General features: G+C 37.1%; 4 protein-coding genes and 1 non-coding gene across 5 annotated transcripts; 2 read left to right on the top strand and 3 right to left on the bottom strand.

Annotated features, from left to right (window-relative positions):
* The first annotated feature begins 15,619 nt into the window (after nt 1-15,619).
* On the top strand, nt 15,620-18,591 carry LOC104453338 (transcription factor bHLH63). The gene is made up of 7 exons (XM_010067865.3): nt 15,620-16,482; nt 16,796-17,020; nt 17,167-17,301; nt 17,429-17,500; nt 17,668-17,868; nt 17,964-18,064; nt 18,359-18,591. The coding sequence occupies exons 1-6, from the start codon at nt 15,970-15,972 to the stop codon at nt 18,009-18,011; spliced, it is 1,194 nt and encodes a 397-aa protein (XP_010066167.2). The 5' UTR covers nt 15,620-15,969; the 3' UTR covers nt 18,012-18,064; nt 18,359-18,591.
* A 2,777-nt stretch (nt 18,592-21,368) lies between these two features.
* Nucleotides 21,369-25,080, bottom strand: LOC104453339 (universal stress protein PHOS32). Its single transcript, XM_010067866.3, has 5 exons — nt 24,746-25,080; nt 23,380-23,459; nt 21,992-22,110; nt 21,847-21,923; nt 21,369-21,726 (listed from the first exon to the last, which is right to left on the bottom strand). Exons 1-5 carry the CDS (start codon nt 24,984-24,986, stop codon nt 21,701-21,703), a joined length of 543 nt encoding a protein of 180 aa, XP_010066168.1. The 5' UTR covers nt 24,987-25,080; the 3' UTR covers nt 21,369-21,700.
* A 16,320-nt stretch (nt 25,081-41,400) lies between these two features.
* On the bottom strand, nt 41,401-41,497 carry LOC120296535. Its single transcript, XR_005553484.1, has one exon. It is a non-coding gene; the product is annotated as a small nucleolar RNA U30 (small nucleolar RNA).
* Nucleotides 41,498-46,711: 5,214 nt separating this feature from the next.
* LOC104453340 (putative pectinesterase 11) lies at nt 46,712-49,603 on the top strand. Its single transcript, XM_010067867.3, has 5 exons — nt 46,712-47,186; nt 47,766-47,925; nt 48,162-48,350; nt 48,449-48,684; nt 49,143-49,603. Exons 1-5 carry the CDS (start codon nt 46,960-46,962, stop codon nt 49,318-49,320), a joined length of 990 nt encoding a protein of 329 aa, XP_010066169.1. The 5' UTR covers nt 46,712-46,959; the 3' UTR covers nt 49,321-49,603.
* Nucleotides 49,604-54,924: 5,321 nt separating this feature from the next.
* On the bottom strand, nt 54,925-57,182 carry LOC120295526 (2-alkenal reductase (NADP(+)-dependent)-like). Its single transcript, XM_039316738.1, has 5 exons — nt 56,824-57,182; nt 55,842-56,019; nt 55,574-55,740; nt 55,310-55,392; nt 54,925-55,140 (listed from the first exon to the last, which is right to left on the bottom strand). The coding sequence occupies exons 1-5, from the start codon at nt 57,076-57,078 to the stop codon at nt 55,065-55,067; spliced, it is 759 nt and encodes a 252-aa protein (XP_039172672.1). The 5' UTR covers nt 57,079-57,182; the 3' UTR covers nt 54,925-55,064.
* Between the last annotated feature and the right edge of the window lie 14,907 nt (nt 57,183-72,089).

Below are 72,089 nucleotides of genomic sequence, written 5' to 3'. Positions count from 1 at the left end.
ACTCTAGGTCAACATTTACTAAATTGTGCAAAAATTACAATTGAGTGTCAATTCGATGTTTGCATATGTAATTAGGCTTTCACATTCCAAATTTTCATAAAATGATCAAATGTTGACCTTTTTAATCAAACCAAAGATTTTGACTTTCGATTAATAAATTCTAAAACTAATCGATTTAATTCCTTTTTTAGACATTTGATCTAGGGACCAAATTGGAAATCTCGTGTCCAATTTGATGATTCTAAACATGAAAAGGATGGTCAATTTTCGAAAATGAATTTGAGGCAAAGGTTGACTTTTCTTAAGAAAGTTAATAGGCACAAATAAAATCAAATTAGGTAGCATTAATTCAATTTCAATTTCAATTTAGGCATAACTAGTGAAATTTGAGCAAAAATGAAGAATTGAGGCTTATGGGGTCCACCCAAGTCAACTCGATAGACCCAACCTTATTCGTCCAACTGAGCCAAAGCCCAATTAAGTCCAATTGGGCCCAATTGATAGAAACAACCAAGCCCACAACCCACAAATAAGTTCGCCAGCCCACACTGCAAAATAAAAATGTTTACTTTAGTCAATTGTTCACCAAAGGCAAATTACTTATCCTCTAAGCAATAATTCTAGCCATCCATTACACCCATCTAATCCTAGCTATTGAGGGTGCCATGTCACTCATCCATATGACTAAACAAGAGCCAATAGCATAAATCTTTTCTCATTAAGCAAAAAATTAAAGTCATTAGATCATATATCGTGACATGTAGAGCTAGAATTAACTCCTAATTTGATTTATGTGATAAGTTCACTAGAACTTCTAAAACTTATCACAAAAATGAAATTGAGTTTTAAAACTTTCAAAAAGTGTAAGCAAGTCTTAAAACTTATCAAAAATGTGCAATCAACTCCTAAAACTTTCAAAAAAAAAATGAAATAAAGTCTTAAAACTTACCACAAAAGTATAATTGAGTATTAAAACTTTCAAAAAGTTGAATTAATAGAATGACTTGATTAAACCAATTTGACAAGTTTAAGGACTAAATTGTACTTTTTAAAAATTTGAGGACTGAATTGCACTTTCAGATAAGTTTTAGAACCTAACTACACTTTTTCTCAATCACTTTATTGCAACAAGTCTTAAAATTGCCAATGCACGTATTCCTTGATTTTTCTCTCATAAGACTTTCCCCCAATATCCCTTGGCCTAACTTTCCTCCATTCATTATGCAATATCCAGAAAAATGTTTAGATAGAATGCTCTCTCTCTCTCTCTCTCTCTCTCTCTCTCTCTCTCAAAATATTTCCCTCAAGTAGGAACTTTTCTGGCTGGTTTCTAGCTCGCTGCCAATTCAATTCCAATGACAACATGCCAACCTCCTCTTGAGATGATGATCCATGCCGGTTGCCGCCCCTAGTCGTCATTAAAAGTGCTTCAATTCCACCAATTTCCTTAGACAACTTGCCGGAAGTCATTTCAAGATAGGATTGCTATAATCTCGTGATCATTATTTCAAAGGATCATCCAAAGATCCTTGACTCAATCCTAGTCCAAATGAAGTCACAACTCCAATTTATGATTTAATTTCATGGTAGAATGTGATGAAATCAAATAGCAATAATTTCTAGCATAAGATTTAGTTTAGGAAATTAATTGTCAATGCAAATTTTATACTCCTTTAGAATATTTAATGTCATGTGGCCAAAGCCTCCTAGGTTGGAACTGATGAGGAGTTTTGACTAATGACTAGGAATTTATGCTTGATTTTATGAGTTTAGATGTTGTTTCTTAGAATTTATCATAGTTCAAGTTTGATTTGAATTTTTGCATGTTGATTCAACCTTTTATAAGCTACCTGAGAACCTCAAAATATGAACTTGATCATGATTTGGATGTCAATCAGACCTAAGTTGATGTATGTTGCATGTATGTTGATTGAGAAATAAGTTAAATTGAAATCATGCCAATTCCTTAGGAATCATTGTTCAATTTATTCATTATAATATTTAAAAAAAAAAAAAAGAACTTTGGTGTTTGAGTTTGCAAAGATGATGAATAAGTTGAGTTGAACAAGTTGTAAATATGTTTGAATGACAACATCATTGTGTTTGATGATTTGCCAGTTTGAAGATAATTGGAAAATTTGAATAGGATCTGACCTCTTTGTACTCGCTGGTTTTTAAGGGAAATCCGACTTAAAGGGAAAGCTTGTCTCCTAGTAAGTTAAAGTAGAGATTCATAACTTATAAAATTCATAAAATTTGAAGGTCATTAAGGCTTTGACAGTCAAGTTCAAAAATACCAAAATAATCTAGACCCAGATTTGGAATTTTGATTTCGAGTCATCTAAAATTGTTTTGCAAGTAGAAATAGCATAAAGATAATTAGCAAAATTAAAATAAGAAAGTTATAGGGGAGATCCTAATCAAAATATGAAAGTTGTAAGGGAGGTCCTAAAGGTTAATTACCCAAAATTGCATCAAATTCTACCTTGAATAGGTCAGTCAATTTAATTGAATAAGGTCAATGTTAGAATTGGTCTACAAAACCAACACAGAATTAGTCCTTAGTGTAATTTGCATATTTTTACATAGGTGGAAAGATAGTTTACAAAATTTCAAAGAATTAAAGTTGTTAAGGGTATGATGAATTGTTGGTTTGTCAAATTTAGCATCATTTGGCGCTGATTTAATATTTTTCCAGAATATGAAAAAGAACCAAGTCAGGACAAGATAAACCAAGAGTAGCTAGGTTTAATGGAATTTTTAGTATGAATTGAGCCATAAATTGGAAAAGTAATCTCTATGAAGGTTGTAGTCAACATCCAAGCATCAATTGAAAAATGGAATCACTCAATGTGGAATTCGTTAAGGCCTTCAATTATATTAAAACTTAGATGGCCCAAATGAAGGATAAAACTTAGAAGTTTACCCATTGATTTTGTGATTTCTAAAGCTAATTAGCCCTATGCTTGTTTGTTTGACATTGTTTGTGATTGAATTGATGATTAATTGATTTCAATTGCACCTAAATTGCACCTAACAATGCATGATCTTGCGGCAGGTAGTTGAGAAAGGGTGATTAGATCTTAATTAGGTGTTGAGTGACATAGCCCACCAGTTGAGGTTCTTGTAAATGAGGGTTAGTAATCACTTGACATTAACTAACTAATCCCAAACTGGTTACAAGGTGGATGGGTAATCAAATTGTATATCGTTATCCAAATCTCAAGCCAAATCCATTTACTTTTGGTGATTAGTTGACTAAGTGAGCTTGCTAATGTATGGATTGAGGGATTACATAAATGAATGATGACATTGATGATGAAAAGCAACAGCCAAGATCGTAGAGTGGCAATCCTTGGTGGCAATTAGGCTTAGGTTTACTAGCTTCCCTCAGTATTAACTAGGCAAATATAGTTAATAGACATAGGAATTAATAATTAGCTTAATCATAATAACTTAGAATTTAGTTGAGAGAGTCTAGCTAGAAAAAAAAAATTAGACTTATAATCACTCTCTTAATGAATGCGTAGATTAGTCTAGATCAGTAATATCATTCCCAATAAAATGAGTATAAGTGGAACTCATATAGAGTCATATTGAGTTGATAATCTTGCCATTTTAATCCCAACAAATATTTATCAAATTTAATTGAGAAAACACGAAACCTAAAAAAAAAAAAAAATAATATGTCTAAAACCTTAGGATTATGGTTTAGATTAATGTAAGTACAAGATATTTATCAATAAATTGATAGTTATTGAATATTCTTACAAAAATGTGTATTTTTAGAATAAAAGGAAGGAAATTTTTTTAATAAGGGCCCAAAATACACTCAATTTCTCAAATATGGGCCTAAAGTCGATCTTGTTTAAAATAAGGACTTGAAGTGTTCTCATTTTCTTAAATAAAGGCGTGAAGCGAACCTTATTTCAACTAAGGGCCTAAAGTGGTCATGTCAATTTCAAAGAAGATCCTGACCTCATCGTTGATTAAAGGCATTTTCGTTCTTTACATTTTTTTCCTTTTTTGTTTCCTTTTTTTTTAGAATATAGAAAATTCCAAAAAAGGCATGCACCTTTATTTTCTCAAATAATGACTTAAAGTGGACATTATTTTAACTAAGAGCTCAAGTATTTTCATTTTCTCAAATAAGGGCCTAGATTTATTGTTTGGTGAAGGGCAATTTCATCTTTTAAAGTTTTTAAATTTCTTTCTTTTTCTGTTTTTCTTTCCAAACTCAAAAATAATAATAATAATAATAATAATAATAATTATTATTATTATTATTATTATTATTATTATTATTATTATTATTATTATTATTATTATTATAAAGAACACACACGAGAGGGAGGGCTCCTTCCTATTTTTGGCCATGGCCTCATCGCTGGTGGGGCAATGGCAATGGTAATGGCAATGGCTGGCGACCCTCATTAACTAGAGGCAAGGGCCAACAAGCCCTCACTAACTAGAGGTATAAGAGCAAGTGTTTGATTGACAAAAATAAATAAACCATAAGAATGATAGGAAATAAATTGCTAGAAAGACTAAAAATAAATTATATTGATAGAAGCTAGAAGTCTTGTTCTTTAAGAGTTTGTGCATCTCCTTGGTCCAAAATTCCTATTTATATGTGTCATCCATAACCGCTTAAAAGCATTTGCTTATAGTTCGTGCAACTGTCTCTGCGTGCTTATTCGTTGATGCTATCTGTTCATGATGTGGCACAGTCTCTTCACGTAACACTTTGCCATGACTGAGTGTATGTGAGAAATTGTCCATCAACTGCTCCGGACAGCCTTAACCGGATCAATAGTCTTCTCTTTAGCTTGGTCTATGGCTGTGTCCTTGAGTGCCGACACTTGGTCCATGACCGCCCATTTCTTGTGTGCCCACGGATGCCCTTTAAATTTCTCGCATTATATATATAGTGAAAACCAGATCTGAAATGCACATCTAGGCCTGATATAGGGATTTCATTCTTGAGTTTTTAAGTCAACTTCGAAGAATTCCTGAAACTTGTAGCTCAACATTTTATTTTCTTAGGTATTTTGCTCGTGCATGGTAACACACAGAGAATGTGTACCGAAGAAGTAATGGGGCAACAAGGTAATATGATATGTTGATGGAGACCTCAAAAGAAAGTGATGGAAGAAGATGACAAGAAGGTCCCATTTGCCGTCATCTCGTGGTACATGACCATGTGTTTAGTTCACCTAGAGAGAGAGAGAGAGAGAGAGAGAGAGGCTGGGTTTGGGGGAGGGCCCTCGTTAGGTGAAACTTGAACTAGCAGTCACCTTTTCTTTTGAGTTCATTTCCTTTTATTTGCGACCAAAAGAAAAATGAAGCAGAGCTCATCTTTTCATCAAATTTCTCGGACATATCTAAACCGTACGTGTTAAAATATACTACATCCCTTATTTTCAAGATTCCAATCGATCTTATATTCATCTAATCTTCCTTCACATATTAAATTGATCATTTGACATCAGATAATCTGACATGATATCAGAGCAAGATTCCGTCCAAAATTAATTTTACGTATATTGCTCCTTATTGGTCAATTCAATGTTTGTACGTTAGAGGAAGCATTAAAGTACTCTTGGGTAGGCTATTCAAACTTGCACATCAACAATGAGTCTTATGGGATGACCAAGGACCACAAGGCTAGTCACCATTTTGATCAGTCTTTATCTACTCCGGTCATTGTCTTTCCCTTAAATAATTTAACATAGTATCGGAGCGATATTCTGTCCCAAATTAATTTCACAAAGAAGTTATAAATTTTCCACATTTTTATATAATTTCTTTCCACCTATTAAATTAAATGGATTGATTATGTTAGAGATATCATGAGACATGTTGGGGACATTATCCCACGTGCTCTATGCTCTACGTATTATCACTTGCTTATGGAATTTCACACACACACACATATATATCTACATCTTTTTATATCATTCCGGCGCGTGGAAATAATACACAAAATCTCTCATATTACCTATACGTATGTATCTGAATATGCAATATATACCTATTCTATATAAGTCCCTCGAAGCAAAATTCTATCACCAAGGGAAAGTGCATTTGTTGACTGGCCCGCTTGAAAATGCCATCTTTAAAAAAGGCGGGGAGGCCCAAGAAAGCTATTCCATTACGACATCCAGTGCGCAAACAAGACCATGTGTCCATTCATGCAAAGATTTCCTGTTTATTTGTCGGGCCATGATGCTGGGAAAATCTTGGGATAATGATTTTCTTCTCTCTTGTTTCTACAGGTTTCGTGCGCAAAAATAAGAAAAAGGATCGATGGTTTTTCTGTTCAATTTTCGTGGCGGTGAGAGGCTCTTGCAAATAATATCTCCTAAAACGCAATAAAGCGGTCGCTTTGGCTGGTTAATGACTCTGACATCACGATTTGACGTATCTTCAGTCACTCTGTTGGCATGAACTTTATCTTTTTTGAGCACATACCCATCATTCATTTTCTAAAAGATGCGAATTTTGCTCACCAAATTCAATCTTTTGATTCGAGCTGTGACTTTGGCTGTCGCTTTTATAAAATTTTATGAGATCAGTGACGACCATTCTACAAACTTTACTATTAAATGAAAACATGATTTAATATCTAAATATTATATTATTCCTCCTCACACTTAGTATACTTTTTTTTTTATCAAAATGTGGAAATATTACATTGAGGAGGAAAATATGGGCCTAGTCTTCTATTATGATATTATGTGAAATTTTATAGAAATATTGTCAACTATTTTAAATGTTAGATAAAAAGAGTAATTTAAATATTTGAATATTTAATCGGGTTTATTCATGGTCTAGGAATTTGGTGATCTAAGTTTTTGCATGTTGATTTAGTACTATGATTTTAGGTGAAAACCAAATTCAAATGCAATAATTGAACCACTGACTTTAGGTTGAGCACTTTGAACATTAATTTGTGATTTCTTTTTTCCCAATAATGCAGAGTTTATCGATCGATACGGACGTTGACTAAAGATTAATATTATGACAAACACTTGTTAATCATTTAATTCATTAAATAAAAACACATTTAAAAAAGTTCTGAATTCTCTCAGACATTACCATGGCAATCAAGTGCTTTAGCTATGGCAGATTTACAATCAGTGAAATCTAAAACATGCATCATCCTTATATAGCAAGAAACATTGCAGTCAAAAAGGCAAGGAAGCATCATTACGCACAATTTCCTCAGGAATATTCATCCAATGAGGGGCCCCAAAGAATTCCACCAATCAAAACGATTGGAACACGAGCATCCCATCCCCCAACTTCTATCACATTATAGGTTTGGCTTCATCTCTAAGCTTCAATTATTCCCTCAATAATAGAAAGAATCACCGGAAGGTGTTAAAGACCGAAAACTCCGTTTCTTTAAGCTATCCACGGAAATATTTAGGAAGCCATATATCTACGTAGGTAAAACAAAATCATATTATAGATAAGCAACGAAATCAATACGCAGAAATTACCCTTAATCTTGAACCTATTATATGAATATCAATTTAGTCATAAATTTTTCAGTTTTGCCAATTTATTCCTAAATCTTTGCAAGAAATTCCAATTAAGTTATTTCAGCTAGTTTATTGGAAATTGCCAACATAAGCAGTGTACTGTATAGGATGGCTATCAATAGATGGAACACTACATTAAAGAGTTCCAATGAAATTTGATTAAAATGACTACATTACGCATAGGTTCAAGACTAAAAATTGGCAAAATTGAAATGTTCAACCGAAGTGGTATCATCACAACATGTTTTAAACTGATTAGGTGATTCCTAATGGATTTTGACCACTTAGGTTATGCACCTATGAATAACCTTAGGTAGAAGATGCGTTTGATCTAAACATATGCAAACAAACACACTTCACTCAAGTTGATATAGTTCAAATAGTGTTTAGTGTTTTATAATCTATACTTTAGAAACTTCAAAAAGGTTTTAAATCGATGATAGGCATACTTGTGTGTTAGACTAAGGACTCCCAATCACCTTTTTTACATGTAACACTGGAACCATCAAAAATAGCATAGAATTATACAAACCTTATCAATGACTTCTTGAAGGAGTTTGAACATCAATTATCACAATGCTCAATGCCATATCACCTTCTTGAGCATATTAGGTATATCTCTAAGAGAGGCATTCCAACAATTTACTCCACAATGCTTACCATCCCTAACATCACTCATTATCCCTTCCAAGAGTCAGACCATATGTAGACACCTAATTTTTTTCCTAAGTTTTAACCAAAGTTAGATTCAGAATATTGCTTTGTAAAAAATTTGATTGAAGGGTACAACTAAATCGTTCTCATCAAGAGCTTTTTAAGGATAACTAGTTTGCTTAAATCTAATGCTTATATGTTAAGTTATTACATTTTTTAACCATAACCAGCCCACCCGAAGGTGTTGGGAATTTTATATTTGTCACACTAATATAATACACCTTAAAAGATCAAGTCATAAGCTTTTTAACGTTGAAAGAATCACGAAGATCGAATTTTTTACAAAGACAGTATCATGAAATATTTTCCTCCCTATTCATTCAACCTGTTAACACCTAAATTTTTTCATAATTTTTAAGATTAATTTTTACCAAAATAAAAATCACATGGCATATAATTTAGAAACATTTTTTTTATTGGACCGACGGTGAGTGCAAAATTTTTCACATATTCTGTTGGGATTTTCATATATTTAAGCAATATAAACGAGGGATATATTTTTTTTTACGGAAAGGAAATTCTTGAATGAAATATTTGAAAAAACACAAAAAGAATATTGCGCTGGTGGAATGATATATTCAATAGTATTTTGCACGAGAAAAATTGGCAATGAAATATACCACGGTGATAGAATTTTTTTGGTGTATAAAAAGAGTCGCGTACGGTGGGGGTGGCTCTGGGGCTCGGTTATTCGAAGAAAAAGGAAAAAGTCAAAAGAAAAGGGAGATAAAGGAAAGAGTGACGTGAGTGACAGGTGAGAGAGAGAGAAAAAAAAAGGGGGGGAAGTCGAATCGTCTTCTTCGCAGGGGGAGAGCTTCGACCGGCCGGCCCCGCGTCCGCACCAGCCGACACCGGAGTCGTCTCCGCCGGCCATCGCCTCCGCCGGCCTACACCGCCGCGCCGCCTGCAGCCCCTCATCGCGCTGCCACCACCCTCGCCGCTTCGCTTGCCGAACCCCCGCGTCGGAGCCCGCGCCACGATCCGACGCTGCAGCAACCCCGACGTCCTTCCCCGCCCAGATTTGCCCTGAGCCCACTGCGCGTTCGACGCCACCAGATCCAGAAGCAAACGCCGCCCGCCGGTCTCGCTGCTCCACCCACGACGCCGCCCGCCGGTCTCGCTGTGCCGCCCCGACGCCGCCTCCGCCTTGCTTCTGCCTACGCTCGGAGTTCCTCGCCCGCGACGTCCGCACCTAGACCCTCGACGCTCCCAGATCCGACGCCGCCGATCCGCGATGCCCTCTCCCAGATCCGACATCGACCCCTCACCGGACCGGCCACCTGCTTTGTTTAAAAAAAAAAAAAAAAAAAAAACAAACGAAAAGAAAAATTAGGTAGTTTTTTATTTTATTTATCTTATTTCGTTTTTATTATTTTCGTTGTTTTACTTTATTTGTTCTTTTTAGTATAATTATCCCTTTATGTGAAATTGAAATTGCATGATATGAAATTGTCTTGAAATTAGTGATTGTCGATCGATTTTCGCACCCGAAATCCGACTCGTAATTATTTAAAAAATCGCTAATCCGATATCCCGCCCAAGATTCAATTTGTGATTTATGTAAAATTGGCAAACTCGATCTCATGCGATGGTTCGCCAATTTAGGTATTAATATTGTTTGATTTGCTGTGGTATTATTTAAATTAGTTTTCTTTAAAAATATATATATAGTTTTAGGGTTTGCATGTTTAATTTAGGTTGCTAGCCTTTTTTAATTTGGATTGCATGTTTAATTATTTGGCAATTATTAATTTCGAAATTAATAAAACAAAATCACAAAAAAAAATCATCATGCATATGTCATGTAAAATTAGAGCATCTTTTGTACATAATTGCATATTATGGTAAAATTGCACTTAGTTTAATTCTAGATAATATTTTTCTTAAATTATTATAAATTTAAATATTAGATAGATTGCATTTTAGGATTATTTGTGTTAAGATAATATTTTAGTTTAAATTAGGATTTGATTCAACCTAATTCCTAATACAAATTGAATATAATCTTAATTTAATTAGATAATTTTCACATTTTATCTAATTCCGAATTACATGAAAAAAAATACAAAAACATCTTAGAATAAATTAGTTCCATTCTCTAGGATAGATTGCATTTTTAGGAAAAATAAAAAATGTCATGTAAATGTCATATAAAATTAGATTCATGAAATGCACATCATTTAAAGATTGTTATTAGGTCTATTTAATTAGAAATTACATGTCATTAAAATTAGGTCATTTAGTTTATATTGCATTGCATATTACATGATCTTCATTAAATAAGTGAAAACAAAAAGAAAAGAAATTGCATGTTAATTAAAAATCATATCTATGGCTGTTGATGTAAATTCTGATCTAACAATGCAGATATTGTTGCTACGAGTAAGTCCCTGCATTTTTTTTATTTGTTTTCTTGGGTGTTAAATTTGTAGATTGCACATCCACATGACTGTCTCACATGTCAGGGAAATAAATTTAAAATTAATCCAAGCTACTTGCAAAAACATTTTTTTTAAATAAAAGAAATGGTACCGAAAAAGCGTTAGAGAAATCTAGCGTAACCAAGTCCTGTACCCAAATCTCTGATTCATAAGAGTAAAGTAAATCCCGTATAGATTAATGGCTACTCCTAATTAAAAATTAATTGCATTTTAAGAACTTAAATCTAACTCGCGAATTAAGTTTAGGCTTAACAATCCATTAGCTAAATCTTAAGTGGTTCATACCCGAAATTTAGATCGCAACACAACCCAATCCCACAAATCCACCATTCTGACACTTTTTGTCAAAAATTAAACTACTTGTTAGGAAAATTAGGGTCACTAGCTTACAGTGGGCACAAAAGTCCGGTTAATGGAATATCAAATGGAAAAGTTATGTAGAGTCAAAACTTGGGTAAAAAAAAATATATATATATATACATATTATTTTTCAAAATTTTGCAAAGAAGAAAGAAGTCGAACGCCACCATTTTTGGTGCCGGCCAACCTACAATTGTCGGTGCTATGTAGGCTTAAGCCTTTTGCAAGGCCATGGTTATTAGGCTTATCTCATATCAATTGTGGAAGAGTCTGTGATCAATTTATAAGTATGAACAAGGCATGGGAGTGACCCGCCCTCAGGCTGCCAAAGGGTTTTTGTAGTTTGGATCCGTACTTTATTAGTAGTTTTAAGCTTATGAATAGTTATTGAATAGCATAACGCTTTTTAGCCCCTAGGATCTTCTTGTCGCTTATATATAATCATTTTCTCTTGTAAATTAATAGTTATACAGAAAGATGGGAGATGCTAATTATAGTAGAATCATCTTGCAAATGTAGTAGCCTTTTTAATGATAAATTAGGATAAATCTTGTACTTTAATTTCCTTTTTTTGTAATGATAACGTAGCTCAAGATTCCTCTTCACCATTAAAATTTCTCTATAATTGAGGGTTTCATTTGCTCATTTTTCACAAGGTAATCAACTCTAAATCTCTCTTTTCTATATAAAGCTCTCAAAATCAAGTGACTAACATGATCTTCCTTATTTTGTGAGGAGATTCCATAGAAATTGAAGTGCGAAAATTCCAACGATCTCAAGCGTCTAGGGATTGAAGAGAATTGGTGGGCCATCAAGGGATGGTTCTAAACCCCATGTAGTGAAATTAAGTACACATGTTGTTACTTTATTGACTTTAAGTCAAACCACTTATGATTAAATAAGATATCATAATGCCGGAATCAAAACTTAAAAATTTACTAAAATATGCTTTTGTAGTTGTTACTATGCTAAAATAAATCTGAATATTTACATAATTTTCTCTAGGCTATAATTATCTGCATGTCGTGATTTTTCGAAATATCGTCAATATTTATAGCTATTTTCTAGTATGACTACATTCCACTTTGAAACCTTTACTGTACGGACGAAATGACGACAATACCCCTATTTAAGTAGGCCAACTAATAGTATAGCTCCGGACCTCCGGTCCACATCGAAACGAAACATGATCATTAAATAGGACAACACCTAGCCAACTGCAAAAGTACGTACTCGCAGAAGTTAGAACACAGCCATATTTCAACATCATTAATCACGTTTTCCAAACACAAATACTCGCGAAAGTTTCACTTTTCCAAATAATTTTTTTTAATTAAAACGAGTGGCCCGCTCCTTCTCTTTAAAACGATGGGAATAATTAATTGAAATAGGTATATTGAAAATCTTAAAAGTTAAAATATATCAACACAGTATAATTAAATCTTAAATTTTTTTTATAAAAGATCATTAAGTTATAAAATTTATCACAAAATATAAATGAGTCATGAATATTTTAAAAAAAATACTATGAAGTCATAAAACATGTCAAAGTGATACAATCAAGTTATAAAACTTATTAGTATTTTCGCGTTATCAAGTTGAATAGAATTAATGAGAAGATTTTAATTGCATAAACACAATAAAATTTTAGGATTTGATTGCAATTTTCGAAAGTTGGAAGACATTATTGCACTTTTATGACAAATTCATAGGGAATGGTGATCTCTAGGACTCAAGGAAAATTCTAAATAAGTGCTCTAAATATCCTCATTTTCTCAAATAAGGGTCGTAAGTATACTTTGTCCAAAAAAAGACTTGAAGTGATCAAATTGTCTCAAACAAGAGCCTAAAATAGTCAAATCGTTTCAAATAAGGGCCTTTGGTCAACTAGTGACTATTTTGGCCCTCAAAGAACTTGCCCTCGCCCAACACTAGCAGGAGCTGCCCTCGCCAGCCCAAGTGAGGGTGACCCTCGCTTGAGTTCGGCAACCTCTACCGTGGCTAATGGGAGGAAGGGGGAGAAAAAGAAAAGAAAAAGAAATAAACAGAAAAAAGACGAAAATGCCTTTTGGTCCGAGAGGTTAGGTCCCTTTTAAAATTAATATAACCACTTTAAATTCTTATTTGAAATAAATTCTACTTTAGGTCATTATTTGAGATGATTTTGTCATTTTACGATTTTATTTGAAATAAAGTCCACTTCAAATATTTATTTGATTAAATAAGAGTATTTCATGCTCTTATTTGAAATTTTTGTTAAGACTTTGATAGTTATATATATATTTCCCAAGGTATGTTTTTTCCGTGGCCTTAAATCTCTCCCTCCCTGTGCCCAAGCTTTTCCCTTGCACCACCTTCCGAGACACTCCCGTAAGGGTTCCCCAATAATAATCCGAGACCAGAAGCCGCTTGCACACGTTATCGCACGATTCGCACCCCCACCATCTGACATGGCAGCCGCGAGAGCTGCCACGTGTGAAGATCCCATGTGCGGTCCGAGGCCTTTTTGACGGAGCAGGGACCCGACCCCTCCCGCCATCATTCCCGGGCCCAATCAGCCCATTCCGAAGCTGCTTTTCTTTTTTTAATTAATTAATTAATTAATTATTATTATTATTATTATTTTTAATATGCGACCGAATTATACTCTTCCTTGCCCACAGGCATGTCCGGCCATCCTCTCGTTCGCGAGTCCTGAGGAAGATCGCCGGTGGTCGGAAGATTGTTACGCAGACGAAATCTTCACCTTTTGAGCTAGGATTGACACTTTCAATTTTTTTCAAATCGGTAACTATTGGAGCGAGAGAGATCCAATGCCTGGGCCGGGGTTTGAACTCCGATCCTAACTCCCTATGGCTTTTCGGCTGCAGCACTAGACTAAATGACCATCAAATAGACTTCTCTAGAGTTCTATTTCAAGTTGACTCTAGATCCACTTGGTCTCAATTCTTCGCCCATGTACTATTGTCAGAATGAAAGTTTCTTTGAAGGGAACTATTTATTTGGACTCGAGTTTACTGAATTTGATTCACCTCAGCTTAAGCAAGTGAGATTCTACATAATTGATAGTTGTGATGGCATCTCATTACTTTTAAGGGATGATGACTATGATGGTCCTAAAATTTGTTTCCATCATGCACTTTAGTCCCAAAATTTGAAACTAATGGGAGTAATGGAAACGCTAAAGTTCCAAACCGAAACAAATTTTGGAACAGAATCGTCAGCAGAAAAAAAAAAGAATTTCTAGGTCTAAAAGGCTGAACCAGCGTAAGTTTAGGTTATGTCATTATCATCCAATTTATTTCATAATCAAGAGGTGCGAAAGGGGAAACCTAATTATTTGAAAGATGAAACATTGGACAAAGTCTCTTGCCAAGCTAGAAAATAACACTCCAACCAACTCTGTCAACTTTGCGGGAGCATTTTGCTGAAAAGAAAAGGAAAAAGTTTAGAAAAAATTCTAAACTTTGCTCACCATGTCATATTTAACATAAACTGTATCTTGTGACACTAAACACACCTAAGACTTGTACTCGTACGAGAAATTTACCCTCAACTTTTTTTTTGGTGACATAAAAAATTCCAAACTTATATATATAACACATTTACTCAAAACATTTTTATGATAAAAAAATCCAAAAAAAAAATTCAGCTTAATTTTCAGAGTAAATATGCTATACGCGTCGCACTGCACAAATCTATGGTAAAAAAAATTTGGAATTTTTAATGTTACAAAAAAGTTCGAGATAATCACCTACTTGGGTGGCGCTACTAATAGCAGCGAGCTTTTCCCTCTAACGCAAGAGAGGAGTTTGATCCCGGGCGTCGTAGGGTGACTTACCCGGTGGCATGTGTGTGGTGGCTAGCACGTGTTGCTCTCAGGGTTTACCCCCTATTACCCCGAGCCTTTCGAGTTGTCTCGTGTTGATACAGTGTACGGGTTCTCTGGATCACCAAAAAAGAAAAAAAAAAGTTCGAGATAAATACGATAAACATATATTAAGATCAACTCTGCCTGCGGTGGCCGCGATGGCTAGAACTTTACTCCTCCGTCCGGGAGAGAGGGGTTCGAAACCTCGTGTCTCCTTTGCGCGATTTTACCCCAGAAATGAAAGAGAAAGACGTTGTTTCGGTTGAGTTGATACGGGGAAACCCGAAACATCCTGAAAAAAACGGCGTTCTCCTCCTCGCGTCGTCCCCCACGGTTGACGCGAAGGAAACCAGTCAGTCAACACCGCTTCTGGACGTCGCTGTTCTTCCTCGGGGAAGGAGGGAAAACGCCGTCCGTCTGGACGCTCAACCGCAACTGCCCCCGTTCTGTCGCGACCCGGACACGACCACATGGGCAGTCATGTCAGGCGGGCGGGAGGCCCACCACCCCTCCCCCGCCCACGCCTCCCCACCTGCTGATTTGGATAATCATCTACTCCACCACCACCAGAATGCACCCCCTACATTCATCATCATCCATCAATGCAAAATCCACATCCATACGTATACAGAGTGTATATATATAACCTCGAATACGATCCATGGTCATGCCATTGCCCAATCCTGCTCCTCTCTCTTTCTCTCTCTTACTGCGTTACTGTTCTGAGATTCCGGCGTTAAGCTGTCATCATCTTCCCCCGTTCGACCCTCCTCTTCATGGTCATCCACTCTTTAGCCTTTATATTCACCACCAAGCGACCAAGCTCCCCCCCCATTCCTACACAGCTCTGTCTTTCTCTCTCTTGTCTCTCTCTAGCGTCAACTGCTAGCTAGTTGCTAGGTGGGTTGCGCGAAAAAGTGGACAGCGAGTGCTCTCCTCCAAAGAAACAACCACCTCTCTCCACCGTACTGTCCTCAACTTTACTCTGTTTCCGGAGGAGGGAGAGAGAGAGTTTCTTTGTTGGGTATATCAGATGATGAATCTAGGCCTTCAGCCGGAGATGTTCTTTCACCTGAACGCGCCGCAGGTGAACCTGGCCGTCGCCGGCGAGTGCTCGGACATGACGGTGCTGGAGAGGCAGCGCACTCGCTTCCTGTGGCTCCACGAGCAGCAGCAGCTCCTGCAGAAGGGTCATTTCGGCGCGGGCCAGTTTGCCGCCGGGTACGGCGATGGGTTCATGATGATGAGCGGCGGCGGAGTAGCGAACCTGAACCGCCATCTGAAGGTCGACCCGGGTTTTCTAAAATATACCTCCGAGGTCGGCGGGTACGAAATTCCGGGCCAGGGTTTCGTGGCTTGCGAGATCGAGGTTGGAACCGGTCCGGAGATAACCAGCCCTATTTCTCGGACCTCCAGCTGCCCTCCGCCGCCTGCGGCGTCGGTGGATACCGGCTGTGGAGAGATGGCCTCGTCGGAGAAGGCTGGCTCCCGAGTTAGGAAGGATAGCTGCAAGAAGAGGAAATATGACAAAGCAAAGGACACGAAGGTTGGTCTCCTTCGGCTGAAGAATTTTTTTGCATTTTCAATGCAATTATTATTTTATTTTAAAGTTTAATGATGTAGGTACTTCTTGGTCAATTAATTCAGAGGAATATAATTATATCGCCTGCCTGACTAATCTTATTTCCTAATAATTCCTTCTGAAAGACTATCTGCAATTTTTCATTTTTTTCTTGATTAATCATTTCTCTTAGACTATAGGTGCTTGAAATTTCAGATGCAGCCTAGAAAATTTATTCCTCTTACTTGCTTGTTGACTCTTTTAAGAATCGAAAAAGTCTTGTCTTGGTTGGGTGTAGGTCGAGGATGATCTCAAAGACAAGAAATTCAAAGGATCAGCAGAAGAGGGGGAGTCAAAGACAACAGAACAAACTAACGACAAGGACAGTAACAACAACAACAGAGAAACTTCTGCTAGCACTTCAAAGGAAAATTCAAGAGTTTCGGAGGTCGAAAAGCCCGATTATATCCATGTCCGAGCTCGCCGAGGTCAAGCCACGGATAGCCACAGCTTAGCTGAGAGAGTGAGTCGTGATAGCCTCGATTTAATTCCGTTCTTGTGTTCAGATGATCTGTAGAACGGTGTGAGCATGGAAGGTTTTTGGTTAATTTAGTTCTTGTGCAATTACGTGTTATTCACTACTTGTTCTGTCCTGTCTGTTCAAATTAGGCAAGGAGGGAAAAGATCAGTCAGAGGACGAAGTACCTTCAGGATTTAGTACCAGGGTGCAATAAGATAGCTGGGAAGGCAGGAATGCTCGATGAAATCATCAACTATGTTCAATCTCTTCAAGGACAAGTCGAGGTAAAAGATAAAAACTTGCGTTTATCGTTTATGGACCTGAGATTGTTCTCTGTTTGGTACCTTCACAAAGCTTTGATCTCTCGAGAGTGTGCTCAACTGGGTTTGTTTTTGCTGTCACATTTCGCAGTTCTTGTCCATGAAACTAGCTGCTGTGACTTCAAGAGTTGACTTCAACATGGACCCCTTATTGGCAAAAGAGGTAATTCTTTCAGTCAATGAAAGAACATTTAATCAGATACATACTTGCAAGTTTGGTCACTGGAAAAAAAAGAGAGCATTGTGTTAATGCTAACACCGACAGATCTAGAAATGTCAAAATTGCCGATTTTCTGATACTTTGCTGTCCTTTAACTTTGATGGCAACAGATGCTTCCCAACTGCACAGCCAGCTTCCCCGCAATTGATATACCAACAGAGATGATTAATGCTGCCTATCTTCAGTATAATCCAGCACATCAAGTGGTTTCATGTCAGGAGTCCGAGGTTATTCCCAATGCCAATGTTCAAAGAACGATTAGCGCTCCCGCGCTGATGGCCGAGGAATTTTTCGACCCATCTTCCTTCGCTGTAATTCCAGCTAACCCTTTTTCCCAGTTGCTCCTCCGTTGTGAAATTTCCGTTCAAGCCTTCTTAATTTTAGTTTCTTATTTATTTTTGTGCAGCCACTTCAGCCCTCCTCTGCTTGGAACTTTGACGTACAAAACATTTAGTATGGAATCACAGCAAGGAAGAACTACTAATTTTGCCCCTGAGCAATTTACAGGTAATTAGTGGTGAACTGTCCTAATCTGACCTGACCTTTGTCTGATTGAGGGCTTTATCGGTGCATTTAGACAGTGAAAGAAAAGCAAGTCTAACTACCAATGATAAGGATGACAGCGAGACCCACATATCTTAATTATGCTGCTTTGGTTGGATTTGGATGATTCTTGATTTGAAAAGAAGAGAATGTGTATTTGCAGATCCTCTCTCTATAGATCTATCATGAAGTCGTGTGCCATTATCAAGCTACTTAATGAGTTGGTGGTATCTAATGGCAAATGTCAAACTTTTGCAGGTTCACTTGAGCCCAGTGATCTGAAAGATGGAGGATATGGTGAGCCTGATGACAACATTCCCAAAACAAAAAAGAAATTCATTCCAAAGATGCCCTGACCCAAAATTCTTTTCTCTATTCCTCAGTTTTATAGCATGTATATCTTATTTGTAATCATACTATATTGCTCAAAGTATGAACAAGAATCATGAATACCCATTAAAGCCCCCATCTCTTTGCTGTTTTTGCTGTGACCTTGACATATGCTCTTTGCTCTCTGTAAGGCACATTAAAAGAGAGTAACTTTCATTAAAGATTCTTGAAAAAGTTGGATGGTGATGGAACAGAGGGGACCAAGAAAGGAACTGGTGCTTTTTGGAGGCAAAAGCTCAAAGAGAAAAGAAAATCATGAAAATTAAAAAAAAAAAGGGGAAAAAGGCTGGTGGGGGCCTCCGATTTGGATGAAATTGGAAAAGGAAATGAGGGATTGCCGTGTCTTGTCCCAATCCTATGCATGTTACAGCTTTTTCTGAATCCCGCAATGGCTAGATGTCTCTTTTATGAGTTTATCATATAAGCCCCGGGGCCATTATACAGTGTCAACAACAGTGAGGCCTAGCATTATTGAGACAAGTACCACAGCCAAAATGAAGAAACTGGAAAATAATAATAATAATAATAATGAGGGGAAAAAGTACCACAGCCAAAACGAAGTGTGCGAGTAAGCCGTTGATTTGAATACGTCCAATTTCATGTTCCACATTTTTTATTAAGGCTTATCCGATGCATATGGACAAAGCAACGGTGGGTGCATTTGAGGGAGTGGTCGAACCAAAAAAATTCAGATATCCAGAGCTATGGGAAAAAAGAAGTGTTGCAAAGAATATAAATAGTATATGAAAAGATCTAGAATTTTGACTTGACCAACACCATTTCAATAATTTGTGCACGAACCTATGGGATTGTTCAGGGGGCAATAGGATGCCTAAGGGAAGCAAGTTTTGCTCAGTTGCTGGGACAAAATTGACAGGCAATTGCAAGCATTCTAGTGTAAGGGAAGAGGACATGAGTTAAGCTGGTGGACCTTCTCTGCTTTCCCCGCATGGAACAAATGGAGCTGACTGATGGGGACTCTGATGGTTACACAACAAAGTGGAAGCAAAATAAAAGAAAGAATGCCACTAACTTGTCAGGAGAAACATATCACATTACTGATGCGTTGAATGTCCTTGATTCTCAGCTGTCTACTTAAAATCACATCATAGGACATAAACCTAATAGTCATTTATGTATGTCCTCACCTAACATACCATTAAACTACAATACATAGGGAATTCTCATCTGATATTTGAGATAGCCAAAATCGGTATCCAGATAAAATGAAAAGTTGAATCCATCCTCTAATCAAATTCCAGCTTGAGAAATTATACCGACCACTTGATGTTTTAGAAAACCAACTACCGATCCGACTCTCAAAGGTCAATAATCCAATCATTGACCCAGAAATCACTTAAGCCTATTTCAGGACAGAATATAGTGACATATTATGCATAAACAAGCTTAGTGATATTAGGTTGTGCCGATTCCACCAGGGGGAGAAGGTATCGGGTTGCTCATACATTATTGAAAATTCTGGTATGTCAAAATGAAAGTAGTAATCAAATAGATTGATAGATAATAAATGTGCGTTTGTTTGTGTTTCAAAAAATTGTTAAACATAAATAAAAACTATTTCTATTCCGTAGAACAATTTTTGACCAAAAAGACACGTTTGGTAAACTTGTTCGGAAATAAAAAATAAATAAAACACGTTTGGAAATTTATATTCTTTTTTTATTTTTATTTTTTTTTTCTTTCTTTTGGTCGAGGCCGCCCGACCATGGTGAGGCCGGCCATCGGCCGACGGGGGCCGGTAGCCTCGCCCGGCCACGGCGAGGCTCGCTAGCCCCCGGCGAGGCCTAGTGTCATTGGTGGCCGGGCGAGCTCGGCCTCACCCAGATCCGGCGAGGTCGAGCGTCGCCGGCCCTCGACGGCCGGTCGACGGCCATGGCCGATGCCGGTCGGCGGCCCGCCATAGAAAAAGAAGACGAAAAGAAGAAGAAGAAAAAGATAATAAAAGAAAGGAGAGAGAAACAGAAAATTTGTTCTTCAAAAGTGTTTTTCGAACAAAAAATAACTTTTTTTGTTTTAACATATTTCTGTTCCAATTTTGTTCTAACAAAAAAACGATTTTGAACAAAAACGCAAACAAACGCGTTTCTGTTCCTTTTTTGTTTCTAGGAACAAAAAAGGAAAATTTTTGTTCATAAACAGAACAAAAGAACACAACCATGCACGCCCTAAGTATGCCCTAAACCAATGAATAATCGGTTCTACGACCTTCCAGTTCATATCTTTAAACATCAAAGCGATTTGTGGGCACGATGATGAGTTCTTACCTTGCACATATCTAGAAAAAACAGAAATTTTGGGACCAGTTAGATTGCCTCCATTAGTGCACTTTCCTATTCTTTGAGATAAGAAGCGCCTTATTTTTTACTCCATTTTTATCCACTGGGAAAGACATCTTTGATACTGTTTTCTTTCGAATAATGGCGAGAGATTTAGCTTTGCCTCCCCTCTTTGAACGAACCAATTCAGCTCTGAATAATCCCATTCTTGCAGCATTCTCAAATTCTCTCTCTCTCTCTCTCTCCAAGTTCACATAGTGCACGTCCAAGGAATAAAAGCAAAATCCAAGAAAATCAGATTCTCCAAGAAGATATGCCTAGATTTAGAGCACCCATCCAAGATTATTTTGGGAGCAATTTTCCTTTTTCTCTTTTGGGCCTCTCAGGTTTTGTCTGTCTTTTCTTCTGTCCTGGGGAATCCTAGAAAGTAACTAGGAGAACAAACATTCTTTTTCAACCCAGACACAGACAAGAATTTTGGAACAAACATGTCAAGCCCATTTGAGAGTTGTTTGTTTCTTTTGAAGGACCACATTCAAGGAAAAGAGCTCACAGGATCTTCAAAACCAACGCTAAAATGATTTGAACTTACTAACAAAAGCATCGAGTTTCTATTGCATTAATATCTCTGTTGTCTTGGGGTTATCAGAAATCTCTGAATCAGCCTCGTTTCAGAGACAAAATTTTTATGAAAGCATCATATCTACTGCTCTCAAACAACAGCCTTTTCAATCACGACAAAGCGAGTACAAACGAACAAAGGGGCCCTGGATTTCCGTATCTTGTACAATTCACATGACCACTAATGATAAAGACCTAATCTACATCACTGAAATACTCTTTTCTAAGACAAGATATCCACTACTGGTCCTGGATCGACATCATCTACATGCCAACAGCTTTTTGAGTTCGACTACACCAACGACTCATCCCCAGCTTCTGCAAAGAGTTGATAATAACTTGTCAGTTCAACTTCATGCATCCATAAGAACTTCTCACTAAAATAATATTAGTCTCAGAAATATCCGCTCATATTAGCTAAAAAGAAAGAAGTAGTACCTTTGCCTGGAACTATGATAACAGGTGCCCATTTGCAGTTATGGAAGCAATACTCACTGACACTTCCTTGAAGTACACTGCAAAATAGGTAAATTTAGGATATAGCAAGAGAAAGTGGGATTGAACTCTGAGTACAAAGATGGACCTTTGAATGAGGCTTCTTCCTCTTGTCCCCATTACAACAGCCGCAGGTTTCAATCTTTTTGCCTCTCTGCAAATGACCTTTCCTGGATCGCCTTCCACAATCCTAGCGACAGTCCTCACCTGAACAAAGCAAAATTTAGGACACTTTTGCACAGATTACATTTACCACTTGATCAAGACAATCGTATATGGCCTGTCACAACTTCAAATTCACCTTCTGGCACAAAATTTGACACCGGATAGAACATAACTCATTAGCAGTCGCCTTTCAAGCATAGACTGACATCCAAGTCCCCCACGCCCAAAAATTAGAAAGAAGCAACTTATCACCAAGACGATTTTCTTTTTGACTGACAAAACTCAACGGCGTGGTAGAATGATTGTGATCATTGAAGTTCTAAACAAGAAAGAAGCGATTGCTTCACCGAGATGATTTTAGTCAAACATCAAAATGCAATGGCAGGACAAAGTATCATAGTTTAGGCTCTAAATGTGGCATGGTCCTAGGACATATTATTAGTGTACTGACTGCATTAGAAAAGCTAAGAACCGATAATTTATGCGATAATAACACAGAAGAGTCTATGTTAGCTCATAAGTGAAACCAATAGTTAGAAGATCACTGCAGTGGTCTTTTCTTTATCTTTATGGAGACCAGCACATTCATATTTTTAATATTTTCTTGTCTCCCGGTTAAGAATTAGGTGAATGTGAAGAGAATACCTATGCTGAATTGAACAGGAGAAACTTGCTGTTTCTTAAAGATCAAAACCTTGCACTTCCTCTCTTACCCTTTACCAAAACCCTGCACCTCCTTTCTCGAGTGATTTTTTGTGTAGAACAATTCAATAAATAGCAGTCCAAACCCAAAAAGCCTAAATCGATCAAGTCTGTATAATCCTTAGCTTACCAGGACCACAGGAAATTTTCGCCTAAAGCGCATTGTCAGCAGTCATATGTCCAGAAAACGTGGAACCCGAGTGGACCACACATGGTTCAACACAATTACTAGATTGTGATTAGTTTTTCAACCACAGAGCCAAAAGAATGAGTCTATGCAATCATTTTCCCCATAAAGATAGGCAAGATCAACAAAAAACATGCAGATTCATCAGTCCTGCATGGACCAATGCTATGCAAGAACTTTTTGTGAATTTTACACATTTTGGGAGATAAATCAAACTAGGGAAGGTGGTAGGTAAAACAATGAGGGTGGTTTAATTTCCAACATTCCATCATGAAACCTTAAAACTATAGTTAAAGCTAAACTTAAATTTAACAAAATCAACAATCCTTGAATGATCTCATGATGTTGAAATATGATCCATGTGAACAGAATTTATTTTGGAGTAAGAAAAAGTTAGGACCATAGAATGACAAGTCACTGACCATGGCAACCTGAAAAGCCTCAATGGCTAGCTTCTCCATCAGCACCTGGCTCTGTTCATGAATAACCTCATTGTTTGCACCTACAACAAATATCTACATTCAGGTTTTGCATAATTGGATGCAGGAGGTCACACTGCAGGACAAGAGCCTTGAAATTCAGAGACAAGATATAACACTATACAGTACCCTCAAGTCCACATATTGACATGAACTTACATGTGGTTTCTAATAATCTGACATGTTTAATAAAGTTTCAAGTATTATAGCCCTTACACGAATTGATATGAATTACAACCACCTACTGAACAGTTAGGCTGTTACTTGCCTTGCTTTTTTTTTTTTTTTTTTTTTAAAGTTACTTGAATTAAAAGAGATTTGCAATCCTGCTATTAACTTGGTGCCAAATACGATCATTGAGATTGGACAAAACAAAGAAGAATACAACCATTTCTCAGTTCAATTCCACTAGAAGATCAATGACTTCTACTTTTTCTGTCAGCCATTACATTCTCCCTGAGTTTATCTTATCCGGATCAAGAATAACCTTAGGAACCAGAGCAACCCAAATAAACATCAGCAGTTGTTACCAATTTCATATTTTCCTCCCCCAAATACATAACAAACTGTGCAACATGTAACATTTCTGAACAGCATTCTTTCAAATTTCAAATGATCCAGCTACTGGAAGTTCTTGTGATGGGCAGTTATCTTAAGAATTAGTCATCATACTTTTTATGATAATTTAGAAATTTCTTGAACAAAACCAATACAGCAGAAGACTAAATCTTTATACAAACCCATCATTATGCTGCTGAATCGGGAAAACAATTTACATCTACCGATGCGAATCTCAATTCTCACTGATTTTGCTATGGCAACCAAGAAATTTAGCCCCAACAAATTGACAAGCGATGAGTCTCGACCTCATATCATCTTTTATTTTCCAAATCTCAATATGAACATTGAGAGAAATAGCTAAATCAAGCAGCTCTCTGCTGCTCAGAATCCACAGGTGATTTATGAAGGCAACCCAAGACCAACTTCACTGACAAAGCAGGGCACCCTCTTCCTTTAAGTCTGCTAAAGAATCAGAGGAGATTCAGCAGATAAGGCAGCAGGCAACTTACAAATCTCATGCATATCCAAAATCTTTTTCCCCGTTAAAGAGTAGAGAAGCTACCCTCAAAGTAGACAACAGGTTCGAGTTTAAGGATTCCATTTAACTGGTGAGACCGGTTTAAAAGTTGATTTACTACTGTGATGGAAATATATATAAGTGAATTATATTTAAACCAGTAATGATACAAATCAACGTTTTCGTAATCTAGCATTTCTGTCTATGGGCGCAGAGGGCAGGGGGACTCACTGGAGACGGCGTGGACGAGGTGGAGGGTGTCGGCGAGGCGGCAGAAGTGGATGAGGGCCCAGTCGAAGGCGTGCTTGCTGTTCGGCCCGTGGTCCACGGCGATCAGCACCTCCCTGCCCCTCCTCCTCGCTGTCGTCTCCCTCTCCAGCTCCGGTGGCTCCGCCTCCCCCACCACCGGGACAAGGCTGGGCAGCTTCACGTCCGTCCAGTTGTACTCCTCCTCCTCCTGCAATGTCTCCATCTCTCTCTCTCTCGATCGATGGGAACTACTTCCGATTTCGAGGTTTGGTTTCGGTCACCGGTCCTTCTCGTAGGGTGTCCTGTCTTGATCGAGGATGGTGGGCCTTGATCTAAGAAAACGGTGCACGAACCTTCCTCTTGCGTGTTCCAATTGTTCACCCCCGCCGGACTTCTCTCTAGAACCATTCTTCTTTTCTCTCGGGTCCGTTCGTTTCGCGAAAAATAAGCCATAAGCTATTTCCGAGAAGTCATTTTTCAAAAAGAAAATAATAATATTTTCTGGTATTCAACTAAAACCTGAAAATAAGAAAAATATTTTCTAAGAATTCATCACTTAAGCATGTATCACTTATAGACTTATAAATTCATCAAATATGAACTTGCCTTTAAATTCAGGTAAACTTGCTTCATATCTTTATTCTCTCATTATCACCAAACGCTTATTTACTCTAAAAAAATGTTCGTATGGATTTTAAAAAGAAGTAAAAGAAAAAAGAAGTAAAACATGTACAGCCTTAATGAAAATTTTCCAATTTAGTGGCTTATTCTCCTCCTATATCTTTTGTGTTTTAATAAAAAATAATAAAAAAGAAGAAGCAAAGCATGTAAAGTCATTTACTTAAGCAATATACAATTGTAGGGTAGAGGAAATAAAGAAAAGGATAAGCAAGAGTGCAAAGCAAGAGCTTGAGGTTTGCCTGGCAACGATCGACTAGCCAAGAAAAAAGAAGATGAGAAACAAAGAAAAGAAAAGAAAAGGATTGTCACGAGATGCTCCTGTTCATGTTGATCGTGTACTGAACAACCGCTAGAACTTCCATCGGTGCTGATCCATACTTATTGGTATACGGAACAGAAGCTGTATTCTTAATTGAGGTGCCAATTCCCTCTTTAAAGGACACTTACTAACACCAAGGCCGCTAAAAAAGAATGCATACGGCAGTGCTCTGATAGATCTGATCAATAGAAAGAGGCTGACAATATTATGCTATGGACAATGCTTTCAAAATCGAATGGCGAGAGTATATAATCAAAATGCCAAGCCAGAAGATCTAGTTTTAAGAAAAGTGTTATTGGCACCAAAGGAGGTGATGGGAAAATTCGTCCCGAACTTTGAAGGACCATGTTTGGTGAAAAAAAGGGCACATTCAAGTGGGTCCCTTGAATTAGTAGATTTGGTTTTAATTTTTTTTTTTGCTAAAATCTTTCTATTTATTCAACTTGATCAAAAAAAGCTATATTTAGATTATCGATCATCTATTTGTTAATAATTATATATTTATAGATTAGTTTATTCAGTTGAAGAAATAAGGTAGACTCCATTTTGTCAACAACTTTTGTTCTAGAAATTGATACTAGTGGTTTTACCTCTTTTAATCTAAAATTCTAATATGAGGGACTTTGTAAATATGTAAATTCTTTGATGCACCGAATTGAATATTATGAGAAAATTTATATTATTTGAAGCTCAAGACTATATCCTTGGGACAATTTTGGTACAAATCCTCAAATTTGTTATAATATTATTTGGGTTATAAAAATTTCCGTCTCTATCCTAAAATTTTCAATGCTTATGCAGTTGATTGTCAAAATTAAGACGACAAAAGATGACACAACTTTTTTTATTATTTTTATTATTTTTATCATCAAAGCGCTTTAAAATGCTTTTCCAAGACATGTGATGTGGTGTTATTGGCGCCATGTCACCTTCATCAGCAAAAGCCCTAAAAAACTAAGAAATATAAAAATCACAATAATTTTTTTTTATAAAACTCAATTAAAAAAAAAAACATGCTTCAAGTTTGAATTTCATCTAGTGGGTGTTAAGGGTTTGCATTGCCTCCCCTACTTCGGTCAAGACTCTCGACCCTTGCTCGGGCCTAGGCAAGGCCCTTAGCACATTGGGTCCCCTAGGTATCACCACCTCAATAGCGACTACCTGCATTTTTCTCCTTTTAAAAATTTTTACACTTTTTTTTTTTGTATTCTTTTATAATCGGCAATTTTCTGATTTTTCTTCTGAAAAATTTTGTCCTACTTTCTATTGTGACGCCCAACACCACCTCTCTATCAAAGAATGTGTAGTGTAGATTTTTCTATCAATTAAAATAAAATAGAACTAAGAAAAGGACTAAATTGGATGCTCGTTCAAGGATTAATACCATGAAGAACTCCAAACTAGTACATCTGAGATAATTTTTTTCAAAACTAATTTTTCTTATCATAAAAATTTCAAATTGGTGCCCTTGTGACAAATTTACTCTCTATTAATTTCTATGAAATTTTACCTTTTTCCAACTTGACATTTTACCTTCTGTTTGTCATAGGTGTATTATTTTATAATTTTAATCCAATTTAATAGAAGTTTTACCCTCCATGTGGCAGTTGGCAACAAAAAATCTTCTTGAATTCAGCATATTTCGCAAATAGCGGCAAATTATTATGATATTAACAACTATTTGTGAAGCAACTATCTTTGGTAGTAGCTAATTTCGCAGACAGTAGCATATTATCCTATCAAACCTACAAATAATGCTTTCTTCAAATGTTTGAAATTTCTACTCTATACATTCAAATTAAAAGTTGTTGAAGATATATCAAAATATTTTTAGTGACATGAGCTAGCTCTAAAAAGCTCTTTGAGTAATTTCCTAGTTAAATTGTTTGCAATGTCTATAGATGCTACTCTTATTTGTTCAAAAGTACAGGCACATGATATATGGTTTGAAATGCTATATATTTAACATCATTTGTGCAAGAATTTGTCAAGTTTATGCAGGCTGAAATCAAGACAAGCTTGAGTGAGGAACTCAAATCTTTTTCTTGAATTTTTAGGAGCATATAACAATGAGGATGTTGTTACAAAGAAAATAGAAGCAAAACCCTCTATTCAACAATTCAAAGCAATGATATCAGTACTGAAAATGGAGACATCAACATTGAAATCATGACAACATCAATAGAGATTAAGATAGGAGCTGACCAAAAGATGTTGCGAATGGTGAATACTTCCAAACCCCGATGAAAGTTATTTGCAAGAACTATCATGATGATAGGGGAGAGGAAAACAAAATGATGAAAAGCAACAAGAAAAGATGCAAAATAAAAGGAAAATCATAAGCATTTCAAAGAATCAACACATTAAGGAAGAGCAAAAATCAAGAATGGGCGAATCTTGATGATACTTGAGCTGATTTATGCCCGGATCCTGATTATAATTTTAGGCATGGAAGAAAAGGTGAATACATATATAACACCTACTAAGTTATACATAGTATGTTAGTCCATTTTCTATATCTTTTACTTTTGGTCATTATGTTGATATTGATAATATCTTAGTGTTGCGGACAAATATAATATTCTTTGTATGTTGATAATTTTGCATACTGATGGTGATCGTATGCTAATAATGATTATCTTAAGAGATAACAGCACATAGATAGGGAGAGCAATGTTATTTTTATTAATTGTTTATACCAATTGTTAACATGTTGTTTCTCAATACTTGTGTTTCAATAGAATTTCATGATAAAATGCTTTTATCCTTTGTCTCTTTCATATTATCATGAATTTTAATTGTCTCTACTATTATATGATAGTTATCATCACGTGGAGACTCAAAAGTCTGCTCGAGCAAATTATTGAAATTATCTGAACTTGTTGAGCACATCTTTATATTTCCTTTTCAATATCATGCTTTTTCGTTAAAGGGAGAGAGTTGTTATGGTTGTATGCTTCTATGTTCCTCAATATACATATTTGATGATGTATATGATGTTTGATCCACCAAACATAAGCTTCATTACACATCTTTCTATTAGCGTGAGCATGTTGAATATGGGGAGAGGTAGATTGTGCAAAAATGAGTTGAATTGCTGTCGCGACCAAATTTTTCGAGTGTGAACCACCTAGGGTTTGGCTAATGGATTGTTAAGCCTAGACTTAACTCGGGCTCTCCCAAGTCCATACCAATTCGCGACTTAGATTTAAGTTTTTAACATGCAATTAATTTTTAATTAGGAGTCGCCACTAATCTATTTTTGGTGGGTCGATTAGAAACCCAAGTAAAGTAATGGGAGATTTACTTCACTTCTACGAACCAGAGATTTGTGAGTTCGGGGACTTGGTTACGTTAGATTTCTCTAACGCCCTTTCGGTACCTTTATCTTTTATTTTGAAAAAAATTGTTTGGCAAGCAACTTGAATTGATTTTAATTTCTTAACATGTGAGGTGACCATGCAGGTACACAAACCACCAATTTAACACTCAAGAAAGCAAATGAATAAATGATGCAGAACTTACCTCAAAGTAACGAAAGCATCTGCAATGTTAGTTTAGAATTCACATCAGCAGTCCTAAATATGATTTCTAATTAACACGCAATTTTTGTTTTGTTTTCACTTAATTAATGAAAATCATGCAATATGCAATGCATGCCACTAATTTAACATGAAATGATATGACATGGCAACATGACTTAGCTATATAACCTAAGCAATATGACATAACTAAGCATGTAATCTATCCTAAGCATGAGATGATTTATTCTAAATAATTTTTTTTTGTATTTTCTATGAGATTCGAAATTAAAGAAATGCAACATTTAAATATGGAATCTAAATTAATCTAATGACATAATTCTAATGACGGGCAATTTCTAATTAAATGCACCTAGCAAAAATCACTAAATGACGTGCATTGTATGAAACTAATTCTATATAACGTGCACATGATTTTTATTTTCCTAATAAGCATGCAATCTATTTAGGAGAAATTATCTAAACCTATAATATGCAATCTTAGCATGCAATGACGTGCAAAGAATGTCCTAATTCTACATGACATATGCATGATATTTTTATTTTATTTTTATAAAATTCGAAATTTAAAATTGCCACATAACTAAACATGCAACTAACATCCTAAACGAATGCATTTTTTTGGATTTTTCATTTTTTCAAAAATTCGAAATAAATAAATTTCCTATTCTAATCATGCAAGATAACCCTAAAATGAGGAATATTCTAAAACGAACCTAATCTAACTTAGTTTTTTTTTTGGATTTTTCCTTTCTTTTACGGGAGCGATCAAAATAAGACATCAAGAACATCATGGCAACAAATCAGGCAATATATCATCCATGTCCATTTTGGAAATAAATTGACGAATCGTATCTCACGCATGATATCGGATTGGCCAATTTCAAATAAAATAGCGAATCATATCTTGAGCGTGAGATCAGATTGGCGATTTTTCCGTGCGATTGCGAGTCGTATTTCAAGCGTGAAATCGGAGTCAATCATATGCACGTTGCGAAATTAGGAAGATTTCCTAATTTAGAAGGCTACTCGAGATTTCACATATCTTAACATATCGGAAATTTTCATCATGTGCATCAACAAATTTATCAAATAAGGAAATAGAATTTTTCGAAAATCAAAATAAATAAGATTTTTACCTAATTCGAATATTGGCTTCCGAATTCCGATCCTCAAACGGCTACTCACGACCCACGACCAAGGTTGGCCAGCGGTGTACTCGCGGTCAAGAGACCCAAAGTCTGTTCTCTATTCTTCCACTAAAGAATATCTCCATACGTCTAAATTCTTCATGAGCTCCTAGCCTAAAATTAATCTTCTGCGGCAACTTTATCCTCTTTTCGGAACACGTGAGACGCCACGGTTTCATTGCTGGACGTAGACAAGGGCACCGGTAAACCTGCAAAAACAGAGAGTAGTAATCTTCGGGGCTTGGCTCAACAATTCGTGGTGCTGCTGGGATGCTTGGGATCAGCCGGAGATGTTACGGTGGTGCAGCGATTTCTAGCGTCGGGTCGCAGCAGCGGTGGTGCTCAAAGACGGCGAGCAAGGGCTCAGCTACTGCAGGTCACGGGCGGAGCAGAGGCGACTTCGCGGGCTTCACGGACAGCGACCAGAGGGGCGGAGCTGTCGTCGGGGGTTGCAGACCAACGGGCTGAGGACGCTGCAGCAGGCAAAAGGTAGGTTCGAGATCTGCTGCGGAGGGGTGTTGGCGTCGGCGCGGTGGAGCGGCGAGAGCTGGAGTGCTGCAGATCGGCAGCAGGGCGGCGTGGTAGCGCAGGGGATTGGGTCACAGATGCTGCGAGGACCTCGGATTTGCAGACGGAGGGACTCCGACGGCTGGATTTCGACTCGGCTGCGGTTGCGATGCAACGGCGTCGGACGCGGCGCGGCTGCGATGGAATGGAGCGGACTCGCGAGTCAACGGCGGAGCGGCGATGGGCGGCGGCTCGTAAGACGGCGACGGTGCGGGCTGGCGAAGGCTTCCGGCGAGCAACGGTCGAAGCTTAGGCAGATGGCAGCAAGCACGCCGGAGAAGATGAACAGCGTTCTTCTTCTTTTCTTTTCTTTTTTCAATTTTTCCTCTCTCTCCTCCTGCCTATCTCACGTCCCACTCACCGGTCTCTCTCTGCTCCCTTCGTACTTTCTGCAGCACTAAATTTGCAGAAGGAAAAAAAAATCAAGACCTACTACTCCCACAAACCCTAAAAACCGAAGGACCTCTCTCTTTCTTTGTGCTCCATATTTTCTTTCTTCTGGCAATCGAGAAGAAAACCCTCCAATGTGGCCGTATTTTTCCATTGCGTGGCCTCCACTAAACCCTACGTATGTTTACTTATTTATAGGGCACGAATTAGGGTTTTTAAATTTTCCAAATCCATATCCACGAATATTTCTTTTCAAAACGTAATATTTGCTTTTGAAATTGAAACTCACAAAGATAAATCCGTAAAATATTTCCGAGAATACGGACTTGGACCGATTTGCTTTCTTCGTGGGCTTAACCCGACTCATCAACTTAAAGTTTCTGAACCATCAATTCAAATCCATCCGTCACCAACCAAATGTAAATGCAAATAAAAAATAAATGCACCTAAAACTATATGCTATGTGAGTAACTTTTTTTTTTAGGGATAAAATTAACCCATAATTTTTTAATATGATAAATGTCTAAATAGGTCGCCAAAATTTAGGTGTCAACAATGTCGAGAAAAAACATTCAAATGATGTTAAAGAGGGAACTCTCATATATCTAGGTGTAAAAGTAAAATCAATATGCACACTAATTAGAAACATTCCAAAATAAACTAACCTAGAACATATTTATAATCCCATATTAAAAAGGAACAATTTATATGACTACAATAAAAAGATTTATAAATAGATTTCATCTGTTGATACATATCTATGAAAAGGGAATTTGCAATCATATTTTTTTGCAAAATTGCTTCATTCAAACATATGAACAATAAGAAGTCTGATATCGATAACTTTAGGAATCTAAAAAAGAACTGACTTTTTTTCCCAATAATAACAAAGACAATCTCTTGAAACAAAAGTAACAAATCACTAATAATTTGAAAATTCGAACATGAAAAGCAACAAGCCTCAAGATCTAAACCTGATAGACTACCTAACACAACTAGAAACAAGAATGCAACGTATCAAAAGAAACCTAAAAAACAAAACCAAGAAAAACCTATATAGAGAGACTTTTCCCTAAATATTTAGAACATATGATGGACAAATGTTTCTCTCAAGAAGAAACTAGGGCACTTGAGAATTCTTCCCTAAATGTTTAGAACACATAATTGGATCAAACTCAAGCAGCAAAACCAAATCAAGAAAAATCTATACAGAAAGGCTTTTTCCTAAATATTTAAAACACATTACAAGATAGATGTTTCTCTTTAGCAAAAACTGGGACACTTGAGAATGTTTCCCTAAATATTTAGAACATACAATCGGCTTGAACTCAAGTAGTAAACTGTGGAGGACCAATAAAAGTAGGTCATAGCATCCATCAGATGTAAGGAAATAGATAATACAGGCTCCAATGAAATTGGATTGCCAATCCACATTTGTAACTTCAGGCCAAGTACAAATATAAACATCTCAGTATTAGATTATACAGGTAAGTGGTTTACAAACAATATTTAGCCAATAAAAACAACTAATGATACATATCTTAAACTCTCCATCTTCAGTTTCAATTGAAACTTCATTTAAATTGAAGGAAAATTGTATATGCAACTAGGAAAACCAAACTATTTGAATCTGTCATCCCTCTTTTTGCAACTTCACCATTAAGCTCCTTAAAATTATAAGGCAAGAGAGCTATCCATGAACAAAACTTCGAGCCAAAGGGAAAGAAGTGAAGAAATCAAATGATGGGAAGCTAAAAACGTGAACCCACCATCCCTCTTTCTAATTTCAAACACACAGACATGCACATATACACACGCGCGTGCACAAAGGAGAGACGAAAAATCATTTGAAATGGGGCAAGGAATGAGGGATGGAGCTGAAGAGAAAGATGGTTGTTTGAGCACCTAAAGAGAAGGCACGAGCTTTGGCGGTTGAGTGGGCAAATGAGCAAGAGCAATGAGACAACATCGAGAAAAGTGTGAGCGCAACTGCAAGGAAAGCATTAGTGCAAAGTGGAGGCAATAGTGTTTATTTTTTCAATATGGGAAAAATTGAAAACTTAGTAAGTTGTTGTGGGAAAAAGGAAACTGAACAAATTTCATTAAACAACTCTTTCAGCATTCTGAAAATGCTTAAAGCTCAAGGCTAATGGGGACTAGCCTTGAGCTTTCAACCTTCCCAATGTTAGCTTTCACCTCAAAGCTTCTTGGAAATGGTTGCTAAAAGCCAAAAGCCCCTTGGAAAAAACTTAACCAAATGCACCCGGCATGTGTCTTCGGCTTTGAGTCTTATTTTTTTGTTAGTTGCTGTGTCTTCTTGATGTCAATGTCCATATGATGTTAATGTGTGTAATTAGTGAAAAGAGCAAGTGTACATAAGTAATAAAAATACATAAGTTCCAGTAGTATGATTTGCTTAAAAGGTGGTACTTGATTATTGTAACTTGTTTTGAAATTACTAATGGATTCTTGCTTTGTTGTGGCTATTAGTATTGGGAGTGGATGTAGACTTGAGGACAAAGCCGAACCACTATATATCTACTTACAATATCTTCTATTTCTTTATTATTTACATCACGTGATATTATTATCATGATCTATTAAACAATAACACACGTGCTTAATTTTTACAATCTGTTACTACCAATGTTTGAAATTGAACTTTTTTTTTTTTGTAAAGATTTTTAAAGTTCTTACATAACCTATTCACCCTTTCTAAGTTGTATTATAAGGCTCAATAATATTAAAGTTGGATTATGAGTTGCTGGTAGTGCTTTATACTTATATATACACACATACATATTGGCTACTTAATTTGCTTAAAAGAAATACACTACTTACTGAGTTGTGATTATTCACCCCTTTCTTTCCTAACCTTTTCAGGTTCTTTAATTAGTAACTAGTAGAGTGAGAACGCTATCATTTGGGACGTTTGGAAATGGATTTTAGTTATGGTTTGAGATTTCATCATTCAGGTGGAAGGACGGTTGTGTCACCCCATTCTTGTAGTTTTCACGGTATGACAATGCCCCAGCAAGATGATGGAGGATCCATTGGAAATGCCAATCTTGGACTGCAAATTGATGAGCTATTGTTTTGATACAACCTTTGTTAGGCAGTCTACCAATTGATCATTCATAAAGACGTGACAAACTCGTAAGAGGCCCTTGGCAACCTAATCTCTTACAAAGTGAAAATCAATTATTATATGCTTCATACCGGAGTGAAAGATAGGATTTGCATTGAGATAAGTAGCTCTAATGTTGTTGCGGTCGATTATTGAAGATGTGGTGGATAAAAGATTGAGTTCACTGAGAATGGATTGGACCTAAGCAAGTTCAGCGACGGCAGTGGTGGCAATGGCGTGATAGTTTGCTTCAGTGGAAGAGCATGCCATCAATCATTGTTTGCAAGATCGCCAAGAGATAAGATTACCACCAATATAGACTACATAAGTTGTGGTAGAGGTGAAATCATCCTTGTTATTGGCCCAATTCACATTGGGGTAAGCATAAATAGAAATAAATCTATTTTCAAATGAGTAGGCTATGACATGAAGTGCCTTTAATAGCACATAAGTTGCTCAATGGCCATACAATGAAAAGTGGATGGCTAATGCATCAATTGTGCAAATTTTGTTGACGACGAAGGTGTTATAGAGACAAGTTATAAAAAGATAGTGAAAAGTACCAACGAGTATGGGATAATTGATCCCATTAATGGAGGAAGAGCCATCATTGAATCACAAAGTAGAGGATGTCACAAGAGGTGTGGTGACTTCATATGCATCCGCTATATGGGTTTGGGATAGGTGCTTGATGTAGCTATGTGGGCTTAAAAACATCTCATCAGTTATTGGGATAGCTTCAACTTCGAGAATGTGGTGAAGGGACCCAAGATCCTTGATGGAAAATCGAGATACTAGAGCAATAATTATTTAGTTAACCTACACAGTATCATTGCTTGTAACAAGGAGATCGTCAACATATACAAGAAAGAGAACCTAAACATCATTGTTGCAATAGATAAATAATGATGCATCACATTTTGAGAGAGTAAAACTAAGATCTATGAGAAAGGAACTAACTCTATATACCATGGTTGTGATGCTTATTTAAGACCTTTAATATACTTTTTCAAGTGATAAACATGATGCAATAATTCATGATTAACAAAACCGATGGTTGAGATGTATGAAGTTCCTTCTCAAGCATATCATGAAGAAGTGCAATGTTAATGTTTTATTGCTAAATTTTATAGTAGTTAGTAATCATAAGAGTAAGAATGCGACAAATAATTACCAGTTTTACCACAGGACTGAAGGCATCCTTCTAATCAATTTTGAAAAATGTTGATAAAACCCTTGGCAACTAATCGGGCTTTGCAATGGTCTATGTTTCCATCTAGTTTCCACTTGATCCGAAAAAACCCACTTGCAACCCACTATTTCTATGTCGAATCCAGGGGGGCCAGTTGTCATTTGTTTTGATGGACATGAGTACGTTACTCTGACATAGGTTGTTGTTACTCAAGATATTTCAACACTTGCATGACACATGTGGGCTCCAAAGATGGGGAAATGGTATATTTGGTTTATTTTGGCTTGTAGATATTGTTCAAGGAACATGTTTGCATTGGATGAGAGGAAATTGATTAAGGTGGTGGTGGTGGTGGTGGAGCTTGAGTTTGAGGAAGTGGAAGTCATGCATTGGGTGGGGTAGGTGATGAAGATGGAAACTGTAATGCCTTAGGTATGCTATTATACACATATTGTCCAATTTTGATACTAAGTCCTCACAGTTTTATTCTTCTCAAGGCAATCCATACTATCCCCAAGAAAAAGCGTATATATAGTTAGAGAACCTAGACCTTATAAGCTAGCTCAAAACTCCCCTTTAAGCGATGTGGGACAGAAGACATGTGCTTAATCTCACTTGCATACTGTCGAGGCACAACGTCCCTTGCCATCTCTCTGTACTGCCCCAAGTCTGTGTTGTCACATTTTTCACCCCTTACGGCTCAACATCCTCGCTATTGTCCACTTTATGCCTTTGGCCCTCACGACTTTAAAATGCATTACATAGAATAGAGAACACAAACCTTATAAGTTAGCCCAGGATTTCCTCCTAAGCAATGTGGGACAAAAGACATGCGCTTAGCCTTACTCGCGTACTAGCGCAACCTCCCCTACCATGCCTTCGTACTATCTTAGGTCTGGGTCATCATAGAAACTGAGTTAGTGAGATGAGGGTGATTCCTTTTTGCTCTTGTGAAGAAGTGACAGCTCCATGGGTGAATAGCATGTGGCCTAATGGAGTGACTATAGGAGAATGAATATAAGTAGTCCCTAGTTAGTTATAAGTGACTTGATGCTATTGAATGATGGATGCAAAGGAGAGGTGACATAAAATTGAGCTTTGTAAAAAACAACATTCTTTGAGTAAAATATTTTGCTTGTTGAAGTTGAGTCAAAATAATTATATGCATTAAATGGAGTGGATTTACCCAAGAAACACGAGTTAAAGCAACTTTATGATGAACATAAGGTCTTGATGTGGACATCGAGCCATATCGAGGAGGTGGTGCTAGGGACCCATTGTCTATTCCTACTAGTTCGATTATTTGAGCGCGGGCCAAATAATTCAGGCAAGCTATTGGTGTCATGGTTCGTGATCTTCGATATGGAGATGATCTTGGATCAAATCTTGAAGAATCTTGGAAATTTTGGCTCAACTTGATCATCCGGTTGCCAAATATTTGACAAAGTCAAATTATCTATCTATCTATCTATCTTCTTGTTTAGGTATATTTTAGAATATGACGCATTAGATTTCTAGGGTTGGTTTTAGGGTTTGTGTGGTGGTTAGAAAGCCTATATTAAAGACCTATATTAAAGATTGAATGAATTTCTTTGGGGTAATTTTTTTTTTTTGGAGGAAAAAAGTTAAGAGATTATCTTCTACTGTTCTTTTGAGGACTTGACCTTATCAAGGTTCACTTATGATGATCGATTTGACTCATCGAGCGAGATAGTGAATTCTTTCGCTCATGGAGTCTATAACGTTGGTTGGTTGACACACGTTCGTCAACAGGTTATGTTCATATCGAGGTTACCAATCACAGGTTTGATTAGAAGTCGAGGTTTGCAATTCGCACTATCCGAGCCTTCGTAGAACGATCTTCCGCAACGATTCACATCAGGTCTTAACCATGGAAAACTTAAACACCCAAAGACCCTAAGTTTGTGATAATTAGGAGTTTGATGAAAGAATACCTCAAAAGGAAAACAAAAGTGCAAAATTGGTATGAGGAGTCGGTGTATTAAATATTAGTAGCGAGAAAGGCATGCGACCAAAATGTTAATGGGATAGAAGTGTGAGAGAGAAGGATGAGGTCGGTTTTAATATTGTACCAATGGTGATATTCCATGGATCCACTGTTTTGGGGAGTATAGGGTGGTGTACTAAGATGGGTAATACCATGATGGAAAAAAAGCGTAAAGTTTTGTGAATTCACCTCCACTATTGAAATAAACTATATATTTTTCTTACCATGGATATTTTCAACAAGTAAGTTGCATTTTACAAAGACAAATTGGACATTGAATTTTCATTGGAGCGAATATAAAACAAGTATAATTTGTCGAATGATCGATGAAAACAACATAAAATCTATAATCATCAATAAAATTGATGGGAGCAGGGCCTCAAAAATCAATGTATATTAGGTATGAAGGTCGAAGGTTGACTAGACTCGAAACATTAAAAGGAAGACAATGATTTTTGTTGCATTGACATGAAGTACATGTGGAAAACTTGACTTAACGAAGGATACTGGTAAAGAATTTTCCCTCCAAAATACATTGTAAAATGCAATGAGATTGATCGCCAGTCAAGAATGTCAATTCACCATAGGAGCTCGTTTGCTAATAAAGGTCAAAAGAGTATTAGGTGGTTGTAGTTTGTTTAAGGGTAGTTGATAAGCATCATTGTGATTTGGCCCCTACGATAATCTCTGCCGTGCATGGATCCTTGATAACAAAGTGAAAATGATGAAATTCAATTGGCACATTATTCAATTTACAAAATTTTGAATAGGAATGCAAAGAGCATTGGGTAGTGTAAAGGAAGATGATGGGTTGTGGAGGTGTGTAGATCCCATGTGTTGTGATTTGCAAACCTTTACTATCATCAATGATGACTTCTCTTCAACTATCGTACTTAGAATGTAGAGAGAGGTTGCTCAGATCAATGGTGAAGTAACTAGAGACCTTGGAATTGAGAACTCATTTCTTGTTAATGGAAATGACGAAGGTTGTATAGTGAACTTCAAGATATTCATAGTGATATCAAAATAGCCTGCATGTTTTAGTTATGTGACCTTGCTAGTCACAAAGTAGAAAGATGAGAAAAGTGCGCCGATAGCAAGGGTAGGCACATTTTAGATGTGAGACATCATCATGATGATAGGTTGGTTGATACATTTGAGAAATTTGATGTTGCAGTTGCTAGTTGCGAGGTGACTACTTGGTCAAGTTTGACCACTTGTTGGAATGGGAGGACCTTATTTTAAAATTGGCAGTCAGAGTGTGGAGATCAATGCTCGTGTCCTCACACTTAAGGAATTCTTCATAATCAACTAATTTTTATTGTATTTTATTTTTTCCTTTAACCTTCTTCTTCACCTAGCTCAAGCCTTGGTAAAGGCCAGGGAGGCTCAAGCTTGCCCAATTCTGACGAGTTGAGGTTCGCCTCGACACTAGCGAGCTTGAGTCTTGCCAAATCGGGGAGTCTCAAGCTTCACCAATGTCGAGGTTGGTGAGTTAGGCCCCACCAGGTTTGACAAGCTCAAAGTTTGCCAATGTGATTGGGTGACTAGGCAAGAGCTACAGCCCTTGCCCACTGCCAACGAGGGCTTTGTAAGGGGACAAAAGTGAAAAAAAGAAAAAGAAAACAAAATGTTATTAAAAATAGAAAATTATAAAACAAAATTATAAAAACTGCTTAAAATGATGATTTATCATTAATGGGTTGACTCAACTAATAAATTTTATAAGTTAAATGGGTTGTAAATGGGTTGTAAATGGGTTTAAAGACAAACCCATTTACAACTCATGTATCATTGAACTTACATACAACCCAAGCCCATTAACAACCTATTTATTTGAATGTAACTAATTCATATATGACCCATCTCATTGAATATAAATTCACCCATTTTGACACCTCTACTTTATTCCAAAGAGAAATAATCTTGATTTTCTATTTTGTTCTTGATATTCCACACTTTTGTGCTACTGCAAATCTTCATGGATTATCTCCTTTTGACCAAGAATATCTCCTTTAATGTGTATTGACTCCTCTTTTTATATGTGAGAAAGCTTACTCTTCTTTGGATAAATTTATCTTTCCCCTTTTTGCTTGACCAATTTTTACCTGATTGCAGTCAATCTTTCCCTTTATTTTCCTTTAATTGACCGAAGTCAACAAACATGTCCCTTCTACTTCCAAGTTTAATGATGCTTGTCCTCTTCGTATCATACGAGCTTCAGCTATCATGTGGAAGGTGCAATGTGATTCTTGTCCATGGACTTGGCTCAATTCTTCCTTTGCATGCTCAATTAAATTCAAAGCCAATCAAGAAAGTCTATCCACCGCTGGCCTAATACTATATGGGCCTAAAAAAATGCTCTTAAAATCTATATGCAGTTTAAACTAATCCATTTTTTTATGGGCTCAAATTTAGTCACTAACTTTTCATGCAATTAATAACTAAAGAGTGTCAAAATTTAGACATCAACATCTGTGAGGTTTTAGTAGGAATTGTTAATAGAGATCTGAAGAACATATGTAGGATTGGGGTCGATAACTTTCCCATCAATATCTATAACTGTTTTGAATGGTTGTGAGAGGGTGCCAGCCATCCATGTAGCTTGAAAGATCATACCCCACGAGTAGGGCCATGAATCGGGCACGCCATGAAGTGGAGTTGGATGGCGAGACCTTTGACGGGGATTGGGGGCTTTTGGAATTAGTAGGGGCAGAACGCTGAATAAATAGTTAGATATTTTTGGCCATGATATATAGTTGCTCGCTCGAGTATTTTAAAGGCTAAGAATGATGAATTGCAAAGTCAAAAGTAATTTCATTGAATTGTTGTGCAATATATATAGACGCATAACTGTTTCCTTACAAAATAAAAACAAAGTAATAGATAATCAAAAACAAAAATTAAGATCAGTGGGTTGTTAGCTCAGTCTTAAGATTCACAAAATGAGTTTTGAATCAGGAATTCCATCTGTATATTAATGGAGAAATGTTGAAACCAAAAAATCATATGAACTGTGAAAATTTGGAATAAAAGCACAAACATATAAATGGAGGAAAAAATTCGTATTAGAATGCCCAGAGCTTCATATGGAAGCTGAACATTTACAAACGTCGGACGATAACATTTAATTTAAAAAGCAATAACAGTCCATATAAACGATAACATGACTTGTCTTTCTTTTTTTTTAACAAAATAAGCTATTTTTGTTTTTATTTTTCATTAAATGCTATCGTTGACATTTATGCTGTCAATCGAATGCTACTGATGGAAATTTTTTTTGGTGGGATTGGACCAGTTTCTTGGAGTCGGGCTGGGTTCGCCACCCGCGCCGCTACTAACCAAACCAAATCGTTGCATTTTTTTTTCCTTTTTTTTCAACAAAGAAGATAAAGCAATCAAAACTGTAGCAATACAGACCTTGTAATCCCCAGAAAATCTGACCAAAAAAAAAAAAATCCCCAGAAAACATCTCGAAAAATGGAGATAAACGAAATCTTCCCCCAAATTCACTGAACTAATTACCTCGAAAAATATGGCAAGAGACCAAATCGGATAAAAAAGAAGGAAAAAAAAATAAAAACAAATACCCGTTGAAAATAATTGGAAGAAGATGAAGGTGCTCAGCTTAATAAATGAATGGATAGATAGATTGTCCTCACGTAGAACAGAACCATCAGATTAACGAGATCATATGTAAAATCTCATCGTCATCGCACCTCCTCTTCCCAAAAACGCACACACCCCACCAAATCAAATCAGACGCACACGCTGAAGAAGAAGAAGAAGAAGAAGAAAACATGGCTCCTGCTCTCGCGGAACCTCAGCCTAAGACCAAGGGGCGAACGAGCCGCCACCCCTCTCGCCCAATTAGGGTTTCTTTCTGGGACTCCCCTCCCTCGTCTTTATATAGCCGCGGAGCGGAAGGACGGAGGTGGTTTCTGGGTGCAGTCCCCGATTTTGTGTAAAATTGCCTCCCCGTCCTCGGATGAGAAAATTATTACATTTTGGGTCCCCGCACTATTCGGCGTGTCGAACTTTACTCCAATTTAATTTGTTGTTATCCGGTTCTGATCGTTTTGCATTATTCTTAGTTGAAAACTTTGTGTCCCTTCCACCAAGTCTTCTCTCTAGGGTTTTACCGAAAGTGTGCTTGACTACGAGACCCACCCGTAGAGCAAGGATAAAAGTCGGTCTTAGTGTGCTAATAAATGCCTATTTTTTCTCTTGAAATTATTGGAATTACTCGTAATAAGATATTGACTACAATTAAAAATATCTTATCAATAAAATTTCCATTTATCCTCGAGACACCACTGACACTTCAAGTCTACCTATATTTTAATTTGTAGTCCCTTAAAAGGAAATGTGGACCTTTTGATTCTCATACTTTTGGCAGTGTTTAATTTTAGTCTGCACATCATGTGTTTTCTGCTGATAATATTGGTCCTTCAACGACGATTGAGCATTTGTATATCTTCCCAAACCTGAAGAAAAAGCTTTTGTCCGCATGGATTGCCAAATATTTCATGCCCATATGTACGGCTTTTTTTTCCTAAGTGTAATGCTATAAATGTTCCTATAGATCCTCATAGGTTGAGCATTTTTTTTTCCTAAGTGTAATGCCAATGTTGCATTAAAGTAATTACCCTTAATAAGATTGTGAATTTCTTTTTCTTTTTTTTTTATGAATTTGCACATGTAATCACTATGTTAGTCAATGTAGGTTGAGCATTTCTATTAACGATGTAAGTGAAAATTTTTCCACAAATTAGTAATATGGAGTTTCTCATGTTTGGTTTGTTTGAAATAATCAGTCAACATAAAATTATCTAAGGTTAAATATATATATATATATATATATATATATATATATATATATATATATGCACGCTTAAAGTTAGGAAAATGGATTCCTTAACTTGAAAAGGAGAAAACATTTTTGCTGAAAAATTATTTCTCAAAAAGTATTTTCTTTTTTTCATGGATTTTTCTCGAAACAAATACACTCTAATGGTGTGTTTCTTTTGCAAAAAATGGATAATTTGGAAAATAGTTTCCTAAAAATAATCATATGTATCACTTTAAATAATTTGTCAATGAATAATGTTTTCATTATTGATAGTAATTTATGTGTAAATATTTTTGTTGACTATAAAAATATTTTTCATTTATTTATTTTCGTAAGAGATATAAGTGATCATTTAAAAAAATGATTTCGAAATCATTTATATTTCAAGAAATAAATAGAGCCTAAATTTTGAATGCAAAAAGTGATGGATGTACTCAAATCATCACCCAAGATATATCCCATAAATTAGTATTAGTTATCACATACAAAAAGTGGACCTACAACTTTAGTTTCTTTTTTTTTTCCCATCAAATTTTGGATGGAATTAGGCTAAAAAGCCCTGATAGATACGGATGGTCTACAGATTGGAATTGGCAAACGAGCCAAATTAAACACCCAAAAACTTAGGGGGATCAAAGTGTAATTTTCAGTAAACTCTAAATACTGCCAATTTCATTAAGTTTCTCAGTTTTGCCCCCCTCATCGACTTTCACCAACAAAACTCTTGAGATTGTACTGTGATTTAGATGATTGATACTCTAAGATCAAAAATATCATATTCTTCTCTTGATATGCAATTTTCCAACATCCTTCCTTCCTTTTCTCGTGTATTAATTCCAAGAAAATTACCAAAAATACTCCTCACTTTTCACGTAAATTTCATTTTGGATCCTTCATATTAAAGATTGCTAGATTGCTTTCGACTTGATCTCTAAGCGAGCCTGAGCAGACAGGATTGCCCATTGAGTTTAGAAGTCTTTACCCAAGCTGACCATGGTTTGAAAAAATTAAATTTCCCTTATAAAGTGGATGGGCCTCGGTGGGCCCAAGCGGGCTTCTGTGGGAGGGCTTGAGCCCAATAAAGAGATTGCTTGCCCAGACCCATTCGCATTGTGCCCTAGGCCTTGTTGGGCTTGGGCACACCTAAATGAGCCCAACAAAACGTCAAGTCCAAGATTAGGTATATTTTGCTTCCAGAGTTTTGGCATTTTATATCAATATGAAATAGTAGTAGTTACGATAGTGGCTTCATCACGAGATCAAGATTTTCCTTCCCAATGCCCCTCTTTCAACATTCCTGAATTAAAAAAAAAAAAAATCCTGAATTATTTGACAAAAAAGAATCATGAATTGCAACTCCTTAATTCCAAAGAGGCCTAGCCCTAATTTCATTTTCTGTATGTTGTCTCATTGTCAATCTTAATCATCACTCAAAGATACAGCGGTTACATTGTGATGAATTGCACATTAAGCATTTTTTTTCGTTTGAATCGGAGGCCGACTATATTAAAACAATTGAAAATTTTATGACTAACTTGGCCCAATATTAAGGAATCAAGAATTTAGGGCCTAGGCTGAGGAAATGAGAACTCCTGGGCCTCTATCTCGACAACAATTCAAAGTAATATCACGAACCAGGGCCGAAAGACCATCCCTAGTTCCTACTCAATTGTTGACCTCATCAATGCACGAAGAACATAAAGCAAGCGATCATCCCCCTGGGCCTTGAGCCATGCATGATCTGCCCCTCATATCCAATGGGATTTGGGAGCAATTATTCAATTAATCTATTATATAAACTAAAATAAATATGAGCTTTATAAATGAAAACCTATGCGGATGCCATGTAAGTCTCCCCGGATTTAGTTTAGTATTTACACTACTTTTATTAAATTATTTCTTGGACTCTCACAAGAATGACGACTATGAGACAATGCACGGTAGAACTATCGATGAACAACGAGGTTTACCCACTAGAAACAATGAACAAATTAGGGTCATTAAAGCCTTTTTTCAATAGTTTGGATGATTAAAATCTCGTTTGGTTCCATTGACGACAAATCTAGAAGCTGATAATTATTATAAAAATCACATTCCATGAAATGGTTATCTTTTTTCAATAGTTCAAAAGATTGAAAATTTTGGGATAGGGATCTTTGAAATACTAGACCTTAAGGAGGGAACATATCACTTCCATTGAACACCCAATAACTGAGACAGATTCTCTCCTCTTTTTTTTCCTTTCTTTTTTATCTTTTCCTCCATGTTCTTGTTCCCCGCCTAGCTTAGGCTACATGGCTTATCCATTGCCCGATCATCGCTAACCGCCCATCATTGCCACAAATTGTCGCTGTCTGGACGAGAAAATAAAGTAAAAACTCGATTCTAACCTGGTGTAAAGAAATTTTTAAACTGATTTATAAATCCCATTTTTAAGGAATCTTACATGAAAAATAGTCAAATTCTATATTTAAATGTCTTCTAGAACATGATAATCTTGATCATTAGATTTCCCTTTCTTTTAATTATCCGTTTGCGTTGGAGAGTGTTTGCTTTTTGGTGGGCAGATCTCCCTTCATTTTCGAGCAGCTTATGAAACATATTACGTAATCGCGACGTCTTGTTTGTGAGGAAAAAAACACTTTTGTGTTTATCACGGGAGCCGCCGGTTTTAATGGATCCTGGTCTTCCGCTTCTTTGGACAACAACCGAGCAACCAACCTTTTGTGGGGGCAGACATCCAAGTCAGGACACCTCTCCTTTTGACTTCTTGCCCAAACCCTCGCCTACCGAGTTGCACGTTTCTTGGCTTCTGCTGACACGCAATTAAGTTTTTTAAACATTCCAATGCAGGCTCTCCTTATCATGCCACCAGTTCCGGTTGAATGTTTGATTTCACCTCTATCTGGAGGTAATTGCTATGCATATAAAGAATGGTTTCTAGATGAAAAGAAAACCAATCTACTTTTTATTTTTTTTTATTTAGGGGTAAGTACCCTCTAACATCAAGGACCAGATAAAATTTAAGACAAATCCGAGGTGGGTAGCCTAGATTTGAGACTAATTATTTATGCTTTGTAGGGAACCTACGTTATCCATACATGGAATTTAGAATGCCTAAGTCTAACTCAAAATCAAACACTCAATTTAGCCAATCACCATATTTTAACTCATTGATATGGACGAAGAAGTTGCAACTAGGTCTTCCTCTCCTTATCACCCTTAGATGGCCTTGATGGATAAACTGTATTGCGTCTGTTTATTTCATCTACTTTATAATAGTATGTTTTTCACAGTCTAAAATACTATATTATGTGATTAATGTGAGCCCATATTTATAAGAACTTTCAACATTCTCCCACTTGGGAAACATTTATTCAACCTGCATCTTCCGCCTCATCTACATGCATGTATTCTCGTTCCTTAATCGTTAAATCAATTAGTCTCATAGGAGCTTGTACATAATCTCTCTAACATGCACCGAATACAAAGATGAATTACCACAATTCCATTCCACTCCTAGACAAGGTGTATTCTCAAAGAATGAAAACTCCATTTTTGGCAAGTGTAGTAACTAATGAGAATCGACAATTTTGGCATTTCTCAATCGTAGGCTGAGAATGCTAAAGATACAAAATTGATTTTTCTTACTAGCTATCGGATGTTTAATAAATTATGAACAACATGCATCATGCCAAGTGATTGAATAAGCCAATCACTTGATGCATATATCTCAATTGCTTCGAACATGCAATATAACAATCCTAATAGTGAAAAATCATAGTGTCTCTATTGGGGAACAGAAACTTACGTCCCTCGCACTCACGCAACCCTACAGCTTCTTCAGTACCAAACCAATCCGCACGATGTACAGCTATAAAGCAATTCCAAACGAGTGGTTTGGTGGATAGAGCAATCATTAAGCTTTACGTAATTCTAAAACTGGTGGTGATCAATCAAGAGAAGCAAAACCTCGCATTAAATTAGTAACGTCAAACGTGGTAACGCATGCATGCAATCGCAATCGAGATAGATGGCAGTAGACAGATCGCTAGAAGTTAAACCGCTCGAACTTCCTCTTCGGGCACTGTTGCATGGCACTCTCCGCTCATGCACTGAATAACCTACCCTCTCTCTCTCTGGGCAACGGGTCACCTATTCGGTTGACTTCGGTGGGCAGGAAATTGTCATTTGCAACACGACCATATGACGCGAGTTTGGTTTCAATTTTCCAAGCGGTTGGTTTGATATAAAAACCCACCACGATTTGTTCGTCTCTCTCTATCACCACGCCTAGACTGCCGGAGCGATCGCAGCTTACCCAGAAAATGAAGATGCGTGAAGTTTTCACGGTTGTGTTCGTGGGGTTAGTAATCCTTCTTTGTCCGTCGATATCTAGAGCCGACCATGCTTCGACGGGGGCGTCTGAAGCAACTCATGTAGTGGTGGACCAGTCGGGGAATGGAGATTTTAGGAGGATACAGGATGCAATCGATGCCGTTCCTTCCAAAAATGATCGACAGGTCTTCATATCGATCAAGCCCGGGACATACAGGTAAGTTCAATGCTTGCCTTAAAAGGTGATCCGTATTAGTATTTCAGGGACATCCGCACTTTCTCATGTTAATGTGATTCTCGTACTCATCCATTATCTGATAATACCTTTAGCATCCATTAATGGAAAAATTATGATTTACCCATCATATGGACGAAAAAATAATAATTTTAGATTAGTTTAGTTAATCCTTTCCAGCTAATGAGATTTGTACTGTTATTATACAGTCACCAAATTAGAAATATCAAACAAAGCGGAATAATTTATCTCTAATCTTGCGGCTCTTTTCGACGTAATGCACTGAGACACATTCATATGCAGTCGACATATCATGTGTACATGAGGAAAAATGAAAAAGTTAAAGCATCTTGAGTTTGAGGTTTAGGTAACAACGCACGTTCATCTCTACTGGCAAGATCACAGACAAATAATTCTAGTTTTCAAAGAAAAAGAATAAAAATGAAAAGATTTCTATATCTTGCATGGCATCGAATGGAAAATTTGTTCCTAATGAGAGTTGCTTGACACACTCATTTTTCCGGATTCTTAAAATTCATCTTCACGAGTACGATGTTGCAGAGAGAAGATAGTCGTGCCAGTGAACAAGCGCTTCATTACATTAAGTGGCACGAAAGCTTCGAATACCATTATCACATGGAGCGACAGCGGAGATATATTCTACTCCCCCACGGTTTCGATCTTGGCTTCTAATTTCGTTGGAACAGATCTCACCATTCAGGTACATTGACATCTATACTTTTCCATTTAAGGCTTTAAAAAGATGACATAGACATTGATTTGATATTATCTTCCTCGTTATATTATTTTGTAATTTTAATCAGTGCTGCAAATTATTACCATCATTCAATGTGATTTGAGAATTTCAGACGCGACAACAAAAAGTGAATGTCCGATTTCTTGTAATAAGTGAACTATTCGTTCAAGCTGGGCTCATGAATTTGTCGACCCATACAGAACACATTCGGGGAGGGTGAAAGAGCAGTTGCGCTGAGAGTGGCCGGAGACCAGGCGGCGTTCTACAGGTGCAAGATCCTGTCTTACCAGGACACTCTCCTGGATGACGCCGGGCGACACTACTACAAGAACTGCTACATTGAGGGCGGGACGGACTTCATCTGCGGAGACGCGGCTTCACTATTTGAAGTGAGTGCAATTTAACTAAGCGCAGTTACTAATCACTAGCGTGCCATTGTGTGGATTTGAAATTGATGATGGATGATCATACGTGGTTGATCACATAGAAATGCCACGTGCACTCAATTTCAAAGGAGAATGGGCCGATCACGGCACAGCACAGGCAATCAGGGACGGATAACACAGGCTACGTGTTCCTGGATTGCAAGATCACAGCAGCGAACGGTGCATTTCTGGGAAGGCCGTGGGGTGAATATTCAAGGGTTGTGTTTGCCCTCTCTTACTTGTCCGCTACCATATTGCCCCAAGGCTGGGAGGATTGGGACGACCAGAAATCGCACAGGTTCCTACTTTTACTTCTGCATATACATATCCCTTTACAGTGCATATTATGAAATTTCTGGGTTGTGATTTTTGATGTCATGCAACCCAAATCGATTAAATTAGTGGTCTCGGTAATAGGTGGAAAATTCGATGCCTGCCATGATTTCAACTTATGGTATGCTGAGGGATCGATGGCACGAGAGCAGTTTTATCGTTTTTTGACGTATGCAGATAATTCCGGCTGGGAGTGATGAACCTCGTTAGGTTTTTGTGAAAATTTGTCCTTGGAGCAAGGGCCTTTTCTCTTATATAAATGAACAGTGCCGGGCGACATAGATGAGTCTGTCTTTGGCTTGATGAAAATCAAACAGAAATGTTTTAAATCTTACAATTTAGCACTTCTTTTCCAGCCCCAGACTCATTTTCGCATGTCTAATTACCTCCTTGCTGTTGTGTTGGGTGACCGTTACATTTCAGCACTGTGTACTATGGAGAATACAAGTGTTCTGGTCCGGGAGCTAATAGGTCGGAGAGAGTTGATTGGTCAAGAAGCTTAACAGACAGCGAAGCAGCTCCTTATTTGACGAAGGCCTTGATTGGAGGACAAGACTGGCTGGCAAGAAAACCTACTCCCCTCAGGAGACGCTCCCCCTAATTGAACCTCATTCATTTATGGCGTTCTCTTTATTGGTCAAATTACAAGTGCTGGATTTCAATGTCTTAATGCCCTCTAACTAGTATACTCATACTACATAGGTCTCCGATTTGGATCTTAGAATTCTTGAAGATGTATCATATACGAAAATAGATGTGTCACTATTTTGATCAGATGATGGCTATGTAACTTTGCTCTCTGATCATGCCCAATCGAAATCAATAGAATTGACGTGGATGATTGAAGAACCATATATTTTATAGGACGATGTTGGCTCTTAATCTATATTGCATTTGTTAATACTTCAAGTCAATTATTGGACGCTGAATGTTGGTTAGTATTGTCTTATAGCTTATCAAAATTGCCTTATTTTTTCTTCAATGAGTCAAAACACATACCATTTATTTGATATTTCTTAACGAATCAACACATATAACGAAAAATTAATTATATGAAATCTTAGTAAATCATACCGAATATTGCTAGGTTGATTAGATGACAATCTAATATTATTTTATCATATTTTTCTAGGAGAAGTAGCAGCCGGGCACATATTTTCCTTTTATAACATTTTTTGAATCTCATTGGTAATCTTTCTTTATGATTTGCCGATACATTTTTACCGCATCATAATAATTATTTATTTGTTGAAGATGTGCTATGACGGATAACATTTTTATGATACTTTAGTATCATGTATGTGGATTATATTTTTTATGACAATTTCTTTAAGACTTATGATTCGTGAAGTATACTTCATTTTGAGAATTTCTACAAGACTAGTCAAAATTAATATAGTATTGAAACTCCTTCAAAAGTTCATTGAAAAAACTTACTGTGGTCCTTAATTCAAAGTTTATTCTCATAAATTATAAAAGGATAAGAACCATCTTTTATAATTTATTTAGGAGTCACGCTTTTTTCACTTTTCTTTCTACACACACATTTTTTTTTTTTTTTAACCATACTATCCCTTATGGGGCAGCTCACTAGTTAGTACAACTCTACAAAAGTTATCATTTTTTTTAATTAATATTGGTCAATTCTTTTATTTTGTTTCATATGCTTTTTCCTTACGGGTCCCACTTCCCTTATTTTATTTTTTTCTTGCATCTTATTTCTCCACTTTTGCAAATTGTCTCTCTATTTTCTCTCTTGCAAGCAATTCTTCTTTTTATGCCTCGTACTCCCGCTCCTTCTTCTTTTACTTCCACAAACCCCGTCGTCCTCCACATTTTCACCGGCACTAACATTGGGCTCTCCAGTAACCTCCCATTTGATAGTTAATCCCTCACCATCTTCCTCTCCATTTTCACTTTCCTTCTCTATTGGTTATGGTCCCTTCCACTTGTTTCTCATTTACTAGCCCTTTATATTGCTCGAAGTGTCCTCATCTTTGTCTTTCTCATGATCCTTCCCTTTTCCCTCTCTATAGCTTTGTTCTTTGTCATTCCAAGGACTCTCCTTTTTTCTCTTCCATTTGTGTCACAACCCTCTCAGAAGGTGTCGCGGGTTTAAAGGTTTTGTTGAATTGGATCAAGGGTCCTCAATTGACTCAGATTCTCCCAAACCCTTATTTTGAGGATTTGAGGTGTTTCTTTTTCTAGAAGATTTTCCACAAGAACCATCACAGTCTTTCTTGGAGCATTTGATCTTTAGCCTCTAGCGAGAACAAGCTACGTCAAGTTCTCTATTGTTGTTGACATAAGTCTAGATCATTTGGCGTTTGATACACAATTTTTCAAGGCACAAATGAATTTCTTGTTGGATTTCTCCCAATGGAACATCCTGGATCATTCTCTATTTAGACAGAAAGGTTCTCTCTACTGTTTGAGATAATTATTTGGGGATGGTGGTTAGGAAAACATGCTTCAAATTTGCATCAGCTCCAATTTGATAGAAGAGCTTAAGCATTTCACGATAATGCTTATTGAGATGTTTTTTCTGAAGAGAGCAGCATATTCTTTCGAAAAATTCTCTTCTTTTGAGTTCTATGAGATCAAATGGTTTCCCCACAAAGAAATGATATAAAGAGTAATGGCATGGCCAAAGTTTGGTGAGAGTAAAAAGTGAAGCTGATCTTGTTCTGACGCAAATTGCCACCAAAGTTTGAGGCTACCTATGAATCTTGTGACAAAGTTGAAAAGAATATCATACTTATCATGGTTGGTAATGGCTTGGGTATTTAGCCAAGTATGAAATTCTTCAAGTCATTCTGGCCATTTGTGATAAGGGATGTCATCAATAGTAAACAATTGTTTTGATGAAGTGGACACATTTTGAAAAGAATTGTTTGGCTGGACAACCTCTGGTTCAGAAGGGTTTGATTCCATGTTGTGGTCTGGAGGATCGGCCATGAATATTGATGAAGTTATTGGTGCTATGGGAAAGGAATCAATAGTAGGGATTGAGAAAGATGATGAAGACGAAAGAGATACCGAATCTAATTCAGTATCAAAGATATTTGGAAAGGCTGATTCTATTGGAAATAGTACCTGATTTGTCGGAATGACGGGATCAATCTATAATGGAGGCTACGGAGTAGCAGGATCAGGTTGTGGTTCCTGATTACCGAAGTCTCTTAAGAAAGATTCCAACGGGTTTGACAACATCATTTGGTTTGGCTCCCTTATAATAAGAGAGGATTCTTTGGGCATCTTCTCTTTTCCCTTTTCTTTCCTTAAGCGATCCAGTTCTTTGAGGCGATTTCGCATCTCAGCCACATTTGTCTTGTCTTGTCTGATAGGAACATATATAATAGCAACAAAAATAGATGTCCGAGGTGGTGGATGAGGGAGAGGCTCTGTTCGCAAAGTAGTCGAAATTGGATTGAGTCTTCCTTCCTCAATGATCTGGATTTGCTTTTTAAGCTTTTCTATTTTCGCTCTAGGACTTTCAAGATGATGATACCCTATAAGTTGTCCAGATTCCAAGGCATGAAGCCTCTTTTGGAAATCTGAAAGCATCTTTTTAGTGGTTTCATCATATCTTCATAAGTCTTGTTGCACATTTCCAATCTTGGAATCAATTGCTTTGAAAGCATTATTATGTGCTAAAAGAGTCTCTGATTGCCAATTTAAGACAGCTTCGACAATAGGTTTTCTTTTCTGTCTTCCATGCCCATCCACATCAGTGGGGGTAGATATCTTAGGGACATGCCTATATCTGCCTTATGGATCAATAAACTCTTCTGGAGCGGGAAATGAGAGTTTGGAATTTTCCCGAACAAGAGGAGGAAAGTCTGTTTCTTGGAACATGGCGATGGAAGAACTAAGTGGTGTTTATACTAGAACTTCAAGTGGGTAGGAATGTTTCTTTGCCCACTTTACAATTGGCTTATAAAACGGAGAAATGACTAGTTTCTTTTTAGGAGGAGATGGAGGAGGTCATGGTGGTGGATCTGGTGATACTAATGGAGAAGCAGTAAACCCCGGTGGTGGAGTTGGTGCATATGAAACCATGAACTGAAATTTATTACACTCACCAAGAGTATCAACAAAGGAATCTCCGTTTAAGTACCTTTGGTACATAATATCTTTTGGCTTCTTATGCTTCCTCCAAGATGGAGGTTTTGCAAATGGATCTACCTCATCAGGAGAATTTGTACAATAAGAACATCGGCAAAAAGGATCCCGAAAACAATGACCATACTAGTCTTTGTAGTAATGAACAGGATGTCCATCACTTTTGAAATATTTGACAAGCTTTTTGGATCGCTCGAAATTGACTCAAGGACATATGGTTCAATCATAAAGAGAGTCTGGAAGATAGAAGTACTTTCTTCTTTTTCCTTGCCAAATTTGATGGAAACGGTTCCATCCTTCTTTCTAACAAACTCAGAATCTGACGACTGGAAAGGTTTATTGTTCTGATGCAACTTTTCATAGTTGGTGATCCAAGTTTCTAAAAGAAGCTTGGCCAACTTTTCCTTCGGGATTTGTCTAGGAACATGAATGCAGGATGCTTGGTCATTATGCATGAAAATGAATAGAGTATCTTCATTTCCATTGTGGAAATTTAGGTCAAGAGCATGATTCTGTACTCAGTAAACCATTTGATAGTGCAGTGTTGCTACTACAGAGTCAGCAGTTTGAGGAGCTCCAGTGAGCTGAACTTGGACTTTTAGAAAAGAGAGTAACTAAGGGTCATAAAGAGTAATATTGAAGTTTGGATACAGAGTCACAAAGACTGTTCCAGCATTCAAAGTGGTTTGAACAGTACCGATGCAAGCATGCTGGTATTCTAAAAACCTGGTATCCAATAGAGCAATTCTTGCCACAGCTGGCAAGTCTTTACGACCATGAAAAGTAAGAGCAAGACAAACAGCTCCGTAATGCACATGAGAATATCCTTGTTGAATCCACTATCTAGGAAACTCTAGAGGGATCTGGAGAGTAACAAAGTACTCATTTTCAGTGGCGGGAATAGGATGTTGATCAAACTTGGAGGACTGGACATATTCTTTTACTTCCTTCAGAGTCTGGCGAATGAGTTATCAGATAGAGCGAATGGGTGAAAATGACGAAGTGGGTTTAGCAAAAGTAGAATATGGGTTCATGAGGGGAAGCTGGGTTTCGGAGATCTTAGTTTCGTCACTAAGAGAGACTTCATAAAGGTAGTCTATCTTAGAAGCATTTGAAACACGAAAATCTGAAGGAGCAAAGAAGATGGAGTTGCAACAATGGAAATAGGTGCTTCTAATATTTCCGAATGATTTGCCATAATGTGAAAGATTCCTCTCAGCACTGGATTCACCTACTAAGCGCATGAAACAGATATCATTATAAATGAAACCAGGCTCTGATACCATTGAATGGACCTAGGCTTAGAACTAAGGAGGACAAAGTTAGTTTTATGCAGGTAGTGTTATTCACAATATCAATGTCGACATATATGATAATAAGAGAGGAAAGGAGCAATCTCGGAGACAGAGATAAAACATTATGATGTTGTGGAGACAATCAATCATAGTATAGAGTGTAGCAGGTTTGGTCTATGACCTAATTGATAGGATATTTAAATATTTTACCACACATTCATCTAATAATATAAGCTTTTAGAAAAATAATTTTTAAAATGTGAATTTTCCTCAAAATAAACAGATCGTGAAATAGTATTATGAGCCAAAGTTGAGTGCTATTCACAATATCAAAGTTGAGATAACCTTTAGAGTAAGAGAGGCCTAAGATCACCCAACATGATATCAAAGGTCTTGAATTGGAATCTTTTAAAGCCCTTATTTGCCTCTCCAATGAAATAATTCCAAGCTTAGTATTAGACAAAAAGACCTCACTAAGCATGAGGGGGATTAATATAATATTTAAATATTAAATCACATTTTTATTTAATAACTTAATTTTTTAAAAATAGTTAGCAGTAACACTATAAAATCTCACACTAATCTCATTGCAGTGGAGTAGATCAGACACAAAGTTTTCTTCCTCATTCTCTTGCTACTAGTACTACCTGCTTTCCAACATTGCAGCCGCTAAAGAGTCCGACCAGTGCAAATGGTCCACTCTCAAGCCCCTCGGCAATGTCTTCGACGTATACTATCTTCCCTTCCCTGATGTGTGGCAGCATAAAGTCCAGGAACTTGGAGTATTGGTCGACGTAATCTGAAACCGAAAATCCCTCAATCCGGACCCTGCCATAAACGATCTGCATCAAGTTGGTGATGCCGTCGGGCGGGTCAAGGTTGTACTGCGATATCATACCGCACACAGCTATCCGGCCCCGAACTCTCATGTTGAGGAGCACCGCATCGAGTGTTTTCCTCCAACATTCTCAAAATAGATATCAATACCTTGAGGAAAATATCTGCCAACAGGTTAAAATATACAAATTATTAGGGCAACTCTGCAATCTTATCTATGTTCTCTTTAAAATGCATCTACTTACAACAACCCTAGCGTCAGATCTTGCTATTAAGGACATGCTTCTACATAAAGTGTTTGGACATTTTTGGACATGTCTCGTGCCTACTAACCTCTTCAAAGCTGCATTGAGATCGCATTCCTCTTTGTAGTTGAATGCGTCATCGAAACCAAACTTGCTCTTCAACAAATCAACCTGTGTGTGGGACCAAAAATAGAGCAGTATGAGTGAGAAATACACAACTTGCTTATAGCGAGACTCACCTCTATAGCTTGGAAGTAAAGAATATAAAACAGCTATTAACAAATTTTTAGATTTAGCCCCGGCAAACTCATGAGGATCATTCACAGTTTGAAACACGATAAAATCAGCAAACCTTCTCTTTGCTCCCAGCGCTACCAACAACATAACATCCCATCAACTTTGCGAACTGTCCCACAAGCTGTCCAACTGCACCGGACGCCGCCGATACAAAGACGTACTCTCCTTTCTTAGGGGAACACACCTCGTAGAAGCCAGCATAGGCGGTCAGTCCTGGCATACCTAATAAAGAGATGCACAACGAAATCAGCCGATTGATGCAAACTGATATGCATGATTCTTGCCAACAAACAAATAGAGACTCGAATTAATTAACGTATTACCAAGAATGCCCGTGTAGTAAGAGAGAGGCACATCTGTGTGCTGGATTTTGAAGAGGCCTTGAGGATTGGTGATGAGGCTGTACTCTTCCCATCCTGTCGTGCCATAAACTATGTCGCCCACTTTGAATTCTGGGTTGCCCGAGTCCACAATTTTGGCCACCCCGGACCCAGTTATAGGCTGCATTCAAACATCATCCCAAGACGAACTATGAATATGTTCGAGTGTTAGCTTTAATTTCTACATGAGCTGCAAACCCATTAATAGGTGCTCACTAGTTTTTTACCGTTTTATGGACTCACTAATCTATTGTAGTTAAATGTGCTTAGCTCATGTTAATTAACACAAAAAGGTGGAGTTCTGAGTAAGATCAATGAGTCTTTTAGAGTATATCTCTTTTGATTAGGTTTTTCTCTCTCAATGTTCTTTGAAACTTGTAAGCGATTTTCTTGGTTTGGCTCTGGAGCAGGGGCACCCACTTAAGAGTGAAAGCGAGTCCAGCTAGGTACTCATAAGCTATTCAAGTTTGACTCGCAGGATATTGAAACTCGGCTTGATTCGTTAGAGTTGAGTTCAAGAGCAGTTCTTAATCGGGACAAGCTTGAGTTTGGATATACTTGACTCAAGCAACTGGCAAGCCTAATCAAATATACTTTAATCAAGTATATGCGTATGTGTATAAATGTGACTAATAGATGAAAAGTTACTGAACTTTCCAAGTTTAATTTGAATTTCTTGTATAATTTGAGTCAAGGTTGAGCTCGACTGAATTGAGTCTTTGAAGAATATTTTGAGTCGAGGATATTGACGCAGTCCAACCCAACTACACGTCACGTGGGAACCACGTGATCCGGCAGGTGTAATGAACATGGCTCATAGGACCAGATTCATCCGAGGGTAGCTCTTCCAGAAAAGATGGGCCAAGTTGAAGTATTATAAGCCAGACATTCCTTAGCCAGAGAGTGTAAGATTGAGCTCGCTTACAGAGTCCGGAGTGTATGAAGGGAGCAATCTGTTGAGGAGGTTTGGCGTCATCAGGAGGCGCATGTAAGGATCGCAGGACAAGTAGAGGTTCTTCACCACCACTGCGTTCGATCCTTGAGGAACTCCGAGCTTCATCTCCTTCCTTCTCACTTCCATGTTATCTTCTCTCGGAAACCCATTCACGTAGTCTCTCAGGACCACTTGCTTGTTGCTCACAGTCTCCCCCTCTCCTGCTTCAACGCTACGCTCCTCCATTCTCTCTCTGTCTCTCTCTCTCTGTCTCTCTGTCTCTCTCTCTGTCTCTCTCTCTCTCTCTCTCTCTGTGCTGGCTCTGTAGGAGTTTTTTAATAACTGTGTGTTAGGATTGGGTTGCGAGATATGTGAGGACTAATGAATGTGTGGTCTCTGTTAGCGTTTTGCTCGAAACATCCTTCTGTGCGCAATGTGTGGCCAGCACAACATCCCATGTCACGGCACTAGCAAACTCTATTTGACAATTGATGAATTTGACTTTCCTAGTTTCTCTAATTGCATCTTTTGTTGGTAATCATGCATGAGCTGAAAAATACGATTGTCGATGCCTCAGGACAAGCATTGCCTGACGACAGTGCTCCATTTGGCAAGTTAAATTTCATTTGCTAGTAGAGAGATTTGGGATGTTTTTGTTGGGGTTTCTGAATCATGTATAAGAAATATTAACATAAAGTACGCAGCGGAAACAAATATATATTTTACACATGATTCTCCTAAGGCGTTGTTCGTGCGTTTTAATCAAAAATCTAAACATAAAAAGGGAGTTAAACGAATTACCTCTCGAAGCGCGCTTTGAAACGAGTCGGTTCGGATGTTCTACAATTCGAGTCCCACAAGCGTCGGACCTCTAGTTCGACACACCAACAACGAACGTCGAACGGAAGAGAGAACCTTCGGATATTCTCCACTTCGATTGTGCTAGCAATCACGTGGAAATGATCCACCGTATCCTCGATGTATTATAGTCACGGCCCGAATGAGAAAACACTATACTTTCTCGTCTCTCGAAGAATACAAGAACACACACGTTTCTCTTGATTTTAACAACCCATTTTCTCTAAAACCAAACAGCGCACACCCACCTTTCTCTGTATTTCAACCCCTTGAAGTGTCGCCAAAAACAAGACGCACACCCACAGAAAATCTCTCTTAGTTGCAACCTTTTTGCAGCCTTTCTTTTTAATATTTATACATGAATCAGCAACGATTGCCGATCGTGGGATCAGCAACCGTTGCTGATCCTCGTTCTCATGCACGATCGAGCACGATCGTGCATGAATGGAACGGTCAGCAACCGCTAACCGTTTATGCACGATTTCGTGCACGATGGTCAGCAACCGCTGACCATCATGCACGAATTCGTGCGAAGTGGTCAGCAAAAATTTGCTGACCATTTCCACATTAATTAATCAATTAATCAATTAATCAATTAATAATTAATCAATTTCCTTAAAAAAATAACAATAATAACATAATCCTTATATGTACAAATGGAATCCCTAGTATGTACATATTACATAGCAGCTTTAGGGCATATATCTAACAATCTCCCACTTGCACTAAAGCCAACTTGTTTGGTATGTTAACATATATCCACTTTGGGCATGCGTGTGCATCATATGCAAGTAGGCTCGTGACTATGATACAAATTAAATTAAATCTCATTTAATTTAATTTCAAATCGACTCAATTCGATTGTAGTAATTGCAAACACATTTGCAATAATATTTCTCTCTTGTTCCACGTCATCCTAGTTGTTTATGGTGTGTGACATCCCTAGGTTCATCACTAAGCTGGTAGTAAGACTTGTACTAACACATTAGTACTTCCAAAATAATTAATTGTCCCGATTAATCTTTTAGGTCCTACAAGCCACGATTGACATCTAGCAATATGTCATGGCTACCCAGATAGTGTGAATGCTTTAAGAACATAATGAACCTGTCGCTTTAGCTACGGTGTAATTCAATCCTCTGTCTTACTATGTCCCGATCAAACAAAGACCATGGAATATTTGTCAAGTCATTAATTCGATCATATGCACAAATCTAATTGACATGCATTTTATTCGAGACATAAACAATTTATTCTCGATTACAACCCCGGCCGAGGATTTCAATGCAGTGTCACAATTAGATTGTATAGGACATCATTATCATACCTTGCATATAACAAGGAGACAGATTCCATATTGCGCACACGTGTAACTTCGTATATGAACAAACTATGACCATCAAGTATAAAGACGGATCGACGACCCGGCATTATGTGCACCCGTGAACCATAGTTGTTCGATACACAAGTTAACACTGTGCCTCAGGTCTAAGGATTATTTACACAAGACCAAAGCATGAACAATTAGACATTGACCACGCTAAAAGCTTCCATGTCGCTAATCGTTCCATATGCGTCACGTTCAGTGAATTTGTCTAATACAAACACCTGTGTTCTAACTCAGGCATCATAATACCCAATGACATGTGACTCATCATTCCCTTAAGTATCCAATACTTAATGGCGAAGTTAAGAACACACCGGTCTCAACAGGATTATTAATATCCACTTAATAATCCATCAACCGGGAACAATTTAAAGATTCAGTCTAACTATGAACCCGTCACATATATTCTTGACGTCTCAAGAATAGGTCTAGTTGCAACTAATCTTATGGAATCATTCATCAATATAAAATAATTGGACAAATGAATGAATACATCATTGCCATTAATTAAATAATAATAATGAAAGTACAACTGAAATCCCTAATATGTAACTATTACATAGCAACTTTAAGGCATACATCTAACAATTTCTCACTTGCACTAAAGCCAACTTGTCTGGTACCTCAAACCCATTTTGTCAATATGTCTTTCAAAAGAAGATTGAGGTAAGGCCTTAGTGAAGGGATCTGCCACGTTTTCTACTGAGGCAATTTTCTGCAAGGCGATATCACCTCTCCCAACAATTTCTCTGATGAGATGGAAGCGTCTCTCAATATGCTTGGACTTCTGGTGAGACCTTGGTTCCTTAGCTTGAGCTATCGCCCCATTGTTGTCACAAAACAATGTGATCGGTTGCTCAATTGAAGGAACGACTCCCAGTTCATAAATAAACTTTTTCATCCAAGCGGCTTCCTTTGCTACTTCGAAGCAGCTACATACTCTGCCTCAGTGGTGGAATCAGCAGTTATACTTTGTTTGGAACTTTTCCAACTAACTGCACCACCATTGAATGTAAAGACAAACCCAGATGTAGACTTATAATCATTAGGATCCGATTGAAAATCGGAATCAGTATAAGCTACAACTTTAAATTCTCCTTCTCCATATATCAAGAATAAATCTTTAGTCCTTCGCAAGTACTTAAGAATATTCTTGATTGTTATCCAATGCTCTTCTCTGGATCGACTGATATCTCGCTGGTAATACTTACAGCATGCGCAATATCGTCTAGTACATAGCATAGCATACATTATGCTTCCAATAGCGGATGCATATGGTATCTTTGCCATTCGCTCTCTTTCTTCAGGAGTGTTGGGACACATCTCCTTAGAAAGATGGATCCCTTGCCTAAAAGGCAATAATCCTCTCTTGGAACATTGCATGTTAAACCGTGTTAACACTTTGTCTATGTATGTAGATTGTGAGAGGCCAATCAATCGTCTTGATCTATCTCTATAGATCTTGATACCTAAAATGTAGGTTGCCTCTCCTAAATCTTTCATGGAGAATTTCTGTGACAAGAATAGTTTTATGGATGATATCATTGGTACATCATTTCCAATCAAAAGTATATCATCGACATACAAAACTAGAAATGCAATTGCACTCTCACTGATCTTCTTGTATACACAAGGTTCATCCGGATTTTTTATGAAGCCAAACGATTTGACTACCTCATCAAAACAGATGTTCCAACTTCTGGAGGCTTGTTTGAGTCCATAAATGGATCTCTTAAACTTACACACCTTCTGTTTTTTACTATTGGATTCAAAACCCTGTGGCTATTCCATATAGATGTCCCCATCGAGAAAACCATTTAGAAAAGCCGTTTTGACATCCATTTGAAATATCTCATAATCAAGGTGTGCAGCTATAGCCAACATAATCCGAATGGATTTTAGCATGGCCATAGGTGAGAAAGTTTCGTCATAATCAATTCCTTCTTTTTGACGATATCCTTTCGCCACCAGCCGTGCTTTGTAAATTCCAATTTGACTTTCAACGTTCATCTTCCTCTTGAAGATCCATTTACAGCCAATTGGTACAATACCATCGGCGGTCGTCAAAGGTCCAAACCTCATTGGAATACATTGAATCCATTTCGGATTTCATGGCTTCTAGCCATTTTCCAGAATCGATGTCCAACATCGCCTCCTCATAGGTTTTAGGATCACCAGGTTGATCACTGTCATTCACAATGAATAATGGTTCAATATGATCAACGAGTGTCTATAACGAGCGAGGTGGGCGAGACGTTCTCACACTTCTCCTAAGAGGTTGTGTATCAGAAGCTCCCACTGAATCAGAGATTGGTATCTGAACTCGGTTGTTTGGCACTTCATTATTTTCTTCTTGTAAGACTATTTTCCGCCCAGCACCACTTTCTTGGATGAACTGATTCTCCAAAAAGAAGCGTGCTTGCATACCAAAATTCTTTGGTTTGAATGAAAATAGAAATAATATCCAAGAGTTTCCTTTGGATATCCAATGAAGCGACCTTGTTCAGATCTTGCCTCCAATTTTTCCATTTTTAGCTTTTTCACGAAAGCTTGGACAACCCCAAATCTTAATATAATTAAGACTGGGTTTCCTACTATGCCATATCTCATAGGGCGTAGTTGGAACAGATTTGGACGGCACTCTATTCGATATATATACAGCTGTCTCAAGGGCATATCCCCAAAGGGATATTGACAATGTGTAACTCATCATAGACCGTACCATATCTAATAAAGTACGATTTCTTCGTTCAGATACACCATTATGTTCTGGAGTTCCAAGAGGTGTCCATTGTGATAAAATGCCATTCTCTTTAAGAAAATCCAGGAATTCAAGACTAAGGTATTCACCTCCTCGATCCGATCGAAGAGCCTTAATACATTTTCCTGTTTGTTTCTCAACTTCAGCCTTGAATTCCTTGAACTTTTCAAAGGATTCAGATTTATACTTCATGAGGTATAAATAACCATACCGTGACTGATCATCGGTGAAGGTAATGAAGTAATTATAACCACCTCTAGCAGTTTCATTAATTGGTCCACATACATCTGTATGTATTAATTCTAATATGTCGCAGCTCGTGCACTTTGTCCCACAAAAAGCGCTTTGGTCATTTTTCCTAGAAGACATGCCTCACAAGTCGAGTATGACTCAAAATTTGAATGATCAATGTATCCATCATTACTCAACTTGTTAATTCTGTCTTCTCCAATATGACCTAATCGGAGATGCCAAACATACTTTTTATTTGGACCGTCTCTAGGGCGTTTATTAGTTATGGCATTTATATCAATTCTATTTTGCTTATTGACATTGGTAATCGCATTACCGGACATTGCAATGGCATAAAGATTGTTGGTTAATAAGCTAGAACCAACACAAATTCTATTATGATAAATAGAACATACATCATCAGCAAAAGAAAATTCATAATTCTCTTTACCCAAACGAGGTACAGAGATTATGTTCCTAACAGCATTCTTATAATGCAAACAGTTCTTTAAAACCATTACATGTCCAGAAGGGAAACATAAACGAAAAGTCCCTATAGCTAATGCAGCAACTCTTGCTCCATTGGCAAACGTCATGACAATCTCATTTCGCCCTAGCATCCTGCTTATTTCCAGATTCTGCAAAGACATACAAATATGTGAAGTTGCAGCAGAATCTAGAACCCATGAGCTGGATTCAGTACTAACCATAAGATTGGTTTCAATAAGCATAGACACCATACCTTCATAAGGTCGATTCTTGGGCTTGACCTTCAAGCTCGCGAGGTACCTTTTACAGTTCCTCCTCCAGTGCCCTTTGACACCACAGTAATGACATTTCCCTTTATCAATCATGGGTTTTGGTTGCACAATAGGTTTGGCAGGCCTCTTCCATTTATTCTTCTTTAAAACGGTCTTACCCTTTGAAGAAGAAGCCTTAGCCATAGCCACTACATTTGGCCTCGTGTTATGCATTTCCTTCTCATAAACTACCAACATGCTATGTAACTCAGCAAGAGTTTTCTCCATCTTATGCATGTGGAAGTTTTGGACAAAACCAGAGAAGGAATCGGGTAAAGATTGGAGGATCAAATCCACAGCTAACTCATTGTCCATAACGAGATTCAGCCTAGCCAATTCTTCAATGTGCCGATCATTTTCAAAGCATGATCATTAACAGATGATCCTTCAGCCATCCTCATACGGTACAATGCCTTAGATATCTCATATCTAGAGGTTCGACCATTCTCATCAAAGTATTCCTTTAAGTGCAAAATGATCGACCCAAAGATCTTCCATAGATTCATACTTCTTCTAAATTCATTGTTCATAGAAGCAAGCATATATGACCTAACTTTTAAGTCATCATCACGCCACTTATCATAAGTGACACGCTCCTCTTGGGTCCCACCCTCAGGAAAAGAGGCTGGCATCTTTTCATCAAGCACATACCCAATTTTTTCTGAATTGAGAATAATTCTCAAATTCCTCACATAGTCAATGAAATTGGGTCCAGTCAAACAATTCTTGTCAAGTATAGAAGCGAGTGGGTTTGTGGTCACCATTTTTCAGAGTAATAATATATCTGTTGCAGAAAATAAATTGTTAGCCATTGTATCTTTCAAAGTAACTATTTCATTTTGGCCTTTAAATGAAATAGATCCTCCCACTAAATTTATATTCGAATCCCATACTCTTTAAGATGGGAAGCGGTAATCTTTGTTGGGTAAAGATTACTAGTGGGGATTGGAGTCCCACTAGCCCAAAGTCCACCTCACCTAACAGTTATTGGTGTCCTATGAACTTAGTGAGTGAACCAGCTTGTTCAACACATCATATGCGAGTCCCAATCATAACTTTGGCCTCTAGACCATGAAAGCCTCACCTAATAGTTATTGGCATCATGATCATAGTTAAGTCTAGCCCATCGTCTCATGCAAGTATTGAAAACACAAATAATTCCCTCACCTAACAGTTATTGGAAATCATTTGGCTCCAACCCCACAACATCATATGCATAATGGAGTGGTCCAATATTATAAATGGTAATTAACCCTATGTATCCATAACCGGTTAATTAACCACTATAATATTGGATCAAACCACGACGATGGAAGGCCACGAGTCCGAAACCCATTTCGACTTAATATTCTTTGTAAGGAGATTTGGGTCGTTATTAACGGTCTCATTTTGCACATTAACCGGTTTAACATGCACGATACCATAAACATAATAAATAAATAGATATCACATAATATCTATCCTATGTGGTGATCATGGAATTATGGTTCAATGGGTCTCAAGCCAAAGAGACCCATTTAGCCATTTTAATATTTTAATAATATGGACCTGCTCTTCACTTTTTCTTCAATCTTTGAACTCTTCAAAGACCGGGCCCAGAGAGCTCACCGGTTTAATGGCTCCTCCAATGGCTCCTCCTCTCTTGTAGTATTTACATCAATAATTGAAATACTACACTATACTTAAATTACATTTCATAAAAATAAATATAAAAAGAAGGACGCAGCCTCCATTTAATAATTACATCCCCAAAAAGAATACCTGTAATCATCATACATTCATCCATACAATAATCACAACAATTAGGGATTTTTCCATGATCACCACCCTTCCTTACGAGCCATAAATTCAAAATTTAAAGCTCTGGAAGGCATGCATAAAATTCTGCATATCATTTGTAGAATATAAACACAAAGTATAACAAGTTACGGATTTTTTGATTCAAAATTGATTTAGTTCTAATTTTTGCTTTGTTGATTAAATTTATCACATAAATCAATCAACTTCTATAGGCCACATAAGAGCAAGAGAACCAATTCTCTTAACAAAAGTAAATTGGCCATTAGAATGCAAAAATATATTTGAACTATAAATCAATTAAACGCACGAAAACGCCTAAGGTTGGCTCTGATACCACTGTTGGGGTTTCTGAATCATGTATAAGAAATATTAACATAAAGTACGCAGCGGAAACAAATATATATTTTACACATGATTCTCCTAAGGCGTTGTTCGTGCGTTTTAATCAAAAATCTAAATATAAAAAGGAGTTAAACGAATTACCTCTCGAAACGCGCTTTGAAATGAGTCGGTTCGGATGTTCTACAATTCGAGTCCCACAAGCGTCGGACCTCTAGTTCGACACACCAACAACGAACGTCGAACGGAAGAGAGAACCTTCGGATATTCTCCACTTCGATTGTGCTAGCAATCACGTGGAAATGATCCACCGTATCCTCGATGTATTATAGTCACGGCCCGAATGAGAAAACACTATACTTTCTCGTTTCTCGAAGAATACAAGAACACACACGTTTCTCTTGATTTTAACAACCCATTTTCTCTAAAAACCAAACAGCGCACATCCACCTTTCTCTGTATTTCAACCCCTTGAAGTGTCGCCATAAACAAGACGCACACCCACAGAAAATCTCTCTTAGTTGCAACCTTTTTGCAGCCTTTCTTTTTAATATTTATACATGAATCAGCAACGGTTGCCGATCGTGGGATCAGCAACCGTTGCTGATCTCGTTCTCATGCACGATCGAGCACGATCGTGCATGAATGGAACGGTCAGCAACCGCTAACCGTTTATGCACGATTTCGCGCACGATGGTCAGCGGTTGCTAACCATCCATGCACGAACAAAATGCGTGCACGATGGTCAGCAACCGCTGACCATCATGCACGAATTCGTGCGAAGTGGTCAGCAAAAATTTGCTGACCATTTCCACATTAATTAATCAATTAATTAATTAATAATTAATCAATTTCCTTAAAAATAACAATAATAACATAATCCTTATATGTACAAATGGAATCTCTAGTATGTACATATTACATAGCAGCTTTAGGGCATATATCTAACAGTTTTGAGGTCAATTCGTCCTTTGGAAGACACAATTACAATTCAAGACCCTACTTTGTTAGATAATAATAACTAGTGCTTCCTCATGACAAAGCTAGTAGGCTTTTTTAGGACTACTAGTAAATTTCCATTATGACAGAAAGCAAAAAAAAAAGCTTCCAAGCCTAGCAAAACCTTTTAACTCCTTCACACGTTTAGTTACTTACATTACCGTATATGCTTGTTTGACCTTAGGCCGGGGCAGCACCACCTACCTTTCTCTCAGGTGAGGATCCGTGACCCCGTTTTGACCACTAAATTAGGGCCAATAAATCCTTGCCTGAGGCCAATTAGGGTTATTGACCCTCAAGTAGGGTCATACTCAAGCTCATGAAATTGAATAGTGGCCTCAATGCAAGTGACCCTAAAAGATGAAAAATACAAGAACAAATATTAGTAAAAAAATTGGAGATAATGACACCACAAATGTTATAATTTTATCACGGCATTCACTTAAGTATTATATTTTTTTTTTTGACAACATGAGTGTCATAACTTCAAAAACACAATTACTTAAGTGCCATAACTTTTAATTTATCACTTAAGTTAAAACCTTTTTAAAACTTTCACTCAAGCATCGCAAATCCGACGTGATTTAGCACTTGTAGTGATTGTTTTAAAAAGTTATGAAAAATAATTTATTGATTGAAAAATTACATAGCACTTAAGTGATCGGAAAAAAAATTATGGCATTCAAATAAATGTTGCATGAAAGTTAGACACTACGTCCTTTTCCCAAACATATTGACTAAATAACAATTTTTTTTTTCAAAATATGGTGTCCTGAGTAGTATTTTTGGATTTACAAGTTTTAGGACTTTTAATGCACTTATCCTTTTAATTTATAGCCTCGTATTTTTAATCGTAAAAGCTACATAGAAGATTAGAAATTTCTCTCTATTGTGGTTTATGAATATACAATTAATTACCTATTATTTTATCAAACAGTTTGAGGCTATATTTCAGAGTTGAAAATTAATATTTAATCTAATATCTAGTTGATCTTGATTTTTTTTTTAAAAAAAAGGAAAATAAAAATTGATCAAAATATGGAAAAGGTTAATTTGTTAGAAGCATGATCTAATGTTAAACATAAACATATCTAAATATTAACAAAAGATAAGTACAAAAAGGAAGAGAAAAAAAAAAAGGACCTCCTTGCTATATAATATGCTTAACTTTAGAAAGTAAATATCAATTGTAGATTCAATCTCATAGCAAGTGGATCAAAACTTTAGAATATGCTTAAAACTTTCCATAATTTGATATAAGTTTGAAAGAGAAGAATATGTAACAAGATTTTCAATCCCAGCTTGCAATTCAAATTAAAATGTGAAAAACTCCAAAGAAAGTACAAAATATGCTATGCTTAACTTTAAAAACCTAAAAACTTATTCTGTAAAACACCCACAAGATCAAGATCTGCTAGATAAATAGATTGAATTTTAATTTTCAAATTTGAAATAAAGTTTTGCTCAAACTATTTGATAAAACATAGATAGTTATTCGTGTGTTCATAACCCGTCATAAATAGAAATTTGTAAATATTTTACGTGGCTTTTATCATTAAAAATATGAAACCATAAATTAAGATTTAACAACTTTCTCCAAGCAAAGTGGTAACTAGGGGTGTCAATGGGTTGGGTCGAGTTGGGTGGGGTTTTCGTGATACCTTACCCAACCCATTGACAACCCTAGTTACCTGACCCGACCCGACCGAAACCATACAAAGTGCACTTTAACCCAGCCCAATACCCAAATATCACATAACCTAAGAGAATGGGCCAGGTCGGGTCGGGCCGATGCTGGCGTTGGCATCGATCAGCTAGGTGTTTCATCCTCGTTGCACAAGCACAGAGAGAGAAAAACCCAACATTGGCTCAACCCTAATCCAAACAATACCAACACCTCAAAAGCCTGACCCCAACATACCCTAATTTTAGGGTTGGGTTGGGCCGATGTGGGTTTTTTTTAACATAACAGCATGCAAGATAAGTTGATATTTTATTGAGTATAATAGAGCATTGTATTATGGAAGGATAGAAATAAATACAGTTTTATTAATTAAACCAAAAAAAAACAATAAATTGAAGAGAGAGAAGAGGGTATTTCAGTCATTTAACTAAAAAAAGAAGTATCTTAAATGTTGTCATTTTTATAAATTATATTTGTACAGAAAAAAAAATCTCAGGCCAAGAAAAATAGAAATATCACAATAGAAGATCTTTGAGCAAAATTGTTGCCAATCTTTCCTACAAGTATATTGGAACCAGTCGACACCATAAGATAGTGGAGAAATTCTTGTCATTTACAACTTGGTGCATGATGATTCTTGCTCAGTAAAATAACATTAAGCAGACCATCAATTTACATTCCTTATGGCAAGATTTGAGATTTCACTCATAAAGTCCTTTTGGTATGATAACAAGTATAAATCAACCCTAAATTCTGCGGTTGAGAAAATAACTTATTCGGATACGTTACAATTTAGGAGAACACAACGAATACAAACATGTACATATTTTACAACAAGTTATGGTTTCGTACGCAGATGCCACAAATATTCACTTTGAGGATGAATGTTTCTCGTGCCTCATTCTACAATCTGAAGTTGGACTTGCGCATCATCTAAAAGTTCTGTACAATAATCCAGGCATGTTGCGCGATCCGGAGGCAAGGGTACCCCACTACATTGAGAAGTAATAGTCACGTTGTCGTCGTGCACAACTCTCCCAGAACTGATTCTAAGTTGAGATCGAAATCGTTCTCGTGGCACTTTTGTCCATTGCAAGTAATGTTCACAATTCTCACGTCAGGATCAGCTCGTGCAGTGCTACTAAAGTGAAATAAACTAGAAGTGAGTAATCAGGCTGATTCAATCCGAAATCAAAACCTTACTCGGCTTGCTCACAAGGAGACCGTCCGATTCTCAATATAAAAACTAGGAATTGACCTTGACTAGTTTGGCTTCCGGTTCTCACCCTGAATCCCAGGACCTAACTGATTTTGAACCGGTTTATCTCTAAGTCTAAGTAGCTTATTTTACTCATTTTCTTAAGCAGAAACATTTGTTAAAATTGACTATGTTCGACTTATTATCCTCAAGCAAACAAATTTGTATTCATGTTTGACACTATACATATTGTATAAATAACAAAATGAAATACAAAAAGAAAAGGAAAAAAAAAGTCTCAACAACTAGTTATGAGATTGACCTTGAACCAACTGGTTCAGCTTTAGGTCGGTTCCAAGATCAACAGGATCAGTTCTTAGTTTTTATCGACCCTGGTGGAATACATTCCAAATTCCAAGTATGAAACTTACTCAAGAATCAATCATCCCCAAAACAAACTGATTGCAACAATGGATATTCTTAGGGAATCAACCATTGACAGCTTTTTTGCTGTCGCTATTTTTATCTATGGATGACTTGGGAATTGGTTCTTCAATCATTTATGGAAAAACCCTTTGATGGGCTAGCTAGTTTCAACTTGCACGAGCTACTTCACGAACTAGCGCAAAATGCATGTCTCAAAATTATCTAATACAACCTCTTATCGTCCTTTTTTCGGATTAATCAAGGCTTTGGCATCTTATACTAGACTTATGCCATTACGGTTCGGTCTGTTTTTTGTGTCAAAGGCTTTGAACTTTGATCATATAATATGTAGGACTATTATTATTTGTTTTTTCTTGCCTTAGTTTCTATAATGAAGTTAAAAATATATTGAGAATGTCTGAGATCGTCTCCACATGACCAAATCTAACAACTAACAAAGATAACATGCCAAAATCTCTACCTCCAATGTAGTGGAAAGTCCTATCATATGTTTAGAAATTTCACTTGAAAATTTGTATTGCAATATAGACAATGACACTTTGGGATGCAACCGGATGGTACTTTTGATATATGATGGTACTACACGTCTGTCTTTAAAAATAAGCCACCCAGTATTGATAGCCAAATTGACTTGAATTATATTAACGATCTTCTTCTCCTTTTCGGTCGAAAAAGATGGCATTCATGTATCAGATTAATACTCAAGAGGTATGTCGAAGGCTTTCGAAATTAGCAAATCCCAAATAACTATAGAACAAATCAAAAACCAGAAAACAAATAACAAAGCATAGTTTACAGTTAGGAGCACAATCTCATCCTTCAAGATCAAATCTGACACCATAAACAATCGACGGCCAATAACCAAATTTAGTGATGAGCACACGCCAACATCTCCTGCTCCATTTGCAACAACTTCCAGTACTTGTCTAGGTTCAATGTCCTCATTACCATCGCTGTGCAGAGACACCAATATCAAAATGTTGAAAGAACACAATCAAATATATGTAAGGAGATCCCAAATCTATATCTACATCTAGTTCAAGAGAGTAAAACTCCCAAAACTTGACCTAACTCTCAATTGAGAGGGGGGAGCAGCCCAATCTCGAATTGATGCAGAAGCATCCAACTTATCTTCATCAACAGACTCAGCACTATTGATGATGATTCAAGAAGCCAAGGTAGAACTTGGGTATAACGTGCTTCGATGGGTCAAGAAAATGGAGTTATCAAAAAGATGACTCTACCGAGAAGGCAGCTGTATCGAGTAAAGAGTTATCGAGGAATATAGAGTTATCGACAATTAAAGAGTTATCGATTCTTAGTATACTATATTAGTTGTTGATTATGAAGTTTACCAACAACGCATCTATGGGAGGCTATACTAGACAACTTCCTTGGGTATTTGATGATATCTTGAGATGGTTATTTTCTAGTCAAGCTTGGTCAACCAATTATGAAGATAAAGCACAAGGTTGAAGAGTCAAAAATACAAGTTCCCATGTTATTAATTGTATCTCTAGGTTCCCATGAGTCTTTAATGTTATGTGAGTTTCAAGAGTCAAAGTTTTAAGTCCCTATGTCTTTATTATCCTTTCTAGTTCCTGTGCCCATTAATGCACGAGTGGTTCCAATGTTTATTTAATTGTTATCTATTTCCTATGTTGTAGTCCTCCTATAACAAAGGAGAGTTCTCAATTGTAAGACTAGACGATTTTGATTAATGAAAATATATGAAATTTTCCTTTGATTGAGTGATTATTTTTCAAGAGTGGATAACTCCTATTTTGATCTCTTTATCTTTGGAAAGTGAATTACTCATTGGTAGTGAGCCAAGAAACGCTTTATCCTCGACTAGTGGTTTTTCTTTAAGCCTTGGTGTTAAGCTTCTCTATCCTAAAGTCTAGGTGGCTTCTCTTTTAAGCTTTGGTGGTGAACTTCATCTATCCCGATCTTATTTCTTGATTGGAGGTGCATCTTTTATACTTTGGTGGTGATCATTTTCTATCATTTTCTTATATTTACCCTTCTACAACCCTCTACTTATACCATTCCCATACACTTAACCCAAAAAGTTTCCTATCCTCGGAATCACTTGCCCATGCACGCATTTTGAAGAGGTTGCAGAGCCACGTTATGAACATCCTTCTCAGTGGCTACCGACTAGACAAATGGCCAAACTAGTCTTTATGTTCACTGAAAATCAGCTGCAAAAGTTTATTCACACACACAAACTTTGAGAACAAATCAAGAGAGGAAAAAAAGACGGAAAGCTTCAAAAAGAGGGATAAGGAAGGGAAAGAGAAAGAGAGAGACCTCTCTCTCCCTTAAAGATGGCATCGCAGAGAGGCAGCAGTTTCTATATGAACAATCTTGACTACTAAAGATTTTGGGAAAAATTATCCAAAAAAAGTCATAAACCTATTGTAATTGTATTAATTCAACCCTAAACCTTTTTTTCTTTTGTCAATTGAATCCTAAACATTTTGTATTTTGTACCAATTCAATTCATCATGCCAATCTTAACTAAAAATCTCTAATATGGACGCCAATCGTCCTACATGATATAATTAGCGCCGATATAGACAATTTTTAATAATATTTTTATTGAATTTTTATTTATTTATATTTTTTTCCTTTTTCTGTTTCTTTTTTTCCCCCTTCCCTTCCTTCTTCCTCCACTCAATTGCCGGACTAGCAAAGCACATCCCACCGGCCTCTAGCAAGGGCGACTCTCGACCTTGCCAGGTCTGACT

Source organism: Eucalyptus grandis, chromosome 7, assembly GCF_016545825.1.
Source record: "Eucalyptus grandis isolate ANBG69807.140 chromosome 7, ASM1654582v1, whole genome shotgun sequence".
Lineage (NCBI taxonomy): Eukaryota > Viridiplantae > Streptophyta > Magnoliopsida > Myrtales > Myrtaceae > Eucalyptus > Eucalyptus grandis.
Note: the sequence above shows the minus strand (reverse complement) of the source record. Positions and strands in the feature narration are given on the sequence as shown.

Excerpts from the sequence above, each read along its gene's own strand:
- LOC104453338 (XM_010067865.3), top strand. The coding sequence starts at position 15,970 with ATGATGAATCTAGGCCTTCAGCCGGAGATGTTCTTTCACCTGAACGCG. Across the intron at positions 16,483-16,795 it reads ACAAAGCAAAGGACACGAAG|GTCGAGGATGATCTCAAAGA; the intron begins GTTGGTCTCCTT and ends GGTTGGGTGTAG. Across the intron at positions 17,501-17,667 it reads ACCCCTTATTGGCAAAAGAG|ATGCTTCCCAACTGCACAGC; the intron begins GTAATTCTTTCA and ends TGATGGCAACAG.
- LOC104453339 (XM_010067866.3), bottom strand. The coding sequence starts at position 24,986 with ATGGAGACATTGCAGGAGGAGGAGGAGTACAACTGGACGGACGTGAAG. Across the intron at positions 22,111-23,379 it reads AGGCTTTTCAGGTTGCCATG|GTGAGGACTGTCGCTAGGAT; the intron begins GTCAGTGACTTG and ends TGCTTTGTTCAG. Across the intron at positions 21,924-21,991 it reads GGAAGAAGCCTCATTCAAAG|TGTACTTCAAGGAAGTGTCA; the intron begins GTCCATCTTTGT and ends CCTATTTTGCAG.
- LOC104453340 (XM_010067867.3), top strand. The coding sequence starts at position 46,960 with ATGAAGATGCGTGAAGTTTTCACGGTTGTGTTCGTGGGGTTAGTAATC. Across the intron at positions 47,187-47,765 it reads ATCAAGCCCGGGACATACAG|AGAGAAGATAGTCGTGCCAG; the intron begins GTAAGTTCAATG and ends ACGATGTTGCAG. Across the intron at positions 47,926-48,161 it reads GAACAGATCTCACCATTCAG|AACACATTCGGGGAGGGTGA; the intron begins GTACATTGACAT and ends CGACCCATACAG.
- LOC120295526 (XM_039316738.1), bottom strand. The coding sequence starts at position 57,078 with ATGGAGGAGCGTAGCGTTGAAGCAGGAGAGGGGGAGACTGTGAGCAAC. Across the intron at positions 56,020-56,823 it reads CTTCATACACTCCGGACTCT|CCTATAACTGGGTCCGGGGT; the intron begins GTAAGCGAGCTC and ends GTTTGAATGCAG. Across the intron at positions 55,141-55,309 it reads CTCAATGCAGCTTTGAAGAG|ATATTTTCCTCAAGGTATTG; the intron begins GTTAGTAGGCAC and ends ACCTGTTGGCAG.